Raw genomic sequence first — 72,089 nt, 5'->3', positions numbered from 1 at the left:
TGTACAAACAAAGCCGACGCTATTTTTCGACCAAAGCCGAAGCATTCCCTTGAAGAATCAACAAGCACTTGTGCCGATTCCTTCAAGACTTTGTTGCAAGCTCAAAACTTGTACCAACATTCGATTCAAGATCAACCTTTGAATCAACAAAGTCCTACATCAACTCTACCTTTGCCGCAGCCTTAAACCTGAGGTGAAGACTATCCACGCATTGTTTCAAGCTCAAAACTTGAAGCAATCGTTCAATCATACGTTCAAGATCAAGTCATCGCAACCCTTGGATCAACAACCTAGACATCTACAACAAATTTGAAGACTGAATCAGAGGAAAATTGTAAACAGTGATTGTAACCTACAAATTCAAATCAATACAAATCTACTTTGTACACATGTTCTCGTTTCATTCGTTACGGAATTTTCGTGTTTACAGTATTTCAAAGTATCAAAATCTCACTAAAATAACCAATAAATTAATAATAAGATTAGGGTAAAACATATAGTAAAATATTGACTCATCAAGGATAACACAACTAGATGTGTTTATTCCTTTATTAAATGAACAAAGGAACTTAAGAAGTTAGCACAAAAATATGGAAACTTTATGTGCCAATAATTATTCTTTTACAAATTGTTGTATGAAGAAAGAAAAGTTGCTTTGACCAAGCCTTAGTTAACACAAACAGTAGTGCCACTACTACAAAATAAAGCTTTCATGACACTTATTAAAATTTTTAATGACATTTTTTTATTAAAAACGTTATTAAAATAAATGGATGACGCAACTTAAAAAAATCAACGGGAAGGATTTATAAAAAAGAAGAGCAAAGATCTCGCGACTTTCTCACAACTTCCTAAATCCTCACGACTCATTCACTCCACTACCTAAACCCCCCCCCTTCAGCCAACTCCCAGATAGAGAATGAAAGATCAAAGCTCTCCTTCTCCTCTCTTTCTATATCTCCCTCTCCTTCTCTCTAGCTCCGTAGTTCCAACCTCGATTCCCTTCGCTCCTCCTCCTGTCGCGTCCTCCACTTCTGGTAATTTCACTGCTCTGCTTTTGATTTCTCTGTTTCTCGCCTTTGTTTCTGGTGTGATTTCTGTTTTGTTCTGGTTTTAATTTTAATTTGGGAATGTAGGGTTTCTGGATTTTTCTAGAAGAACAACAGGTTGTTTGGATTTAGGAAGACTCATTGTCATTCTTTCTTTCCTTCTCTTTCTCTCTCGCTCTCTCTGTCTCTCTGGGATGCCCACAATCTTCATCAACCAGATTGATTGTTTTCCCCAAATTTCACTCAAAACCTAATTGTGTAAGGTAAGTTTGTTGGAATGGTTATGGGTTTTCTAGAAAATAATTTCTATATTAATCTATTTTGTGAAGTTGTATTGATTAGTGTGAGGTATGTGGCTGGATAGATTTTAGTTTAGCCTTGTCATTTGCTAAAGTAGTTTCTGAACAAATTGTAGTTGAGCCATGATCATTGTTTTTATTTTTTTATTTTTTTTAGATTGAAGCTAGGTATATGTATATGTATTTTATATACATATATATATGTGCACGCATGTGTGTGTGTAACGTTGTTTATATAGAATAAAGAGACCCCCACCCTCATGCATATATATACATGTAATCAATATGATTGGTGGAGATTGGTTGAGCTTGTCCAATGCTCTAATTAATCCACTTAAGCAATTGTAGTACACTGCGCATGCACATGCTTTAATTAATCCACTTGAAAAATGGGGATTCGAGGGTTCGATAAAACTCCTCATAAGCTCCGCTTCTGTTTATAGCACACCACGTGTTTGATAAAACTCCTCATCAGCTCTGCTTCTATTTTTTATCCTTAGCCTGCAATAGTTTATATATTGTGCCCTCATGCAATCTCGTTATATGTTTTATTCTAATATCAATTAATATAACTATTTTAGAATGGATAAATCTTGGATGTCTATGGATAGAAGAGAACAAATGTATTCTGAAGGGGTTGAAAACTTTTTGAATTATGCGATGCTTCACACTACTGATATTAACTACATACATTGTCCGTGCCTAAAATGTGGTAACATCAAATCAAGGAAAGTTAAAGATATAAGAGAGGATCTCTTTTTCAATGGTATAGATCAAAGTTATTGTACATGGTATTGGCATGGAGAAGCTGTTCCAGATAGTAAGAATGAGAAAAGGAGTAATCGGGAAGAAATAGTTGAAGATAACATTATTGGGATGGTGGAAGCAGCTTATGATCATTTTGCTTCAAATCCTGAACAATTTGAGAAGTTGTTAGAGGGTGCAGAGAAACCTGTATACCTTGGTTCAAACTTCACAAAGTTATCAACCTTGGTCAGATTGTACAATATAAAACCAAAGAATGGGGGTAATGATAAACTATTTGCAAATTTACTAGAATTTTTAGGAGTATTGCTCCCACAGAAGAATGAAATACACCCCTCTGTGTATGAAGCAAAAAATACATTGTTTTCTCTCGGAATTGAGTACGAAAAAATATATGCATGCCCCAATGATTGCATCATATACAGGAAAGAGCATTTAGATGCAATTGCATGTCCTACATGTGGTTTTTCTAGATGGAAGGTTAACAAAAGTTTTGGGGAGCCTAGTAAGGGGGTACCTGCAAAGGTACTATGGTATTTTCCCCTTATTCCAAGATTTCAAAGAATGTTTTATAATAGCAAGACAGCAAAGAATTTGATATGGCATGGCCAAGATAGAGAAGTTGATGGTAAGTTGCGTCATTCGGCTGACTCTCCCTCATGGAAGCTTGTTGACCACATGTGGCCATAATTTGGTGGTGACCCAAGAAATCTCCGACTAGCAATTTCAACAGATGGGATTAATCCCCATAGTGCTTTAAGCAGTAGATATAGTTGTTGGCCAGTGATTATGGTCACTTACAACCTTCCACCATGGTTATGCATGAAGCAAAAATTTATGATGTTAACATTGTTGGTATCTGGCCCTAAGCAACCAAGTAATGATATCGACGTTTATATGGCACCATTTATTGATGACTTAAAAACTCTATGGGAGGTTGGTGTTGAAACTTATGATGCATACAATAAGGAGAACTTTATGTTAAAGGCTGTGTTATTATGGACCATCAATGACTTTCTTGCTTACGGAAACTTATGTGGGTGTAGTGTGAAAGGATACTCTGGATGCCCTATATGTGGTGATAGAACATCTTCTAAATGGCTAAAGTTAGGGAGAAAGGTAATCTTTAAATGGCTAAAGTTAAGGACTAGACTATATGTATGGATAAGTTGCTGACAATTATTTGCGTTTTGTATCTAGGAGCACAAAAACTGATATGTTACGCCAAACGATATGTGGAAATGATTATTTGAATTTCTATGGTCATGATATCTTACAACCTTTTAAAGTTCTTTGTTTATATGTTTTTATTTTTGCATTTCTGCTATGCGTGTGTGTGTTGTGGAGACTGCTTTAAATTAATCTGACTAACTTACATTTTATATTTTTTTTTATATATGCAGTGCCCTTTGCAAGAAGGAATTGTAGAATTTGGATATTATGTGATGAAATACATGAAGGAAATCATTGATGATCCGAACTGCTCAATTATTACCAAGGTTAGTACTACTATTACAAAGAGCACTTAAGCGGGTGTATTCGCTTGATGTTTTATTAGCTCTATACTGAGTGAAAAAAAAAAAAAAAAAAAAAAAACACACACACACATTAGCGAAAAATACGAGTAGAGAGCCCTTGTTCTTTTCTGGGCTAGTTGATGCTAATTGACCACTTCCTTATTAGTTAATGATTGAAATTAGTTTTTGTTGTAACATGTTCTCTTCGGTTGTGATTTGTTGCAGTTCAAAGAAAAAGCTACATACACTCAACTGGAAATTGATGCATTAAGAATAGAGTGGGCTGAGTATGTTGATGACTTCCTCCCAATAGATGAAACACTAGATTAACTAGTTTGTGAAATTTTAAATTAAGTGAACTTATAGTTTTATTTTAGTAGGAAACTCTACACATTATATTGTCTTTTGTTATACTTCGGTACTGGATGAATTACAAATTTATGAAGCAATACTGTTTAATTTAATATCTTGCTTCTTGGATGAATTATTTATATATGCCATCATACATATTTCAGGACATGTATTGAATTGTTTATGACACACTTTGTGTGTCGTTGCTAATATTCAATGACGTTGGAGTGCTATAGTACGTGACGCTATACAGATGTCATGTTTATTGTACCATGACGCTTATTCCTCTGTTTATGACACATATTCCGCGTCTCCAATTGAAATAGATGACACACTTTTTTAATTCAATGATGCTTGTTAGGTGTCTCTAAAAGCTATACATGACATTGTGCGTATGTCATGATTAGTATACCATGACACTCATTCCTATGTTTATGACACTTATTCCGTGTCTTAAATGGTAATAGATGACACAAGTTCTTAATTTAATGACGCTTATTGGGTGTCCTTAAAAGTAATACATGACACTCTTTCAACGTCATAAAAAATATCTTTAATGACACCTACAAAGATGACGCTAAACCCTTGTGTCATTAAACTTTTAACATGACCCATAAAATGCGTTATGTATGTAAAAATTTGTAGTAGTGTGCATGTTTCTTTGTTAAATGAATAGGGAATTATAGAAAAAAAAGCACAAGTGCATAGACACTTTATGTTCCATGATTCTTCACTTACAAATTGTTGTATGAATAAATGAAAGTTACCTTGAACAACTCTTGAATGTTTGTAATTTTGTTGGAACAAGATAGTTGTTAAGGGACAATAGTCTATCAACATAAACGATTAATGATTTTGAATCGTATAGACTAATGATGATTTTGAATCATTAAGTGTTGAAGCGTTACACCACTTCACTAGATGAAAACTAGGCTAGGACTTACCTTTGTGTCCCTATCCAAATAGTTCACTAAGTTTATTGTAAACTATACAGTGAACATTTACTACACACTTTCTAAATCGTTTGATGTACATGACACAATTGAAACAAGCTTCAAGAGAGATAGTGAGAGCTTAGGGACCATGACTGTTGTAGTCATACAAAAGTCAAATGAAGAAAGCAAAGTAACTCCAAGGGAACAAACTTTCTTTATGAAAGGATGGGCATTGTAAAGGGTATTTGCAAGCATTGTCTTGCAAATGTCAAGAAAACACTTTTGAAGGTGTTGTAAATTTGTTGTTGAAGAAGTTCAAAAGAGTTGGTTCTTCTACTTGAATGTTTAATTTAGTACTAGTAATTGTAGCTTCCTCACTCACGGCACAAGAAGAGGACAAGTTGGTGAGGGTTCTAAAGGAGCACAAATCAGCCATTGGGTGGACCTTGGCCGATATCAAGGGAATAAGCCCTACTACGTGCATGCATCGTATACTCATGGAGGAAGGGGCTAAACCATCTCGAGAAGCTCAACGCCGACTTAACCCTCCAATGATGGAAGTAGTGAAGAAAGAGATTATCAAACTCCTTGATTGTGGCGTGATCTATCTCATCTCTGATAATTGTTGGGTTTCACCGGTCCAAGTTGTTCCAAAGAAGTCCAAAGTCACAGTGGTGAAGAATGAAGAGAATGAGCTTGTGCCCACACGCATCCAAACAGGTTGGAGAGTTTGCATTGATTAGAGGAAGCTAAACGCCACCACAAGGAAGGATCACTTCCCTTTGCCATTCATTGATCAAATGCTTGAAAGGTTAGCCAGTCATTCTTTTTATTGTTTTCTTGATGGTTATTCGGGATATAATCAAATTGCCATCGCTCCGGATGATCAAGAAAAGAGCATTTTTACTTGTCCATTTGGTACTTTTGCTTATCGACGTATGCCATTTGGTTTGTGCAATGTACCAGCCACCTTTCAAAGATGCATGGTAAGTATATTTTCTGATTATGTTGAGAAGATTAGAGGTATTCATGGATGATTTTAGTGTGTTTGGTGACTCGTTTGATGATTGTTTGCATAATCTCACTTTAATCTTAAAAAGATGCATGGAAACTAACCTTGGTTTAAATTGGGAAAAATGTCATTTCATGGTAAAACAAGGCATAGTTTTGGGTCACATAATCTCTGAAAAAGGAATTGAGGTTCATAAATAAAAAATAGATCTTGTACGTTACTTACCCTCTCCTACTTCGGTGAGAGAGGTTCGTTCTTTTCTTGGACATGCAGGATTCTATAGGCGATTTATCAAGGATTTTTCAAAGATTGCACAACCTCTTTCCCGTCTCCTTCAAAAGGAAGTGTCCTTTGAATTCAACAAGGAGTGTGAGAAGGCATTCAAGCACCTCAAGGAAATGCTTACCTCGGCACCAATCATAGTCCCACCAGATTGGAGCATGCCCTTTGAGCTAATGTGTGATGCATCCGATTATGCAATAGGGGCTATTTTAGGCCAAAGGAAAAACAAGCAACCACATGTCATCTATTCTACATCCCGAACCTTGAATGATGCTCAATTGAACTACTCTACCACTGAAAAAGAACTTCTTGCCGTTGTGTTTGCTTTAGATAAGTTTCGTTCGTATTTACTTAGCACTAAAGTTGTTATTTACACTGACCATGCAGCCTTGAAGTACTTATTCACCAAAAAGGAGGCCAAACCAAGGCTAATTCATTGGATGCTTCTCCTACAAGAGTTTGATATTGAAATTAGAGACAAGAAAGGGAGTGAAAACGTGGTGGTTGACCATTTGAGTCGTTTGGTGTGCAATGAAGAGTCTTTACCCATCCAAGAGACATTCCCTGATGAGCAATTGTTGTCCATTAAGGTAAGTGAACCTTGGTATGCGGATTTGGTGAATTATTTGGTGTCAAAACGAGTTCTAAACACCATAACCAAACACCAACGTGACAAACTCAAGACAGATGCATGGTTTTATGTGTGGGATGAGTCATATTTGTGGAAATATTGTGTGGATGAGATTCTTTGTAGATGTGTGCATGATTGTGAGTTTAATTCAATTTTAACTTTTTGTCACACTTATGCATGTGGAGGACATTTTGGCACACAACGCACAGCCCTTAAGGTGTTAGAATGTGGATTTTATTGGCCTACAATTTTTAAAGATGCTAGAACTTTTTGTATGACTTGTGATCAATGTCAAAGAATGGGCAATATAGTTGCAAGGGATCAAATGCCGCAAACCCCTATATTCAATGTTGAAATTTTTGATGTTTGGGGCATTGATTTCATGGGTCATTTTCCTTCTTCATATGGTTTCACTTATATTTTCCTTGCGGTTGATTATGTCTCAAAATGAGTGGAAGCAAAAGCCACCCGTACTAATGATTCTAGAGTGGTTGCAAATTTCATCAAGACTAACATCTTTTCTAGATTTGGGATGCCTAGAGTGCTCATTAGTGATGCAGGGTCTCATTTTTGTAATCGCACCATTGAGGCACTGCTCAAGAAATATAATGTCACACACAAGGTTTCAACACCTTATCACCCTCAAACCAATGGCCAAGCCGAGGTTTCCAATAGAGAAATCAAGCAAATTTTGGAGAAGACCGTTGGACTAACAAGAAAGGATTGGAGCTTGCATTTGGAGGATGCATTGTGGGCCTATCGTACGGCCTACAAAACACCCATTGGGATGTCCCCCTTTCAGCTTGTCTATGGCAAACCATGCCATCTTCCCGTGGAGTTAGAACACAAGGCACATTGGGCTATCAAAACATTCAACGTGGACATAGATGCGGCTGGAATTCATAGGAAGCTTCAATTGAATAAACTTGAAGAGATTAGGCTTGAAGCATATGAGAATGCTTACATTTACAAGGAGAAGATAAGGGCCTTTTATGACAAGATGATTCGTAACAAAACATTCTCCATAGAGTAGAAAGTGTTACTTTTTAATTCTCGTCTTCGTTTGTTTCCCAGTAAGTTACATTCTACATGGATTGGCCCCTTTTGTTATTACTCATGTTTTTCCATATGGTGCAGTTCAAATCCAAAGCTTAAGGAATGGCCAAGAATTCAAGGTAAATGGGCATCGTTTGAAGCCATACTATGAGAGTGGAGTGGGGCAAATTGTGGAAGAATTCCCACTCACTACCGTAGGCCCTATCCAATCCTAGATGGAAGTTTCGTCCAGCTGCAAGACGTTAAAGCAAGCGCTTCTTGGGAGGCAACCCATGCATTCAAATAAAGAGGCCTTAGGCAATCCAACAATCCACAACCAGATTTTTGTTTCTAAACTCTTCTCTTTTGTGCTTTTACTTTGCCATGATAGTGGTGTTTGTTAGTTTATGTTGTTTGTTTGAATGTGAGTCTTTGTTTGAAACATTGAGGACAATGTTTGATTTAAGTGTGGGGGGGTAAACAAGCTGTTTTTGCATGATTTTCGTGGGATTTTATCACTATCACTTCTAATGTTGTTTCTCACTGTTTGTAAGTGTTTTTAGTGTGTTTTGAAGTATTTTTATGTGTCTTGAACAGAAAATACGAAAATTTTAACAAAAAGTTGAAAAACAGTTTTGAAAACTCAAAATGAGTTGTTTTAGAGTTGTTTTTGTGTGTTTGTTTGTGTCTTAGGATACCTTCCAACACAATGATGAGGATTTGGTTTTTAATTGCATGACTATTAAAGGAAGTTACAAACATGGATGGAAGTTTGATTTACTCTTTGGTTTATGCTTGGTTATAGTTATAGTTTACAAATTCACATGTAATCACAAAGAGAAAATAAGTTTTTGTAACATGCTTGAGGGAAGGAACTCAAACTAACGCTACACCCCTGAGAGACTTGAGCCTAAAACGTTCTTTGGAGAGTTATAAATCTGTGATTTCTTGTTTTCTAAAGTCGTTGCATGATCTCATCATTCTTTGCTTGGTTGTTACTTAGAATGCGTTTCATCATTATAGTTCCAAATACTAGAACTCATGTCAATTTCATTCAAAGCATGATATTGATTGCATAACATACAATAAGATGAAGTTGTTTAGTTAAACCAACGCCAAAAAGCCTAACCCTTTTGCATATGTATTGTAGGATTAACCCTTTCGAGCCTTATCAAGCCTATTTTCTTTGTTAGCCACATTATCCTTACCTAGCCTAGAATAGGATTATCCATACCCTTGTTCTTAAAGGACAGTGAAGCATGACTTAGAATGAATTCCTTTTGATCAACATATTGCAGAAAACAAGTGTGTAGGAATGTAAAAGGGCACGGCAAAGAAAGAAAACAAAGAAAAAAAATGAGAAAAGTTGTGAAAAGAAAGAAAAAGAGTTGAGAAATAAGTGAGAATGAACTCACAAGTGTTGGTTGTTGAAGAAAGGGTTCAAAAGTTTGAATTTGACCCTAAGTTTGTGTGAATCTTCCCTTTGTGTTTAAAAGTTAATTTCTGCCATCAAAAGGGAGTTTAAGTGTCAATTTCATTACTTTGCTTTCTATCGCTTTAAAAACCTTTGATTATCCTTTACCTTTCTTTGTTAGCCAATACCTTAGCCTCATTACGACCCTTGACTTCTATCTTGATGTTATGTGTTCAATATGTGGAGTTTGAAATTAGTAGGAGCATATGGAATCCCTGGTTCTCATTCTAAGTAGCGGCATTCCATTCATGAGATCATATACATGTCATTGTAATAATTTCAGAAAATGCTTTCTTTGTTATAACATATGTGAGTGCTAGTCTACATGTTTACGTCAATCTTCTCACATATACTTAGTGTAGGGAATGTAGTCAGAAAATCTATGTGAAAATAGAGAGTATTCTAGTGAGGAATTGAGGGAATTCTCTAAGGCATGTTACTACTTTCAAAATGTTGTTTTAATCGATTAATTGTGAGCTAGTGAGTGGTAATTGTGGTAAAGTGTTTGCTGAAGTTAAAGAGAGATAAAAACCGTGTGAGTAGTGTTCTTTAATGTATCATGTTCATTGAAAATCCCTGAGGTAAATGTTGGAAGGTCTAGATTGTGTTTTGTTAGTTTTGTTTGTTTTGTTTTTCTCGAGGACTAGCAAAAGCTAAGTGTGGGGGAATTTGATAGGAGCATATTTGGGCGACTTAGTTAGCTTGTTTTCTTACATTTATGTTGTTAGTTCATAGTTATTTTAGTAGTTTAAGCTATTTTCGTGTGTTTGTAGGTCCATATGGCTAAAGTAGCAAGAAGGTGCATTTTGTAGCCTTTTGGAGCAAAATTGGACTTGGAATGGATACCATATGCTTGGAGCAAAAGGAATGGACGAAATTGAAGACCTAAAGATGTTAGGATTCCTAATCAAAGAAGGATTCCTAATCAAAGAAGGTTTCCTACTTGAAGTAGGAAAGTTAAGCCAAGGTTTCCTATTTTGGTTTGACCTTTCCTAGTCCTAAATGTCCCTAAGTTCCAGCAACATTGAAGGTCTCTTATGCATTTTGGGACACAAACTAAACCTTCCTTGCACCATTCTAGCCCTTGTCGTACCCACCTTACCCTTTCCTCTCCTTGCCATGCAAGGGGATTGTTTATTCCCTATTTTGTGTCCCAAGATCACATTCCCTTTTAATCCTAGTCAATGCCGCACCTTACATTCCTATTCTATTCTAAATCCTTGCCTAATTTCAGCCTTAAAACACATTCCCTTTCCTATTCTTCCTTGTCGTGGGTTTCCTTCCCTTTTCCCTTGGGATTCTGACTTTAAGTTTCTTTTTCCTTGAGGATTTGGGGTCTAATTCTTTCCTAAACATGTAATAAAAGTTAAGACCCTTTCCCTCAAAGATATAACCCTATGCTGCACCTATATACAACCTTATTCACTCATATACACAACCAGCTATCCTTCATCCTTCGATACACCTTAATCCGCAGCCTTCATCACCTTCCTTATACCATTCCGTGCTCTGCCCTTCATCGTACCTTCAACCACACATCCATACACCATTCCTCTACTTTCCTGCACTCCCTTACCAACCCAAATCCACTCATAACCTAGAAACACATCCAAAATCACCCCTAAAACCTTTGTGCCGCAGCATAGTAAGGGAGAAGAAGAGAAGAAGAAGCCTTGGACTTTTTTACATTCAAGTTGGATTGTTGGAACGTTTTTAGGTGTAATCTATCTTTTGTTTTCAATGTTTAATTCAAGTTTTCTTTGCTTTGTTGTGAACATGAGAGGCTAAACCCATTTTAGCTAGGGGAAGCTTTGAAACCATGATTATATTTGTGATATGAATTGATTAATTCTAGTTGTGATTTCATAAATTGTGAATGCAATTTACTTAACCGTTTGATTGAGAACTTATTATTGTATGTTGATTAAGGAGGCCTACTTAGTTTGCATGCTTGAATTTGATGCTAGAATATAAGGGAGTTTCACATAATCGTTACAAACTTATATTCACAAGTAGTTAAGATTGTTATCACAATCATGTTAAGTTAAATTCCTGGCATGAGTATCATGATGTCATAGTTACGAATGTTTTGTCAATGCTTATGATTTTCATAGAACGTGATGATCTTTTATTGTGTCTCTATTATGATCTCATGTAGGGAACTTTTGAAGAATGCTTTGGGTTGTCGAATGATGTCATCCAATCCAATAACTAAAGAAGAATCTGAGGGTTAATTAGTGATGTCACGGTTAATCTGGGGTGTTGTGTCACATCCCGGCCCGGTGCGGATCTCTTCCCGGGCCCGCTCCACCACCGTAGCACGATATTGTCCGCTTTGGGCTTGCCATTCCCTCACGGTTTTGTTTTTGGGAACTCACGAGCAACTTCCCAGTGGGTCACCCATCATGGGATTGCCCTAGCCCCCTTCTCGCTTAACTTCGGAGTTCCTACGGAACCCGAAGCCAGTGAGCTCCCAAAAGGCCTCGTGCTAGGTAGGGATGGGAATATACATTTAAGGATCACTCCCCTGGGCGATGTGGGATGTCACAAGTTGAGGTTTATGGTTTATTGAGAAAGTAAATGGAAATCAATTTGTGTTCAAATGTATCATGTGTGGAAAAGAATCCTCTAGCTAGCTAATCATCCATAGTTTTTCCCCAAATTCTCCAAACCTTGTTTAAGTCTTTAAGTTATTTGTTTTCAGTTTAAATTCGTCCCAAAACCCAATCCCCTTGTCTTTGTTGTGTCTAAATAGCTAGAATCTGTCCAAATTGTGTTTTTAAGCGTTTTGAGTCAAAACCAATTCTATTTTCGTCCAAATTAAGTCCTAGAGTCTAGTTTGAGTCTATTTGATTGTTTTATGTTGTTTAGAGTCTTTTGAGTTTGTTTTGAGTCATATAGGTTTAGTTAAGAGTCTCTGAGTTTGTTTAAGTGTTTTTAAGCATATTTTTGTATCTTTGAGTCAGTTTTTATTAGATTAGCAATCCCTCTTAATCCCCGGCCTAGAACGATCCCTAATTACATCTTTACTACAATTGTCAATAAGAGGGTTTAATTTGAGTGCTATTATTTATCACGTCAAATTTATTTTTTTTCCGCATGTGATAGAGATTTGGTATGTTATGTCCTAAATTTCTTAGCCATATGTCATTAATATTTAATTTTGAGTCTAATTTTATAACAAGATGTTTTTTAAAGAGTTTTTTTTTCAGAGTTACATCCTCTAAAATTCTTAACGTATTCTTTCAAATTGACAAGTAAAGTATGTTCTCGCACCATTGAGGTTCTTTCAAAAAATAATTTGGGTGAAAAGAAATATTGTCAAATAATTCATTTACATAGATTTTGTTGTTGAAATTTGTTGTGTTGTACTTTTTGATATGAAGATTTTAAATCAATAGTTGAGTGTTAGTATAGTTGTTTACATTGCAAGAGATGTCTTTGCTTTTATTATAATGAGCATATTATGTAACGTTTTCATGACATGAAACTTTGTCGGAACCCTAGTGTATATTAAATTGATTTTCTTTTAATTGTTTTCTAGTTGATTTATTTAATTGTTTTTATTTAAAATTCGTTTTAATTATTTTAAATTCAAAAATCAACATTTTCCTAATTTGTTTTAAGTAATTAATTAAGAGTTAGTTTTAAATATAAATTATTCATTTAATCCCTGTAAAAACAACTTTACTTGAACCGTTTATACTACCATTATCTTGTTCTCTTGCAAGTATTTTGTGTGATTTTAATCTTCCTGATGTATGTACTAAAAATCCTATAAGGTTTCAAACGGACAAAGGATGTTCAATCGGATACAGATCATAAGGGGGTTACTCAAAAGGTGTGTTCAGATCATAAAGGGTTAAATAATTTACCAAGTAGTAGAGTCGTCCTAGCGGCTGCAGTTTAACTTTATGACGATCAATTGTCCCAATTGTCCCACAATAATTTGATTATCGCCCTTATACTTTGGACAAAGGTGTGCTCAATCCGATATGGTAAAATAATCCTTCGGTTTGTACGATTTGTTTCCATGTGAAACATGTTTTATGCGTGCTGGGGTTTTATGCGTACTTATTTCTTTAAACTGCTCATAGGTACAAGGTAAAATATGTTTGCAATATATATATATATATATATATATATATATATATATATATTTTATATTTGAATACCACAAATATATAAATAAAGAGTGGGAGTTGGCTCTGTGGATATAATGGGTCATCCAAAATAATGTGATATTAAACTCGTCATAAACAATAGTTGAATTTAATAGGTCTCACTTATAAGTAGTATGAAATATTGTAGCACTAAGTAGTTAAAAGATATTTTACCTGGGTTCGATATTCTGAGAAAAGACATTTTACGGTAATTTCTAGATGGTTTACACGGCCAGAAGTCAATTTACCCATATTCGTGGTCCGAAGAATACAGAATGCTAGATAACTCGGTTATCTATTAGGGTTGTAATCAACCAACAAAAGCTATCAAACTGTACGAGTGTGATCAAGTCTATAGTTGGAATACCATTATTATACAGTTAAACCTTTCTATGGATTGATGTTCTGTATAGAACCTCGTCTTATTTATAAAAAGTTGAATTAAGTATCTAAAATTTTCCAATCTTTTAGTGTCATTCTAACTTGGTCTCAACATTTTTAAATATTCAAAGCAAGTACCCAACTAATGAAAAATGTCACATTCGTTAAGCCTCATTTAAAAATCTGTTAAATTAACTAGAGATTATTTTGTCTCCAAAATCAATAGAAGATCATTGAAGCATAGTCTCCACCAACTAGCGGTCAGCACCACCCACATCAGGCCATCACCTTCAAACCCAACAAAAACTACCAACTCCACCCTACAAGTACTTAAGCCACCAACATCAAGGAGAAGGTCATGAAGGTTGCTGAAGCGATATGGACTGATATGATGTGGCCATCACCATCTTCACCGCCCACAAAGAAGAACTAGAGCGCTTTACGAGCCAAAAATCGACAAATGAGGAAATCATATGAGTAGAAACAAGTTCATTGAAACCCAATCTGAATTCTTAACCCTCTTTTTAGTTAAGAGATTGTCTTCCTGATGTAATTTCAAATTGGGTCCATTTTTTTATTAAATTCAATACCCATTTTATCATTGGTTCCATATTAAATAATTTATATATGAAATTTAGATTTTGAGGCAACGAATATTAATGTTGATCATGATCTACTCAGTTGGTGGGTTTTGAATATAATCTATGTTTCAAAAATTAATAGGAGTTTAACGGATGTGACATTTCAATAGGTTGGGTACTTGGAATGTTTAAAAAGGTTGAGAATAATTTGGAATGACACTAAAATTTTGAGGGGTTTTTGGTACTTAAGACACTAAAAGGTTAAGGGTTTTTTGGTACTTAATTCTAAAAAGTTTTCGGTCCTAACTTGGGCTAGTTATATATAGAAATACTCTATATTTAAATAATAAAGGTATTACGTTATAATTCATTAAGGTCTCGTATTAAAAAACTTACCTCCACATAATAATAATTGTCAATAGTTTTTCGAAAATATGTAATGTCATAAATAGAAATTTAAGATGAATAAATTATTTCTCTAAATTTGTTTGGGATAATAAATTATTGTATAGAGTTAATTTATTATTTCTTTAAATTTGTTAGTTAAATTATTGGAGCCAAAGAGAGATCACATCTATTTTGGATGTAGAAGATTTGATCTCATGTATTTGAGCTTGGAAGTATGTAGTAATTCGTCTACACATGGAAATCTTGTTGTTGGAGCTAAAAGTTTTTAGTTTTACAAGCATGTTTGCTCATTTTTCAATAACTACATTTTGGAAGATGACATGTTCCACTAGTTCTTTGTATTTATATTCTATACAACTTTTATTAAGGGTAATTAAGTGAAAAAATAATTTTCTTGGCTAAACCTCTATTAAGTAATAACCTCCCTATAATAGTAAAATTAGTTTGATCCTAACATTATTACTACATAGAGGTTTTACTGTATATCATTGGTCCTTCATGCCTTTACGGTTTACCTTTATTTTTTTTGTATTTTGTCAAATGATAGAAACTCATCCCTTTATAGGTCTAATCAATTGAGATTTTGGAAGATTTTAAAAGAGTTATTAATCCATGGAGTTTGGAGATTTTTCAGTGTGACCGTCATACGAGATGGTACATCACATGTCCCTATATAAATGGTGGGTTATGTGGGTTTAAAGGTTAATAACTTAAAAATCAAAATTTTCCACCACTTGCATAAAAACACATGGTGCATCATCCGTGTTCCCGTCACAACTAAAAATTTCTCTAGAGTTTGATGGAGTTTTATTGAAGTTTCCTAGACTTCATGTGCATTCATTCAAAATCTTATAAGGAGAGGTTTGATTTTCTGAAGCCTAAAATACACTATAAAATCCCTCCAAATTCTTAATTTTTTAAAATATTTTAAAATTAAATCCTAATTGAATCTACATGGAGTTTTATGAAACACTTTCAAATCTTGATTGAATGCCCATGGAATTTCCTGGATTCATTTAGAATGTTGATTGAATACCCTTGTATATGTAAACTCTATTAAAACCTTTTGATCCCCTAGTTGAATACATTAATTTATATAAGTAGAATATTGCATGAAAAAAATGAAAAATACACACGTCAAAATCCCAAGAGATCTATGTGACGATCCGTCCTTAATTAATATATATATATTTTATCCTCGAATGTGTGGAAAGGACAAGTACACCCTCGAGTCGTAGTGATGTGGATGTACGTTTAGAATTTTAAACTATCTTTTTAGTGGACGTGAGTAAATTACACACGACGTCATGAGAGTGTTGACGCAATTTAGGGCCAAGTTGGGTTCGTAACGAAAATGTTACGAATAAACGATCGTGTAGTCGGGCATAACGAAAAGTTAGGTTCATAATGGGTCACTCATCATGGGATTGCTCTAGCCCCCTTCTCGCTTAACTTCGGAGTTCCTACGGAACCCGAAGCCAGTGAGGTCCCAAAAAGCCTCGTGCTAGGTAGGGATGGGAATATACATATAAAGATCACTCCCCTGGACGATGTGGGATGTTACAATCCACCCCTCTTAGGGGCCCGACGTCCTCGTCGGCACACCACGACCAGGGTTAGGCTTTGATACTAAATTGTCACACCCCGACCGAGATCAGGGCATGCTGGCCGTCATGGTTTTGTTTCTAGGAACTCACACGAAAACTTCCCAATGGGTCACCCATCATGGGATTGCTCTAGCCCCCTTCTCACTTAACTTCGGAGTTCCTACGGAACTCAAAGCCAGTGAGCTCCCAAAAGGCCTCGTTCTAGGTAGGGATGGGAATATACATATAAGGATCACTTCCCTGGGCGATGTGGGATGTTACTCTAAACCTTATGGCCCAATCAAGGCCCTACTCTTCTATTTTTGCCCAATCCGGACACACACTGACATACACATGCCAACCTCCCTCATCCACTCCTTCCTTCTCGAACTCTCTCTTTCGTCTATACAATCCGAGCCTTCAACCCTCAAACATCATCCAAACTTCATCAATCAAGCTTGAGCTTTGCACCAACGTGTTTTTGGTGACTTCACGAACCCATCCGTATCATTGGATCAAAGAACGGATCAAGGGAACCCGAGAACCTAATAGCTCCGGCGTGGTGCTCTATTGCTCCGTCGTGATCGTGGTTATTTCATGGAGTTTTAAAGCTTAAGGGCGTCTTAAAATTACTCTATAGAGACCTGGGAACAATTTTTGGGAAGATTTGGACGTCAAGATAGGTCAGTCCCACGAGTTGCAGACTTAGTAGGAATATTGAAGGATTTTCCGGCCACTTTTTGTTGGTTTTAGGACCTCTAAGAGGTAAGATCATGTTCTAGTAGTTCAGGGTTTCAAATTGATATAAAATTTGTGGAATTTGGTTGAAAAATGAAGAAGATATTGAAGTTTTACGATCTTCCATTTTTCGGTGACGCAACGGTGGCCGGCGCTGGATTCCAGCGAACCATAGGACAAGGAAGGAGAATTTTCCGTCAACTTTGATAGAATATACTAACAGCGTCAGGTAAAAGTTAACAGTATATGCTACTATTTAATGAAATATTCCTTAACGGCGTTAAATATTTCGTCCGTGTGCCAGGCACGTGCCTACGCGTGGCCGGCGTGTGTGCCCGTGCCTAGGCCTGGGCGTGAGGGTACGTGGGTCATCGGAAAATTATTCTAAAAATATAGGGATGCTCGTGGTGTTGAGTAGGCCACGTGGTATATTCAAACATCCTAATTGAGCAACGTATGAGAAGTTGTTGCACAATTTTGGTTATGTGCTTAAAATTAACGTTAAAATAGTTGTTTCACATATAGGTGAGACGTTTCCGGAGGACGAGCGCAGCTGGGCGAGACTTGGGGTTACGACCTTGCTACATACCAGTGAGTGGGCTTTTGGACACACACACACACACACACACACACACACACACACACAGGGGTTTCCCAGAAACTGTTTTAAATGGAATTTCATTTAAAATGTCATGTCGTATTTGCTTTACATTTTAGCATATGCATTAGTATAGCTTTGCATAATATTGCATGATGCTGCGAAGGCCTAGGTAAGTTCAGGTGAGTACATATTAATGGTATGGTTGCATGGTAGTTGGTTATCAGTTGATGCACGTAAAGCTCATTGTCCTACACCCTGGTGTTAGTGCTCCTCCTGAGGCCAGGGCCTAGCCTTCACGTGATCGTTCACCTCCCGCACCGCACGCTCAACTTGGATCTAAGTCAGGTGCCAGCCTGTCGTACAAACCACATTAGGTGGTTTTGACTCGTAGATGACTTGCGATTCATCGCACAACCTTCACGTGATCGTAGCACTTGAGCGTACTTATTTACACCCAGCCTGTCGTACATACCACATTAGGTGGTTCCGACTCGTGTGCAGATTTAGTGCCGTACAGGTCACATTAGGTGACTCCGGCTGGTTATCACTTTTACATTGATTTATATCGCCTGGCTTATATATTTACTGATGAGATAGTGACATGGCATATACCTGGTTTTCTTTACTCTCGAGCTTGATTTCTATAAATACATATGTATTATCATTTTCTGGGAAATTATACGAGTTTTACGGTGAAGGGTTATTACTTTTGAAAAGTGAAAAGGTTTTCAAAAACTGTTTTTGCCCACTCACGTTTTCTATTTGTGCCCCTCCAGGTTCTAGTTAGACGTTCTTGTTGGTGGCTCACGAGAACTCTACGGCGGTTCTAACAGACTCCAATTAATGTAGGGTTTTCTTTCATATCCTGTATAATTAGTATTTAGCTTGTTGGACTGCACTTAGGTCATCTATGCTCTAATGATGTGTATCCGTGCTTGAAACATCTTCGCTCTCGCTTATATACTTACCTAGTGCAAATTAGTTAGTTTTGGTTTTTAATTACTCACATTTTCGTATCATTATCACTTCCGCATTGCGCTCATGGCTACGTCACCCTCACATGACAGCTAGCATGCCTCGATTTAGGTCGGGGTGTGTCAGTTTGGTATATTCCTTACCCACTGAGAAGTTCTCGTGTGAGTTCCCAGAAACAATACCGTGACGGCGTGGTTGGGGCCCAAGCAGACAATATCGTGTTACGGTAGAGTCAAGCCCAATATGTGGTGAAGGCCCGGGCCGGGATGTGACAATCTAATTTTATTAGATAACCTCAACATTAAAAGAGAAATATATTAAACATGAATAAAGAGGTACAGAGCCTGGTGCATAGAAAGAACACGTCCCTTTCTTGCAGCCAACCATAATCCCCAATAACTAATGGGGTTTATTATTAAGGCATTGAAAAGTAAAGGATAGTGCATAATTAAGGAAAATATCGGTTGGAATGTTGAATCACGCGGATGATATACCTGCCCAAGGTGGTCTCTCTTGCAGAATTTGAAGACCCATATACCTGCCCAAAGCACAAAAGTTGAAAGGAATGAAAAAGAGCAACATGGCATAGATTTCTTTACAAGCAATTCATACAAGCAAATAAGTTCTGAAAAATTCAAGATATTTGGCGATTATATATCACATACCTGCCTAACATCAGATAGAAGCCCATAGGGTGGCTCACCGGTGTGACAGGGAATGTGGAAGAATCAACAACGCGTAATGCATCGATCCCACTAACACGCAAACCACCGTCAACCACCTTTCCAATAATGCGTCCACCGTGGTAATGCCAATGAGGCCAATGAATCATGACAAAATGTTTCGAGTGCATCATTTATTTGGTTATTTGGAAAAGGTACTCCTAAAAAGGTGAAGCCTTCTACATCTGGAAAATCTTGGGTTTTATACGGTTTAAATGCATCAGTCCTTAATAAATCACCGAATTGTTTCATGCCGCTAACACAATGAGCAAGGTCGGTGGCATTGGAATAGTAATGGAATATAACGTTTGGGCCAATACACATCATTAGATGAATTTAGCGCGAGAGAACCATGAGATAAAGGTCCTGGAACTTTGTTAGGAATGTGAATGAAAGTTGAATTTGGTAGGGGGTAAGACTGACAAGGGAAAAAACTGTAGGGTGGAACAGTAAGTAGCCCACCCGAGATGGAACATTGCCAGAAATTGTTTCTAATGCCCAGAGCTATTACAATTGAGCCTTCTACTGGATTTGGGAGCAAAATGTTCATGAAATTACGAGGATTACTGTACAGAAAATGACCAACGTAAGGATGGTCAATAACAACTGGGATTCCAAGAGATGATAAGTAAGACGAGATGATAAGTAAGACTCTGGGCCAACACCACTAAGTAGTAGAAGTTGATGAGCACATATTTTACTATTTATTGTACTTTGAAAGCTACATTTTCTTGTGTTATGTTTGGACTTCAACAAAAGAAACTTCATGGTTTTATGTTTTGATGGCCAAATTAAGGAGATGAAATAGATCCTACGAGAAAATATGCCCGCACGTTGCTGCGGGACTTGAATGTATTAGTCGCAACAAGCATGAATAGTTTCCACACAAAGCAACTAAAAGGACATAGCAGCTAAGAATCAATGAACAATTGGGACATCTTACTCATATGTGAGAGTCAATCCCTATTTCAAATCCCTATTGAACAAAAGTCCTATTTCTTCTTCAAATTGAATCGACATCATTGATCAAGCAATTAAACATTCCTATTGGCAAATAATTGACCCAAGAGTTGAGCAGATACATAGGGATTGGAAAAAGAGGACGCAATTAAACCATATAATTTAACAAAAGTAAAGGACAACACAACTCTTCGAATTAAACTATATATCTAATTTACGAGAAAACTTTGTAAAATTGATAGTTTACCTGATATAAGCACTTAATTTTCCTATTTAAAACAGTTTACCCATTCTTGATAAGTAAAATATAGCTTAAGCTTAATTTATTAACAGCTTAATGCAGTTCAAAAGTATTTTCTGTTGTGGCGAGAAGGAGAAGCTAGAGTCAACCCGCCTTAACTTTTAACTTTTTCTAGATGCACATGTACAGTTTACCTGCACCCTCATACCATGTGTCTTGAGCTATTATCTATCCTCCACTTGCAGCATTTTCTCTCTTCTGCATGGGAATCTCGACACCAAACAGTTTCATCTATTACCGGTTAATGGAGATGTCTTCTGCACGACTGGATTACAAAGGGAGAGAAACAGTATTAGAAAAACACATTATACTCAAAATCATCATTAAAGATATTTTCAAACAAATCACAATCCATTACACAAAGTGGATCCAACTCCAAGGCAAGACTAAGCCAACACACAAACTGTATAAAAACCCAATAAAAGTAGAAGTGTAACAATATTGTTATGCATGTAGATTTATTCTCACAGATAACAAATATAAGAATTTGATGATCTTGTTACTCAAGCTCCAAGGAAAAATGAAATAAAATTCAATGGTTAAAATTAATCCTTATGTAAATGTATTCCCCACATCTATATCATTCAAGTACAACGAAATTCAATGGCTTAAACAAAAAATAATAATAATAATAATAATCCTGATTAACTTGAGTTCAATACATTCAAGTACAACGTAATTGAAATCTGTGCAAGAGATTCCATGAAAACATAACATACAAACAAAACTTAATTGAAAGCAGAAAGAAAAACTTGGATATGAGAACCCATAAACACATTGTACCATACATTGTACCATAAAATGGCTCTACATGAGAGGGAGCGAGGGAAGAAAAAGTGTGTAGAGAGAGAACGCACTGAGTCATAAATCTTGAAACATCCCAACGTTACAAAAGCAGTAGTACAAAATACCTCACATAAAGATAGAAGAGCCCAACAATAAGTAAGAAAGACATTAGTTGCTCCATCTATAGCACATTTTGCAACAACAGTTGGGCTCTTGAAACTAAAAGACCATAAATACATTTATGTAAGGGTAATCGGAACAAAAAAATGGTATTGAAAGTCGATTACGGACTACTCCGGTGTTTACCCAATATTGGGGAGTCAAAAATGTGGGAGACCATGCAAATTTTGGAATCCAACTCCAAAACTTGGAGGAATTGGATTCCTTACAATTTGGTGGAGGTTGAATTCCGAGTTATTGGAATGCATTTTTCCTCCCCATTATACCCTAAAAAAATATAAACAATCATTGGAGACCGAGCATCACACACTCATAAATAAAAGATTAGCAACCTTTACTTCAAGATAAACATAATGCAAACAGAAGAATAAAACTGTAACAAAAAACTTTGCACACAAACTTTTGCACTGAAGATGAGAATTAAAAGAATCACACCAGACTTACCCTTTCAAATATAAATCTTGGACCTACAGATTCAGAAAAAATCTGTGAGCCATTCACATATACCTGTCAAAGTGCACAACACCATTAAATGCTAGAGTTGACATCTACCTGTTCATCCACAGAACAGATACAATGAAGGAGACACAGAAAACAAACCAAGCTTCGAGTCCCGATGTCTAATCTAAATTAGAGAATGCTCACCCAGAAGACAAAGTAATACACATTTCTTAGGAAATTGTTTTACAGTAGAGGCTATATAAGTGATCATTTCAGCAACCTATTGTTGAACCTGCGTTTATCAAGACATAACAAAGTAAAGCAAACCAAAAAGGGCATTGTTAAATCTTCCTAACTAAAAATTCATAAAGTAACACCACCAAAACAAACAAAAAAACGTTGTTACATCTTCCTGCATTTAAATCTTCCTCACTTTAAAACAAAAATAAAGGAATATGCCCACCGTAAAAAGTAACACCACAAAAAAAACAAAAAAGAACAAAAAAAAAACAAAAAAAAAAAAAAAAAAAAAAACCAAAAAAATACTTCGTAAGGACAGCACTCTTGCTAAGATACCCCAAAAATGGCTTCATCCGCGGTGCAATTTTTCATTATATCTGGATGGAGAGATAATTCTATCTTGAAAAGAGACGCAACCTGGTCCCGGAGTTCTCGGAGTTGAAGATCCTTCGATTCAAACTCCAGTTATCTATTATATTCTTCTTGTGTTACTTAAGCAAGAGACCAACATGGCAATGGGAATCTACAAAAAGGAAAAACGAAGAGAAGATATAAAATAGTAGACAAATGGTCATAGTTATATTAATTGAAATTGTTCAAAAAAAAAAAACAAACAATGTTGAATACATACTTCCTTAGAATAAAAAAAATTGATTAATTTATTATAATGGTTTCTTGGAACCCAAGTAGAAAAGGATACAACTTAATAACAATGGAAGCCACATACCTATGTCATTTCTTATTCGGAATCAAATACAGCATATTTCTTATTCGGAAACCAGAAATTTCAGACTGCAAGCTCGAGACTTCCATACCTCAAATCGAAGTCGGCATGCTGTCTAGCAGTCCAAACCATGATCCTTGATAAATTGAACTTCCTTCTTTGATCGAACAATCGAAAAATAGATAAATTAGGCAGCATGTCATATCAATATAACACCCCTATACGTACACACACATACCAAAACAGCCTACATTCAGATTTGCATCATATCCTTGTTTCTAATTCTCTGGGAAATTTTCACAAACACCTAATAGGCAAGATTTGCTTCCATTTAAAAGAAATCTAATTTAATCAGTGATCTCAATTGCATGTATATCTGAACGACCATGCTTGTTAGTCAGTCATGTTATAGGATGTATTTAACACTTACCAAGCGGTTCCAAAACAACATCCTCCATACATATTATGTTGCCAAACCATGAATCAAGACCGAACTTTCCTACTTTGGTAATGTAATCTCCTAGTCTAGTTACAATTTGGTTCCTGTATTTTGAGCTGAAAACAATTTTGGTCCCCTAAAAGTTGCCAATGGCACCCGACTTGTAACTGGAAAACAACTCAGACACAACTATGAAAACTTAAAACTCGAGGCACCAAAGATTGAAAACAAAGAAACCAAAATAGTTAAATTTACTCTTTTATATCATACATACCATTAAAAATTTGTTTAGAGATAAAAATGGTAGTCATAGTAGAGAATCCAACATGACCAAAGAAAGTGGATTTCGTCACTTTCTAGTGCTATTATATTTACCGTGCTTGAGACTATTCAAAGATGAAAAAAGTGGAAATTTCATGCAATATGAAAACAAATCCCTGATAGTTAATACTGCTTACCATAGAAGCTAACAATCTTATTTTGTACGAAAAACATGAAGATCACTAAAGGACACCAGAATATAACTTTCATCAATGACATACTTTATGAGAATTTTGGGTCCAAAAGTGGCTCCAATAAAATAAATTTAGGCTCGTATATGCAATATATTAACATGAGAAAAAAAACATGCATACCTAATGAAATAATGAGGAGAATGGCCTTTGACCATTTATTGTCTTTGATACAACTCTTTTCATCCATGCCTTCATGTTTGTATCTTTTGGGACATTGACATGAATAATTTACAGGTGAATTTATGCATGTTTCAATATCTGGAAAGTAAGGAACCATGGACGAACATCAGTTAAAATCCCAATTTTTAAATTGGTTGAATTGGGAAGAACCATTTGTACATTCACATGGTGTTGAGAGAAATAACCTTGAAAATAAAGCACTATACATACACAAAATCTGTTCAGTATAAAAAGCAGCAAGAAACTAATGTAATTTTCAGCTTCTAACTCATCCATTTGATCAACATATTGATGGAACAAATGTAACTTTCAGTTTCTAACTCATTCATTTGATCAATATCATCCAAGTTAGAAAAGATAGAACGTAAAAATGATTAGGATATATAAATAGGGGCTTCATCTGAGTCAATATCAGCCACCATTCCCAAAAAAATTGATGTCAGGACTCTGCCAAGCATCTATGAAACCCCTTCAAAGAAAGACACTTGTTAAGGAACAAAATGGTAAAGAATACGAAAGGTAAGTAGTGACAATCATCAACTCAGCTACATATCCAACACAGTAGCCAATGTCTTCCTCTCTTTTAGCAATATGCAAATCCCTAATCTGCAAACAATAATTTGGAATCTTGAGATACCAAATCGACTTCAACAGGGTTTGAAGGTTGCATTTTTCATAAAATTTAAAAACTAAAAGCAACAACAATATTAATAAGTGAGCACTTACCAAAAAATAAAGGAATGGAAACAGCGATGATATTGTCAGTACTACAAAACGATCATCAAACAATAGATCAGGGTTAAAACATTTATAAAAAAGTTAGAGGATGGTGCAGATATAAACATTACTTAACAAAATTGATAAATGATTTCGAGTGTGACAAAGCAATCAAATTACAGGATCAGCTCTTCCGCCTTCAAACATGCTCATTAAAACCATATTAAATTTCACATTTTTAGGCGAGGGTAAACTACCAGAAACGAAAAGGATTTATACCTTTTATCAAAGATCTACAGCCTTGGTTCCTCCGCCATTGCTTGTCTTCTCCGGTCTGGGTTTTACATTCCTGGCAGTCTCTTCCTTCCCTGGTAGTTTTTTGTCCTACAAAGACAAAAAAAATAGGATTAAATTCTAAACGCAAGGTTCCTTGATTCTTCCACTTCAGAAATTTGTTGTCGCATAGCCAAAAATTAGAGAAAATAAGCTTTGGTTCAGAACTTACTCACTCTCTGCAGACATGGGTTCCTCCTCAATTTTTGTCATCCTCCTCTTTCTGCGATCTCTCTCTCTGTCTCTCTCCTTGTCTCTGTACAATCGTTCTCTCCGTCTCTCTCTCTCTTTGTGCGTTCTTCCCTCTGTGCAAGCGCATACTCACCAACTCCCTCAATCAACTCTCTCCATTCTCTGTCCGTGAAGCATCAATAATTTGAAAACCCAGTTCGATTTTTCATTGCTCAGATGGAGAAAATTGAGGAATGAAAGAACAATTTAGGGCTAGCACTAAAGTTGGGAGAGATGGAGAGTTGGGAGAAAGCAAGAGTCTGAAAGAGAGAGAAAGAGAAAGGATTAGAGAGAGGTTGAGTGTGACAGAGATGAAGGGAAAACACGGGATGGGATTACCAATCCCTGAAATCACTCTCCCTACCCCCAAATCCCTGAAATCACTCATCTGAACGTGAAACAGAGCATGGTCCCATCGACCCCATTCCGGTTCAGAAACAAAGGAAATGAAAGTTCCCCTCAAACCAATGCTCGTTCAATCACCGACACCAACATTTGATTTGAGGAGAAAAAAATCAACCCTAACCCCCTTTTTGGCAGCCTCACTCCTCCCTCTCCCTTCCCCTCCCTGCCATCCCACGCCTCTTTCCCAAAAATCTGTCCACAAATCCTCCCACACCAAATTTAGATCAAACCCTAATTTCCAGAATATTGATAAAAATCGACAAAAAATATATACAACTGGCACGTTACCATTGATACGAGTTCTGGTAAGGAGTGCGGCGGCGAGGTAAGGCGAGGTGTGCGACAACGAGGGGAAGGCGAGGTGTGTGACAGTGAGGCGCCGAATCGACTTTGTCGTTGAGGCGGTGGCAATAAATCGAAATTTTCAATCTGAAACTGAAGAGGTGGTGGCAATCTTGTAAATAAACTGAAATGTGGTTCGAAACAGTGTCCATTTCTACTGCGATTTCACCTCCTCCTTCTTTAGACTAAAGTAATTATTTTCCCTTTTTGTTTGTCACACATGTTGGCTGGCATATTGTCCATATTGTGATATGCTTTTATCATAATAATGATATGTAGTATGACAAATTAAGAGAAAAGTAGGGCATTTGTCTCACATACGATTCTTCCTTATTCTTTTCATGAGCACATGACTAGCACAAGTAAGGGATGGCCTACTTTTCATTCAAATCGACAGAAGAGAGGCAAGTCCATCTTTAATCCAACTTTTCTGGACCTCCAGCTGCTGACACTCTTGCAGTAGAGGAAGAGATTTCAATCGAGCAAAGATCAAAGAAAGATGGAGGATCAATCTCTTAATTTCATCTTTAAGTCAGGGGACTTCACCAAGAGTATAAATATGAGAATTTGGATGCTAAGTCCTTTTTGTTGGTGTGGGGATTTGATCACTTTCAGAATTAGAGGATATCCATTTGGGAAAATACGATTACCATTTCGAAACAACCAGGGAATCAAAGAGGGCAACATGAAGGCTATGTCTGCAGCGATTAAACCCAAGAGGCACAATGTAATAAATCAGTGATTAAGTCTTTGTCGATTACGGAAAGTAAATGAATCAGAAGGGGGAAGAGAAAGGAAGAAAAAGGAGCGGCTGCTTGGCATTAATTTGGCAATGTTTTGCTGATCATTAAGGATCACTGAAGAAGGAATGGGCAGGAGAAGAAAGAAAATAAAAAGGGAAGGCAGAAGGCAGACTAGAGGTGCAGAAAGGCAGGGGATTTTTCAGGCTTTTTGTAACCTAAATTTTCTTCTTATTTCTTATGGATTCAGTACCAATTTCAATTATGTTTCGGAACTAATTTCATTTTGCTAGGGCTACGATGTAGCCTAACCATGATTGCTTAATATTTTAGTTTAATTATTTATGAATTTGCATCCCCTTAAGTATCATTTTGTTGTGCTTATGAACTTGATTTTAATTCTTTTGATTAGCTACCACTTGGGTTTGAATTGAGTGTATGTGATGCGAGTTAACGCATATGCCATGTTGTTAATTTGGTTTAGCGTCTTGCAAATGGTACCATGAATTCCTTGTTATAGATGCCATACACTAGGTTTCATGCAGGTTTTTTAAGTTAGTTCCCAAATTATTAATGAACTTTTGTGTGTTTAGTAGTCTAGATGCCATAGATTATTAGCACATATGAGTATACATAGTAATCTAGATGTCATGGATGCTATATGAATTAGAGGAACTAGATCGTCAAGTTGGATGTTTATTTGTTAATAATTAACTGTTGAAATTAAGTAGGATTGGTTATGGTGAATCGGATGCTCTAGTGTTTTTCCCAATTGAACTATAATTTGTTTACTTTGTCGTTGTCATCACTTAGCTAAGTTCATTTCATTTTATTTACAATCGCCATTTCAAAATTCTTATTCAAATCATCAATTTTTCTATTCCAATTCGAGTGAAACTTAAATTTAGTTAGATAGTTAGAATTACATTCGATCTTAGTTGGAACGATCTTGTGCTTGCCTACTATATTATACTACGATTCATACACTTGCGAGCATTAAAATTTGGACTTAATTGGGTTGATTTCGATTAATCTAATTTTGGCAACAGAAGCTGAGGAGTCCCCATTGTCCCTGCACTCAATATAACTTCTCCTTGATTGCGTACGTATGCCCGATGAGAAATCCCATTAGAATCCTTAAATATGACTCCTCTTGCTGACAAATCTGCATTATAAAATAGCTTATAGTTAATATCACACAAATATAACAAAAATAGGGCAGCTTTATTACCATTTCCAGTATTTGGCCTTACCTTCATTCCATTGATGGTTTAAAATAATTAATTATTAATTTAAAGTGCAGCATGAGACAGAGAAACTAGGATGTTTTAGAAAACTTAGATGCAAACGTACTTGATTCAAAAGTAGAAGAGATGAGGATCTTCTCTATGTTGGCATGAACCGCAACTCGCAAGTTGTCTAGGTCTCCTTTGTTAAGTAGTTCATCAGCTGCATGTCTCGTTCCATTATTGTCAAAAGTTGAGCCAGTGATTCTAGTTCCCAGTACGTGATCCAAACTGAATCCGTTGTCTGGTATAACGCCAGCCTCCAAAAATACTTCTTGTGTAACAGTTTGCCAGGCGAATGCATTTGGCTTGTACACAATAGTGTCTTCGATCCACTCATATGTTGCATTAACCAAATCCATGTCCCATTCAACTCCTGATTGACTAAAGAATGAAATGTTAGCTCTTGCGTAAACGCCAGCATTGATTATGCTCGTGCCGCCGAGGATCCTTCCTCTAACAGTAGGAATACCATCTTCTGACATGATCCTTCGAACTGGTGTCTCTCCATCATCTTCTTGCTGGAGATTATAAACAAACCCATCTTGAGTCACGACATTCGGATATGATGTAGGAAAACTTTCCCTTTCTAAAACGAGCACCAAATAGTTTAAGATAAAGTTGCTGCCAATGGACACCCTGTGGTGCCCCCTCCAACTACGATGTAGTCATATACTTCTTCTTGTGGAAGATCAGTGGCATTAACCACAGATTTTGAGTAGCTAAAATCTGAAAAATGTAAAAGAGAATTTTCTTAAGTACAAAGGAAGAATAATGGTTTCAGAAGTTTATCATAAGTAGCACATCTACTTTGTAGGCATCTTTATGTTTTTCTATTTTTTTATTTACATATATAGTTTACCATGCTCAGAAGGAGTGGCCAACGATTGAACCTCTGATTGAAGATGGACACAAAGTTGCAACACCAATAGCACACGAAACACCATTGATTTCTCCATTTTTGAATCCTGGAAGACGAACGTACTCCCCTGAAAATTCAAAACACTTGTATGGTTTCATCTAGATTTATTCATTTTGTTTGTCAATACTCATTAGAGAATAGTATATATTAACAACAAAAGGGTCATTAATTTACAAATTTTGAAGTTCTTCTAATATTTGGAAGTTAGTAAAATAGACGATAATTGGCAAATATATTATAAAAGGTAGGAAACTTTACGGACGAGATATTGAGTATAGAATTTCTTTTTCAGATGTGCTTCTAGGATTTTGTTAATAAACTTCTCCAATGCAGGATACAAAGATGGACCTTGTATGGAAGCAACACTTGTATCCTCAAGAAAAAAACAAGCTCAAACTTCTCTCAATAACTCTCCATAATCTTGAAACCGAATGCTACTGAATGGCGAGTATTGCGTGCAGTGAGCATCGCTCTTTATAGACGGTGAAGGCATCTATATACAAAGAAAGGTCATAACTTGAGAAAACGAAGGGACCTTTGTAAAGGCCATGACTGGCTTACGTGGCACTTTTCTGGTGCCAACTCAACGACGGAATGCGAACGTGTTGCTACGTTCCAGGTATAAAAAAGTAGAAAAATCTTAACTCTAGCATTAAACCTATTGAAACATGATCCTCTCACAAATCGTGCACCATGTATAAAACTAGAAAAATCTTAACTCTTGTATTAACCCTATTGAAACATGAGCCTCTCCCAAATCCTGCACAAAGATCACATGAAACTTTTTTTATTTGGGTTTCATATGCGGACCATACTTACGGAGATGAGCAACTATTTTGGGATATCCACAAAATATAGCTAATGTGTAATTTAGTCTTTAATAACATGTTATTAACTTACTGTGCAACCTAATAATTGAAATTGTTTATTCTCTTTTATTAACTTCTAAAAATAATTTCTTGGTTTATCTCTTTCTTTCTCCCCTGACTCCGGCTTGGGATCGGCGACAGCCCCTCTCCCACCTCCTCCCGGCTCTGCTTCTAGCCCTTCTCCCCTTCCCGTCCCACCCTCTTTACCTCCTCTCCCTCGCTCGCACATGCGCCTCCTACTTTCATCATACTTCTTTTATTCCCACTAATTCTATTGGGATTGGTGTATGCATAGCAAGTGTTGCCTCCCTTTCCCACTGCTTTGTAGGCAGCTTGCCGACCTTTGTTGTTTTCTTCCTAAAATCAAGCCCATACCAATCACATCAAAGTAGTTGCATCATAGCCAATTCAATTCAATAGCTTAGTGACCTTAGGTTCGATCCACTAGCAGACAAAGAATTAGGTAAGAAAAATACATGATGTATCACGCAGTCTCCCAACATCAATTGCAAATGATGTGTGTGGCCCCCTCCCTACCACCCACCCCCCCCCCCCCCCGGTGCGCGCGTTGTTGAAGTCTGTTATGAGTATTGTTTAATCTCTAGTTGTGACTCATTCTTTCTACCAAGCTTTTCGTTGGTAAACAACCAACACAACTTACTATGATTCTTCACTAATCCTACAGGCTTGACTAAGTTAAGCTCTCTGGAGGGAATTTTTTTTGTATCAATCTATATCCATGGCGAAAGTACTCTGCTGCGCCGACACTGACACTAAGAGATGAAAGCTAGGAAAGCAAATAGAATTAGATACCCTATGTGTCGATAAACGATTTATACTCGTCGTCATTCTTGCTGAGATAGGGTCAACTTTATTTGGCAAAGTAGGCAAAAGAGTTGCCTCTCATCTGTTGGACATCCCTTTCTTTTTCTGGTCATCTAACTTTTAGCTTTCCCTTTTGATTTTGGCTAGTTATATGGTTTTGGGTAGGATTTCTTGTTGTGGTGGTTTAGATACACCTTATATGGTTTGATTTCCATGGTGGATGTGTGTTCCTTGACTGATTGTGACTGAGCCGCCTTACTTGGCTAAATCTTTGGTGGCCTCCCATAGCATCTAAAATCTCTCTACAAGCAGTATGCACCTCCACGTGGAGACTTGTTGATAGATGGTTTTCTTCTCGGCTTAGGTAGTTTTTATTTGTTTTGTCCTGTTTAGCAGTTCTATTGTTTATGCATGATTGTTCTTGTAATAGGTTTTGTGTGCCCTAGGTCTAGGTGTCGATGCAAATTTCTATTGTCTTTAGTCTTGACGAAAATTAGCCCGCAAAACAATCAACCCCTTTGATCACAGGCCTAAAGCTTTACACGCCCACGATGAGTGGGGGGGGGGGGGGGGGGGCAGGGGGAAGGTTGGTTAATGGATCTCCAATGCCTAAGTTAGTCTTTTTGAAAAGAGTGACGTGTTTAGGGTTTTTCTGTATGAAGAAAAGACGTACCCCTTTTGGTGGAGAAATGGGGTACTTATAGAAGAGGTAGTCGACTATTAGGGTTGATTTGGTGAGAATAAATATTCCCAAGATATTGTGTGAATAATATCTTCGAAATAAATGTAATTATCCTTAATTAAATATAATTGGGCTTACTTACTTGATAAGGTTTGTCTTTAATTGGGAGTGTATTAATAATAGAATTTATGGATAACCATATTATTAAATACCTTTGATTTTTTTCACGAGTAGTGGACGGGCAGTGGAGCTCTAAGTATTCATAGTTTGTAGCTTGCATGTCCTAGGATGTTGAGCTGTGCTTGGGACGCCTCTCCATTTAATGAGGGCAGTCTTGTCTTTTTCAGCTAAAAGTCCATATGTCGCCTCCAGGAATTTTGAGATTCTTTTTTGCTCCACAAATGTCCCCATGGCTATTACTCTGCTCACAAGAAAGGGCAGTAAGTGTAGAAATCCCAAGTTGCATTAGTAAGCCTGAAGTCGTTTCCCAATTTGATGTAGTTTCTCACTTTGAATTGGGATTTAAATTCTTCTAGGAAAGGGATTTTAATCACCACCAAAATCTAACAATTGTTCCTTGTGTCATTGTAGGATTTTTTTTCGAACATGTCTTTCTCAAGCCACAAAAATGATGAATTTATCTCGCCGTTGCATCACCAGGGTGGATTTGCATGTAATTTAGGCTACTTCAAGACTGCTCATGTCAATATAGGTTCCGATGAGCAGTTTAAACACTTCCATGAGATGTTCAACCATGCAATTTCGTCTAGGGTTCATGTGAAGTGGACCAAGGAAGGTAGCAGCCATGCGTCGTATAGATCTTGGAAAGCTATCAAGTTTCACCCCTACTACTTCATGTTGAGGTTCACCTTTCCTATTCCTCGATTCTTCCAGGAAATGATCTGCTCCATGAAGTGTGCTCTTGCTCAATGTTTTCTGAATGTGGTTCACGTGATGGTAGGGTTCCATAACTTGAGTAGGTTATTTGACATGGACTTGACTACCAATGAGTTTTGGTACTTCTTCGAATAGGCCACATCAATGATGTCAGGTAGCTGAGGACCCACCATAGGCTTTTTAATCATTCAAGCAAACAGGATCATGATTAGGCCAGGGAAACCTAGAAATCAGCAGAGAATGGGAATCTAACTCAAGCCTAGGTTGCACGTTCCGATTGCTTTCATCGGTGGTAAGTAGGCTGCTTAGTCTCTAAGCTGCTTTATGTTTTTGTTGAGCTGCGATCTAATTTATCTTCCTCTGTTTATGTAGATTCGGAATTTGGCTTAACTTCTAAGACTTCTCCAGACATGAAGAAGGTGCACAACCTCTTGGGTAAACCTGTTGAATATCATGAGTAGCACTGGCTGATTAGTACTCTTCATTGGGAGAAGGGTGGGCTGCCCTCGAAAGAAGATATCAAGTAGATTAAGGCTGAGGTATTAGCTCGGTCGATTGTTGTTGTAAAGCCTACTAATATTGGGGGGTGGAAAAAAGAGATATATGTCGCCTGCTTGAGAGCCATTAGTGGATGAAAAGCTAAAAACTTCCTCCACTGCTCGAGGGTCCATCCACTGCTAGGAAACTCGTGATTGACTCAACTTTTTCCAAGGGGAAGAAAGAGGCTACTGGTTTTGACCCATTGAAGCCTACTGCTCCGAAGGTGGCCGTAGATGAGCTTGTGAAGTTGGCTGCTCTAAAGGTGGCTAAAGCAATTACTAACAGGATTACATAATGTAAAAGTTCTATCATGCCTTCGGTATCTGGATCTGCATTGAGACATCCTCTGAAGCTAAGTTTGGCTTGATTTCAGTGAGGCTTGGAAGGTTAATTTTGCAAGTGGGGTGGCGCATGGGCCAGTTCATCCTGCTGCTAGCATCGATTCTACTGTTGAGAAGGAGAAGTCTGCTCATAGGAATAGCAGTGAGAGATCCACTAAGGCTGCCTCTGGAGAGTTTACGAAGATTTGTGCGCTGTTGAAGCCTGATTTGCTTGAGGATCTAGAAGTATGCGCCAAGTTTGTTGACGACATTGGTAAAGTCGTCAATTCAAGTTCCTTTGCTAAGAATACAGTCCATTCTTGCCCGAGTTCTCTGCTCGTTATGATGCAAAAGACTGTGGCCTTGGCAGCCGAGTCCATGTGTGTTAATCAGGATGAAGCTAAGGCTGCTATGGAGATGGAGTTACTCATGGTGCCTAAAGCTCGCTTGGTTGTAGAGAAGATGAAAGAGTTAGAGTCTAAACTTGTCGTTTTGAAGGGGTCTGATGTCTCTACCTCCATTTCTCTACAACTTGAGACCACTCACTTGGAGGTTGTTGACTTGAAGGCTAAGCTTGACGTGATCTATAAGAAATATGATGATGTAGAGAAAGAGATTAGTCGTTACATACCTCAAATTCAAGGTCTTGAGGGTGTCGTTTAAAAGCTCGGTTCGCCTTCTATGCAAAGGATAAAGATTTGATCGCTACATATAATTAAGTGATCATTTTCCAGAAAATCGTCATGAGACTCAAGCCCAAGGAGTTAGAAGTTCAGGAGGCGCTGAAGATCAACGAGAGCCTGAAGAAGGAACTGAATGAGCTGCAACATGTTCGTGCCGATTTGCTTGAAGAGAGCTAGCAACTGAAGGGCGAGAAGGTGAATCTTGAAGCTTCGCTTGCCTAGGATCAAGCTGATTTTTACAAGCTGGGCTTTGAGTTCGCTGGGAAAGACTTCGAAACCCTCTCCATTTCTCCATATGATCTATTTCCTTTTTCTTTCAAGGCCACTCTTGGTAAGATGTTGGTGAGGGTGACACCCATGCTGGGGTAATCGTGGATAGTGTTGCCCAGGCTGGGGCTGCTGAACATGAAGTGTTGGTCGGTGTCGTTGCTGAGAGCGATGCGACTATTGAAGGCGTGGCGACCGAGAAGTCAGAAGGTGTCCAAGCTGTTGAAAAGTAGTCTTTTATTTTAAACTTAGGAATTTTCTTCTTTTCCCTTTTTGTTTTCTTTTGCTTGAACTTTGTTGGCTTTCGAGCCAGTTTATCAATTAGCTAGTAATGTAATAAACTATTTTCTTCTCTTTAGTTCATCTTTGTTCCTCTGCCTTAATAAAGCGTTCGGCCGTATGATGAGTGGCTAAGCAGGTTGCTTCAAAAAGGGTAGGCAGGCCCACTTCATCACTTTAGGCACTAGCTTTGTTGTAGTTGTATGACTTTCGCATGCTTGAGCCGTCTTTCGAAACAGTTAACTTATAAGGCTGGCAGCCGAAAACGTTACTTTCAGAGCAGACAAATCAACATAGCCTTTATAGTTTTCAATTTCACATCAGTGGTACACCAAACTTTTGTTCATTAGACCATCCACATGTTCGCTACTTTTTAATAAGCAGGCAAGCTTATTTAGCTTATATGGCCCTAGGTTTAGTGTACAACCTTTGCAAAGCTGTTAACCATCGAGCCGACAGCCATATGTCTTACTTATAAAAGCAAACGAATCTGTGTGGCTTCTTGGCTATTAGTTATGGCTTTCTAAGGTGTTGATTCACCAATCTTTTGAGCTACGTGGCCTGTATCACAACATAATAAGATTGTAGGGACACGAAATTCACTAACTTGTCATAATAGAAATGTGCAGTTGTATGGAATTTCATGGGTAGTGGTTCGAAATAACACTTTGCACTTTATATAAATGATTATGTAGGTTGCGTAGCAAGTAACACAACACTTTAGGAATCAGTGTAAACCTAAAGGGCTGCTCTATGCCTAACAGGGGTAAAACTCGTAAGCTGCGTAGCATGTCTGCAGTTGATAGAGTTATGTATGAGCACGCTAACTATTAACGTCTCACAAGAATGTGAGGTTGTATGAGTTTGTGCGGCTTAACTACTTGAAGGGCAAGTCGTAAGCAGTCTTTTGGAATTCGTGGGCTACTTAGTGAACTGGCAGCATGTTTTAGGGTACCAGGGATAACAGAGATTGCAAGTTGGTTATATACAAGGTGCTCAGTCGTGACTACTGACTGGTCACATTAAGGATGCTCAACTACGTTGAACCTCTACGTGCAACCGAAGCTAGGATTTTATATCCACATAGAGATCATTTGTGTGTCATGCCATAAATGCTCAGCTGCTGATGCTAGTCTTGTCACATTAAAGGTGCTTAACCTTGGATGTTCCTTCATAGGCAGTGGGAACATTACGGCGTAACACGAAGATCGATAGTTGGTCACATATAGGATACTCAGCCGTTGATGCTAGTTTGGTCACATCAAATATGCTCAACTGCGATAGGCAAGTGGCTAACAAACAAACTACGTTGCGTGCCTCCTCCGTCTCTGAGGCTTGGATCCCCATAGACTAGGCCAAAGGCCAAAATCCTTCAGTAAGCTAAGTCTTGAAAATGACCATTGTGGCTAATTCTAGGAATGCCAGCAAAAGCCATCATGCTGCCAATTACACCAGGGCAGCCTGACCCATCCACGTCTGGATATTTGGAATGCTAGTTTACCTTCTCCTTAGGGGAGAGCATGGTTGGTCCCCAGAAGAGTGCAATTCTTGCTATAAGTCTTGTGTAGGGCGTAATCTTCATTACAATGTAGGAGTGATAAGTTGTTGTAGGCATGCAGTCGAGCTAAGTTGTGAATATCTTATGAATTCCTCATTGAAAGACGAGTGAAATGAATAAACTTTGTTGTAAGGTAGAAACTGCCTAACAACTGGATAGTCCTCAACTTGCGATGAATAAACTACCCTTGTTGCCTACTTTGCTGATCTTGTACAAAACATTATGCAATGCAATTCTTAAAAGACAACTCTTCAAGGGCATACAAACACAGTGATACACAAATGAACACTTGCTCATAATGCAACCAAGATGTGTCAAGGTAGGTGGATGAGATTAGAGATTGCCATCTTGAAGCCATATAACCAAGCACTTAATCACAAAAGCATTTTCAAAGTTAACCAAGCTTTTAATAATCTATTGATTTCAAGAAATAGCACTTCCTACATAATATGAACATAGGACAAGACTCATAAAAAGCAAGGCACAAGCCTTGGAAGAAAAGATAACTTTGGTGTCGAACTTTGAGTGAGGCACCAATTTAAGAAATGCCAAGGTCATTTGAATGAAGGCAAAATGAAGGGATTTTCCCATTTTTGATGATATACCATTTGATTTTTCAGAAACTTGGAAGTATGACCTATTAAGGGGATCTTGGAGCACTACACATGACATTCCATGGAAGGCCAAAATGAAGGGATTTTCCCATTTTTGATGATATACTATTTCTTTTGAAGACAACCCTTTCTTACAACACTCTCCTAATTGAATTTTTTTTTTTTATTTGGGGAGAGGACAAAAAGAAGATGAGAATTGATGCTTGGTTTCGATTCTAGAGTAAGTAAAGTCACTACCACTCAATTAGGACAAAACAACATTAAATTCAAAATCATTTTAAGATTTGGATAAGTAGAAAAATGATTTTGCACAGGCTGTCTAAGAGAATAAGGAGAACCTTTGACATCATAGTGAATAATTATCCAAGGCTAATTTACAAATTACAAACAATGTATAACAGTTAAGAGATTCATACAGAGAACATAATGAAAGTATCTGATGAGATAACTGTGTACACAAAAACATGCATAGAGACTAGACAAAAGATTCAACTCTTTGAAGCAACGCTATACAACCTATTCAATTCAAGTCACAAAGACTAATAGATCATTGAAGATCTTTGTACCTTTGATTATCTAGGGCTTTAGTGAAGATGTTAGCTAGCTGTCTTTCAATAGGCACAAAGGTTAAGGTAAGACTTTTACCTTCCACGAGATTTCTAATGAGATGGTGCCTTACATCTATATGTTTTGCTCTTGAATGTTGAACAAGGTTCTTATAAATATCAATAGCACTCATGTTATCACAATAAACAAGAAAAGTGAATTGAGAGATACCATAGTCGATGAGCATTTGTTTCATCAACATCAATTGAGTGCAACAACCTCCAACCGCCATATATTCTGCTTCAGCATTAGATAGTGAAACACAATTTTGCTTCTTTCTATGCCATGCAACCGATTGTTCCCAACATAGAAAGCTCCCTTGGAGGTACTTTTTTGATCATCAATACACCTAGCCCAATCAGCGTCACTATATCCAACCAAGTTGTTGTTGGTGTCATACTTATATTGTAGTATAAAATCAGTAGTTCCACTCATATATTTGGTAATCCTCTTAATTGCTAATAGGTGAGAATCCTTAGGATAACTTTGAAATCGAGCACACACCCCAATTATAAAGGCATTATCCAGTCTACTTATAGTCAAATAGAGTGAGGTTCCCATCATACTTCTATACAAAGTTTGGTCAACATCCTTGCCACTCGAGTCCTTGTGAATTTTGGTAAACGTACTCATTAATGACCTAGCAGCTTTTGATCTTTCAAGACCAAATTTCTTCACTAAATTTTTGGCATACTTGGCTTGAGAGATGAAAATGCCATCTTTTTCTTGCTTTACTTGAAGTCTAAGAAAGTCGTTCAGTTCTCTAACCTGGCTTATTTCAACTTATTGGTCATCATATCAATTAACTATTTCATAAGAGAATCAGAGGCATAGCCAACAACAATATGATCCACATACACTTAAGCAAATACAACATGAGATTTGTGACGATCCTCGAAGCCCTTTGGTTCTTCCACATAAACTTCTTCATTAAGATATCCATTCAGGAATGTGGTTTGGACATCCATTTGAAACAGTTGAACTTTAAATGGCATGCAATAACACAAAGAAGTCTGACGGATTCAAGACGAGCAACAAAAATGAAGGTTTCATCAAAATCAACACCTTCAAGTTAAGAGTATCCTTGAGCAACAAGTCTGGCCTTATTTTTTTTATCACTTTTCCTGACTTATCACATTTGTTCTTGTAAATCCATTTGGTGCCAATAACATTAATATTTGTGGATGATCAATAAGGGACCGAACTTCATTCATTTCAAATTGATTCAGCTTTTCCTGCATGGCCAAAATCTATTCCTCATTAGTTAAGGCATCTTTCACATTTTTGGGCTCAATTTGGGACACATAACACATATTTGCAACTTCATCAACAATTTGCCTTCGATTTCTAACACCTTTGTCAACAAGACCCACTTTTGCATCATCTCGATGACTTCTAGTCCACTTTGGCTTGTAATTGAACATGGTATGGGAATCTTGGTAGATACTAAATTCACTTTCTATGGCACTCTAGCCATCTTTCCGGTTGCTAAGAAACAAGAATGATGTACTCGACGCTCTTTTCGGGTTTCCATCCTACCTCATCTATTGGTATTTCATCTTAGATGACATGATCTTGATCGGTCTGCTTTGATTGTTATTAGGTCATCCTTCTGCACCTTAGCAACTTCTATTGGGATAAAAGACTTTTTCTTTGACACCTTCAAAACAGTGCATTGCCGAGATATGGTCTGGTTTCTCTGACTCCTCCTTTTGGGATGCGGAATCAGATTTTTCAGTAACACGACAGAGGTTATTGTGCCCAGTCTCACTAGCGAAGGCCAACCTAGAGTCCCATTATAAGGAAAGGGGTTGCTAATTATTATGGATGTCTACTTTAAGACTATTGGGTATGTTCTCATGTCGAGTGCTATTTTGCTGATGGCAGTAAAGGTGTGACTGTTGAATCTAGTAAGTACCTCTACTCGGCGGATGATTGTGCTTTCTAGGCCCATCTGTTGAATAACTGAAAGTTAAAGGAGGTTAACTGCAATGCCGTTGTCCACCATCATTCTATCAACTATGGCGTGGCCTAATTGGATATATTCAACCAAAGCATTGTCGTGTGGGAAGTCTACACATTCGATATCCTACTTGGTGAAGCCTACGATGGGTTTTGGGTTGAAGTCGGCTAGTTGGACCTACGAGACCGATATGGCCTACTAGATTTTCCCCTTCTCGGACTTGTTATGGCCCTCAAGTGTTCGGATTCTGCAAAGATGATGTTGATTCGAACTGTTTTGGCAGACGGCTTTTCATCTGCATCAGTGTTCTTCCTAGGTTGCGCAGCTGGTTGTCTAGATATCTATCGCATTCACTCTTCTTTACTAGCTTCTCTAGGTAATCTTTCCAAGTATAGCAGTTATTGATCATGAAACCAGGACCTTGGTGGAACACGTAATATTTGATATGATCCAACTTGGAGGTATCTCCCTTCGTCTATTTAGGCAGCTTAAAACAATGTTCGCTGTTGAGGTCTCAAAGGGTCTGGTTGATCAAGATTGAGAACTTGGTATAGTTGCTGGTGGTCGAGGATCAATCTTTGCGCTTAGCCTCCTAGTTACTCTTGTCGTTGAACTTTTTCTTATCCACCTTCTTCTGGGCTACTTCTAACTTCTTCAAAGGCCGCTTAGTGGCTTGTTTACTTGTGAGGCTTCGTCCCAAAGTGCATGATTCTCTGCTAGAGCAAATGAATTTTCTAGAGTCAAATCTTCTCATATGATCTGCTCGCCGAATAGCGAGTGGTCTGTAGGAGTCTTTTTTGGAAGGCTATGATAGCAATCGAGTCGTTGCAGCTGACTATCTTTGCTTTCTCCACTTTGAACCTCTTCACGTAGTAGCGGAGCGACTCCTTTGGGTTCTTGATGTTGAACAGGTGGTCGAACTTCTTCTTGATCGAGCGGTATGATGAGTATTCTTTGGTGAAAACCAAAGAAAGTTTGTTGAAACTCTGGATCAACCATAATGGCAGGGTATGGAACCAATTCCACACCTCGCTTGTAGGGTGGTGGCGAATATCTTGCACATGAGCATGTCATTGCTCCTGTAAAGGATCATGGCAATGCAGTAGTGCTTCAGGTGCCTCTCCGAGTCTCCGTCGCCTTTCAAATTAATGAACTACGGCATGTTAAACTTACGCGACGACTCTATTTGTTTGATCTCATCCGTGAAAGGTGACCTGCTCATGGTGGTGACGTCTTATCAGAACGCCTCGTTAGAGTGCCTCATTAATGGTTTCGATGCGCTGAAATCCGCACGATCGCTCAGTTAGGAGACTCTCTACTCCCTCTTGAATTTACCTCTACTGGTCCATCTGCCCCCAATCGTTACTTACTAGTTTGGGCTACTCTTCCTGTGCTTGGCTAATCTATATCGCGACTGCGGTGTATGTGGTTCTTTCCTGGTAGGCGAGCAGGCTGCTCGTGGTTGTGTTTGGCGTAGACTGTCGGTTAAACTTGAGCCTGATTGAGTGACTGCGTCTCTCCATCCATCGTGCTACCTACTCTGATGTGAAGTGGAATATGCTCTTTGTGGGCCTAGCCATGAATGAACATGTCGCCTAAAAGGCTGCTTATGTTGATTATCAGAGTGTGCCCAAACCATAAATGTACGCTTGCCCATGGGCCTAACCAGGAGTGCACGCTCCTACCTAGATAGGAGTGTACACAACTCGACCCCTCGGTACGTGGTTGATCGAACGACTGTTTGCTAGGATGCCGTGGAAGAAAGATGTCATATGCCATTGTCGTCCTGTTTCGTGACATTTCATCTAGGGCTTGCTACATCTCTGTGTGATGCAAAAACTAATTCACCAAGGTAGTTTGTTGTGCAAGTGCGCTTGTCATCTCCAAGACTTGTCAGGACAGGTGTTGTTCATCATTTGGAGTGGAAGAGTTTAGGCGGTATGCGTCTCTTTCAGTAGTGGAAGTGTAATGGACTCCGGGTGCTAGATTCAAGCCAGGTTGGATCAAATTTGCAGAAAAAAGGGTGAAAATACCCTCGGTTCAATCTTCAGTCCATAAATTTGAAGCTGGGACGGTTGAACTGGTCTTGGACCAGTCTGGGTCGCCTACTGGGCCACAGGAATGGGCTGGACTGTAGATGGTGTGCGTGGGCACGGGGTTGTGTTAGTAGCGTAGTGGACCACCTGCTGGCATGTGGGTACTAGTCATCAGCTAGGCTTAGGACTGCTATTGTGTTGAGGGCGCCTTGGACTACGACTGCTAGTTGGGCTATAGCCTGCTGGGCTGGTGCTACTACACCGTGGATCTGCTGTTCCACAACTTCTTCACCGTGGGCAGGGGATGCTATATGGACCAATGTAACGGCAACTGATGCTGCTGGCATGGCTACGATGGCAATCCTAGGTGGTAATGGTATGGCTCTTGCTGTGGTGAGCCTCAAAGAGCGACATCGTGTAGCCATATCGCGATCTTCATTGTTTCGCCTGTATCCTTGAGCATAGGAAGTTCCGTTCGTTATGGTTTCTGAATTTTCTATCATTATATTTCTTCCTTAAGGCTATAAGAAAATTCTACGAATGAACGAAAAAAAGTAGAAACGTTGAATAACAGTGTGTTCTTCGAGCGTTTGAATCACAAGCACCAATTTGTCGATGCAAATTTCCGCCATCTTCAGTCTTGACAAAAATGCACATGCAAAACAATCATCACCTTTGATCAAGGACCAAAAGCTTCACACCTACAATGAGTTGGGGGGGGAGGGGGTTTGGCTAATGGATCTTTGATGCTTGACATGTTTAGGGTTTTTCTATATGTAGAAAAGATGTACAATTTTTTTGTAGAGAAATAGGGGTATTTATAAAGGAGATGGTTGGCCATTGAGGTTGATTTTGGTGAGAATATTCCTAAGATATTGTGTAAATGATATCTTGGAAATAAAGGTAATTATCCCTAATTAAATATCATTGGGGTTACTCACTTAATAGGGTTTGTTTTCAATTGGAAGTGTATTAATAATATGATTTAGGGACAATCCTATTATTAAATACCCTTGACTGTTTCCACAGGCAGTGGAGCTCTGAGTAGTCTTAGTCTACAGCCTGCAAGTCCTAGGATGTTGAGTTATGCGTGGGATGCCTACTCATTTAATAAGGGTAGTTTTGTCTTTTTCAGCTGAAAGTCCACGTGTTGCCTCTTGGAATATTGGGATTAATTTTGGCTCCACACTAGGTTTATGTGTTTCCCATCTTTGTGGTAGATCTGTACAACTAGCTGATGGTTCTTGTTGTGGTAGGGTTTCCTTATTTTCAAATTTGTGCGAATCTATCTCTATATCAAGAGATTGGTCATAGGAATAATGTTCCCATGTAACTGTAGACATGTAAATTTCATTGCATACAAATGATGCATCACAAAGCTCCACGTGGCATATGACTCATCACAAATGGACAAGTCATCAATGAAATGTGGCACAAATCAAGCAAAGGAAGCTCAAAACTTCCCCAAAATTCAGCCAAAAAGGGGAAATACCCCTTAAAATTGGCAAAGGGTCCAAATTGCTCCCAAAACAGGAAAGAAAACTAAAACATCTTCACAAAACAAGCAAGAATTGAAGATTGCTCACAAAATAGGCAACAGGCCCTATAGATTTCAACCAAGCAAGGAAAAGTGGCTAAAAACAAGACACAAAACGTGCCTAAATTCTCCCATGGATGAATCAAAACACAAATCAAAGCCAAATCCACCGAAAGGCATGGTTTTGGAAGTCTATAAATACAAGGTCCCAGGACAAACAAAAGGTCGACAATTTATACATTAAAGGGCCGAAATTCTCACAAAATGAGAACCTCTGCCAAATCTTTGAAGACTAATACACTGCCAAAGCTCTCTTCAAAGAACTTACAACCAAAGCTGAAGCTTTCTTTTGACAAAAGCCAAAGCTTTCCCATTGAAGAATCAACAAGCACTTGTTCTGATTCCTTCAAGATTTTGTTGCAAGCTTTAAACTTGTAATGACATTCGATTCAAGATAAAATTGCCAAGACCCTTGAATCAACAAAATCCCACATCAACATCACCTTTGCCACAGGTCATACACAAACCTTAAGGTGAAGACTATCCACGCATTGTTTCAATCTCAAAACTTGAAGCAATCGTTCAATCGTTCGTCCGAGATCAAGTCATCGCAACCCTTGGATTAACAACCTACGTATCTACATCAAATTTAAAGATTGAATTAGAGCAAACTTATAAATAGAGATTGTAACCCTACAAATTCATCAATACAAATCTACTTTGTACACGTGTTCTCATTTCATTCGTTACAAAATTTTCGTGTTTACAAATTTGGCACGCCTAGTGGGACCTCTTTGCCTTTCATCTCTATTTTCATATCCACAAGAAACACACATGGCATCAAGAAAAGATCAAGTTATTCCTGCAACGAATGCGAAGAACAGGAACATCCTTGTGGTAAGTGGTGGCACTTTGGGCGTCACAACCCGAAGCGAGGCAAAAGCTCTCTTTGCCATGCCTTTCACACTATCGAAGGAGCAATCATCCTGGCCTCGCTAAGAACGCCTAGGGAAGAAAGCCCAAAGAGGTACTCCAAGTCGTTGACTAGGGATGCCGACTCAAGCAGTAGCTCGTATCCCGTAGCCATGCAAGTCATGACTATTGGTGCGACTTTAATCGAGGATAAGCTGGCACAAATGAGTGAAGCAATCGCAAGGCTGACAAGGACCATGGAAGAAAAGGACTTGCAGATTGCTATACTCGTCAATTGTTTAGAGACTCAAATGACGAGAAAGATGACCAAAAGGTTGATCACCAAAGAAAGAAACCAACGAAGAAAAAGAGCCTCTGGTGTCAAAATCCAAAGAGAAGCTGGAGGTGGACTGAGCTACCACACTTATGGGATCTATCTTTATCCAACAACTGTAAGAGATGATCACAAGGGAGCTCACATGACTCTGTGTTGTACTCAAAGCCCTACTCCAAGAAGATTGACGCCTTGAGGATGCCAAGGGGTTATCTGCCGCCCGAATTCATGCAATTCGATGGAAAAGGTAATCCTAAGCAACATATTACCCATTTCCTTGAAACCTGCAATAATGCTGGGACGGAATGAGGCTACCTCGTCAAACAGTTCGTGTGCTTGCTAAAAGGTAACCCATTTGACTGGTACACTGACCTCGAGCCCGAGTCCACCAACAGCCCACTCACTGGTATGTAGATGACCCGCGATTATTCGCCCAGCCACTTTAGGTGGTTCCGACTCGTAGGTGACCCGTGATTATTCGCCCAGCCTTCACGTGATCGTAGCACTCGAGCGTACTTATTATACACCCAGTCCTGTCGTACAGACCACTTTAGGTGGTTCTGACTCGTGTGCAGGTATAGTTAGTGAGATGGAGATTTGAGCTCTAGGTTCAGCCGTACAGGTCACGTTAGGTGACTCCGGCTAACAGATTACATGGCATTAAGATGACATTTTTCCTGAGCACTTGCATTCTATTTTAAGGCATTTGACATGACATAGTTCTGAGCATGACTTATATATATGTATATGATATTTTCTGGGAAGTATACAGGTTTTACGGCGAGGGGTTAGAGCTTTGTTTATGAAATGGTTTTTGAAAAGCTTTGTTTTTGCCCACTCACACTTTTTGTTTTGCGCCCTTCCAGGTTCTAGTTGGCTAGCACTTGTGGTGACTCCCCAGAGGATTTTCCTGGCATATCTGACAGATTATCACCAGTGTAGGACCACCTTTGGGTGTGTTTTTGTAATGTTGTTTCTCCCGGACTGCATTAGGTCTTCGTGCTCTGAACTCTGTTTTTACACTTGCGCTTGCATAAGTATGTTCTTACGTTGTGTATAATTGGTTTTTTTTTAATTTATTCGTACTTTTATTATTATTTGTTAGCTTCCGCACTGTGCACATGGGTACGTCACTTTCACGTGACGGCCAGCATACCCTGATCTCGGTCGGGGTGTGTCATGGGTTGATACAGAGAATAATTTGAAAGATTCTTCATTTATTATAGCTATATGCCTCACCTCTTCCTTGTGCATGTGTTTATATTATTCAGGAGGCTAAATTATCTTTTCCTACTAGCATAAGCTTAGCAGGGAACATTTCTTACTGTCATGAGCTATGGTTAACAAAAATTATATCAACATCACCAAAATCTATTAACGAAGTTGGGGTAACTTCTACTTCATTATGCTTTCCCTTATGCTTATAACTAAAATGCCTTGGTTGGAAATCTCTCATATTGATTCTAGATAGCGCTATGCTGACTTCTAACTCACAATTACAACTCTCTGTATTATTACAAGAACTTGGTTGATATATCTTAGTATTAACATCCATTCCTAGTTTTAGGTCAAAGAGGGACTAATATAAAGCAAATTGTAACTCTTGCATGAATTATGAAGCCTAGATACGTTTAATTAAAAATAAATAAATAAAAAACAATGTTATCTGTACGTCAGTGTATGTGTGGTACGTTTGATTTTAAACGTACCAAAACGCCTTAGGCTTTGTTAAACAACTATGATATTGGTAGATTTGTGTCTTTATATTGCGTTTGATTTAAACGCACCAATATACTTTAGGTAATTTGATTTTAGATGAAGCCATTTTGATTTTTAAAGGATAGACATATATAATTTTACTAAAGATTTTTTTATCATTTTTCTGCGATTTTTGTTTTCTAAAGAATTTTTTTTTTTCATTAGTATGCTGATTGTGCTTTTTTGGCATGGGTTCGTGTACATTTTCATTTTTTCTTGTGTATATATCTCTAATTTTTAAATTTTAATTGTAAGATTATCCCTAATATTTAGTCTTTATAACAGATAACATTTAATCCACGTAAAATACAGGAGAAAAGAATGAACGGATAATTGGAGAATGAAAATGCCACCAAATGTAGTCTAATCCACGTAAAATACAGGAGAAAAGAATGAAAGGATAATTGGAGAGTGAAAATGCCACCAAATCTAGTCTAATCAAAACTTGAAAAGTGATTTTGACAAAATAAAATATATAAAAAAATAAAAAAATGAAAAGTGATGAATGTTTAATAAAAAAAATTAGAGATATTAGGCGGTGGAATCAAATTGCCCCTATTTTAAGGAAGATAAAGTATATTTAATAATTGATCTTTATTTTTGTTCAAAAACAAAAATAAATAATTGACCTTTATTTTTGTTGAAAAAAATAAATAAATAATTGACCTCTATTTTCCAAGCACTTAATTAATAGCACGTCATGTGTTATGTTATTATTTGTCATTTTACAAGTTGACTAAATATTGTAACACATTTTTTTTTTTTCCCCTAAAAACACTTTTGCACTTCGCTGCTTTATTTCATATGGTGGACTTTATTTCACAGCTACTTATTCTCGCATAAGTAGTTTTTTATTTTTATAAAGCACAACTATACCCTTTTTCTAGCCAAACCGTAAGCTACTTGACTTCTGAATAGCTTTTCCTTTCAGGCTGATCTTTCTTGCAGCATCTTAAGGCCAACATACCTGTTAAAAGCACAAAACTGAAGCAAATAAAAAACAGCAACACAGCATAGAATTCATAAAAGCAAGTCAAGCACCCAAGGGACCATTGCGAATATCTTGTGAGTGTGATAACATACCTGCCAAACATCATAAGGGTGGCCTGAGGATTCGCCCCCGGTGAGAAATTGAATGTGGATGCATCCACAACACGCAATGCATTGATCCCCAAAACACGCAAACCGCTATCGACAACCTTTCCAACAATGGATCCCCCCTGGTAATGCCAAAATGTTGCCACTGAACTTCGGCAAAATGTCTGAAAGGAAACATCATCTGTCTGGTTCTTTGGTAAGGATAGGCCTAAAAACTTAAAACCTTCTATACCCGGCAGATCTTGAGCCTTAAATTGTTTCAATGAGTTTGTCCTTAGCAATTCGCCAATCTTTTTCATGCCACTAACACAACGAGAAAGGTCCAACGGGTGTGCATAGTAGTTAAATTTGACATTTGGGCTGACTCTCACGTCAGAGGATGATTGCAGCCTAAGAGAACCATATGACATGGGTCCTGGAACTTTGATAACAATTTGTCCGAAACTCGAATCAACCTTTATGGGATTAAATGGATTAGGAAAAAGACTAAATGGTGGAGTAGAAAATGGAGAACCGGAGAGACTCTCTATGTAGAAATCGCTTGTAATACCTACAATCTTCACAGGTGAAGGCTCTAGTGGAAATGGGGGCAAAATGTTAATTAAGTTACGAGGATTGTCATACATAAACTGCCCAACGTATGGATGGGGACTAACAACTGGGATTTTAAGAGATGACAGATAAGATTCTGGGCCAATACCACTAAGTTGTAGAAGTTGAGGGCTCCCAATTACACCGGCACTCAATACAACCTCCCCTTGACTGCGTACATATGCACAATGGGACCTCCCGTTCGAATCACTATACATGATTCCAATAGCTGACAAACCTACATCAGATGATAGCTTAAAATTAATAATGAACATTCTTTTTTTGTGCTTAACATAAACGTAACTGTTCATCATCCATACTTGATGCCTTGGAAGAGAAGAGGATCTTCTCTACTGTGGCTTGAACTGCAACTCGCAATTTGTTCGGATCTCCCTTATTAAGCAGCTCCACAGCTCCATGTCTTCTCCCATTGTTGTCAAACGTCGAACCCCCAATTTTAGTTCCTTTAATGTGATCCAAATTAAGTCCATTGTCTGGACCAACACCAGCCTCCAACAATGCTTTTGCTACAGAAGATTGCCAGGGATCCATAGTTGGGCGGAACACAATAGTTTCTTCAACCCACCGATATGCCTCATAAACCGAATCCATGTTCCACTCAATCCCTGATTTCATAAAGAAATCCCTGTCAGCTCTGGTGTAGAAGCCAGCATTAATCATGCTTGACCCACCTAAGACCCTGCCTCTGACATTAGGAACACCATCTTCTGATGTGAACTTTTGAGCTGGTGTCTTGCCATTATCTTCCCGCATTAGAGTAGTTAGAAGCCCATCGTCACGCAAGACGCTCGGATATGCTGTAGGAATACTGCCCCTTTCTAGAAGGAGCACTGAGTAGTTTGCTGATAAAGTTGCTGCTAGTGGGCAACCTGCTGTTCCTCCACCAATGACAATATAGTCATACGATGCTTCTAACCGTGGATCACTGGCGTTATACACAAATCTCATGTAGCGAAAATCTGCACAATGTGAAAATGATGAAGCATATATTTTAGGGCACTTGAAAAAGATGAAACTTGTTTTTGTGATAATATTAAAAAGTATAAAAGTCTTTTGAGTTGTTTTAGGTTTATAAAATAAATTAAAAAGGGTAATGCTAGAGAGACTAAATTTGTTGACAAAATTTGCAAATTAAATGATGTGTCACTAATAAAAATGAGTACGTTTATTAAAGCTTAAGTAATAAACCAATCATCACTTTCCATGTCCTTTAGTTTCTAAAATTTAGTTTACAAATTTAGTCTTTCTCATATTTCCAGTTAAAAAGTATATAAAATAACATTAAAAACAAAAACATAACAAAAGAGAATATGTTGGACAGTCATCAACAAAGGATAAAAATTGTTTAAAAAAAATGAAAAATTAGGCAAATTTTTTTTCGTCTTCTTCATCTTCTTTGAGCTTTGCAACGAAAAAAATCGAGTAACTGCTCTGCAACTAAAAAATCACTTTCAACTATTTTTTTTTTTCAATTTTCGGTAACTTTGACGCCCAATTAGACGCCCTTGCGGCTCGACGAAACCTGGGCGAGTTTTTGTCGACTTCCACAAAACTAAGGCGATTTTTCTGCCGCCCTACCTCCAAAGCCTCCTATGCACGCCTTGGAGCAAGTTTTTTAAAACACTGGATAATATATAGGACTAAGACATTCAATTTTAGGCATCGGACTGTCGCTGCAAGCATTTATATGGCTTTAGCATGATTCTTATTAAGTTTTGTATAATCCTTTTCAATTTCTTTTCTTTGAATAATTGATGAAGTAATTTACCATGATCACGAGTAGTAGCGAACGAGTTAACCTCTGATTGAAGATGAAGAGCAAAGATGTGCAACACTGACAGTATTGAATATATTGTTGATTTCTTCATGTTTTTGAAGTCAGATATTCGTTTTTTTTCCTTCCACTGCACGAAAATTCAAAAATATTTTCATTTCTACCCTCATAAATTAAAGAGAGGTAGCACATTTTCCTTTTAGCAAAGATTGTTATAGGGTAACATTTAGTAGATTCCAGTTAAAAAGTCATGCTATCAGACATGAAGGAGCAACTTCACTTCTTATAAAGTAGATAGCGAAGAAAAAGTACTTGTAAGCGGACACCAGCTACATATGATTTAAATGATGGAAACAGAAAATGAGAATCCTTGTGTGCCAATACACAATTTCCAGACCAAAAAAAAAAAAAGAATCGATATATAATTATCTTTTTTCAACAGTTGAAGGGGTCAGAATTTACCTTAGAACTCGACGTTTTGTTTTCTATAGCCAAGAACTTGTTATTCATATGGCGGCATAGATTTTCTATGACTCTCGCAGGTCTTATATATATAACGACAGGCACCTACAGGTAATAAGTTCGGTGCCTAAATCTTAGGCATCTCTCTTCTTAATTATCCTTTGGAGCCTACTTACATATGTGTAATTCCAGTACTCCCACGACTCAAAGTTGTTTTACCATATTACATGTTGCAACAGAAATCAAGAGTATCTTCAATAATGTGTGTATTAAACTGGAATTACACACCAAACTTCTGTGCACTGGAATGACACAACATACACAAGGATTTGACAACTGAAATACTTTGTGATTGAAGGAGATGAACACACACCATAAATATCCATTGTTGAACAGTAGCCAAAAGTTTAGTTGTTGGCCCACTTTAGTAGATGGTGAAGGCATCTATATACAAAAAAAAAGGTCATAACTTGAGAAAAGGAAAGGACCTTTGTGATGGACATGACTGGCTCACGTGGCACTTTTATGGTGCCAACTCAATAACGGAATGCGAACGTGTTGCTACGTTCCATGTATAAAACTAGAAAAATCTTAACTCTAGTATTAACCCTATTGAAACATGAGCCTCTCACAAATCCTGCACAAAGATCACATGAAATTTCTTTTTACAGAAAACTAGATTTTCATCCTAAATAAGATGAAATTTAGAAAAATATCTTATACAATATTAAAAATTGATTTTAATCCTTATGATTCTATTTAATGCCACCATATGTATTCATCTCTTTTTTTTATTTATAATTTTATGAATTTAAATTCTATGAAAATATTATAAATTTTAATTCTCATTATGGTAAGCATCTTATCTAAGAAAATATTTTCGTAAAGATTTTTCGGTACACTTATGTTTTTGCATATTTTCTTATATGCCAGTAATTCATTACAATATATTTACGTATGAATATTTAGGTACACTGGGTTAGTATAATATGTTTAGGTACCGACATTTCGGTACACTAGTTTAGTATCATATAGTTAGGTACAGAATTTTCAGTACACTTATGTTTTTACATATTTTCTTATGTGTCACTAATTCACTACAATATATTTAGGTACGGGCATTTCGGTACACTAATTTGGTAAAATATATTATGATACGGACGTTTAGGTACACTAATAGAGAAAGTTAAATAAAATTAATGAATTAAAAAGTGTATAATAATAAATTTAAAATTTAATCTAATAACATTAACTGACACACCCCGACCGAGATCAGGGCGTGTTGGCCATCACACGAAGGTGACGTAACCATGTGCACGTGCGGAAGCTAATAAGATAGTAATGTAAGAAGTACAAATAATTTAAAACTAGCATGTAAAGTACTAAAACAAGTGCTAGCGTAAGTGAGATACAAATTCAGAGCAAGACTACAGCAGCCCAAAAGAAAAGTTGCAACATAAGTACACCCGAAGGTGACCCTACGCTGGTGAGTGTCTGTCAGAAAAGCCGAAAGAACCCTCTGGGAAACCACCGAAACTGCTAAGCAACTAGAACCTGGAGGGGCGCAAAACAAAAGCGTGAGTGGGCAAAAACAAATCTTTTCTAAAACCATTAATAAAATACTTTCTAACCCCTCGCCGTAAAACCTGTATACTTCCCAGAAAAATAACATATATACGTATGTATATAGATGTGCCCAAACATGCTCAAGGGTATGCCAATCATGCTCAAGATATGCCATGTCGAAACCTCATGACATGCAAGTGCTCAGGTATAAATCAAATCAATAACATGTAATCTGGCAGCCGGAGTCACCTAACGTGACCTGTATGGCTGCATACAGAGCTCAAATCTCAAAATCAATAACTGAACCTGCCCACGAGTCGGAACCACCTAAAGTGGTCTGTACGACAGGCTTGGGTATAATATATACATACGCTCTAGTGCTACGATCACGTGAAGGCTGTGCGAATAATCGCGGGTCACCTACGAGTCGGAACCACCTAATATGGTCTGTACGACAGGACTGTGCACCTAACTTGGATCCAAGCTGAGCGTGTGGTGCGGGAGGTGAACATCACGTGAAGGACTGTGCCCTACTCTGGGCGGGAGCACTAACACCGGGGGTGCAGGTTATGAGCTCTCTAAGCATCTCAAACTACTACTGAAAGTAAACATGAATACCACTTACCTGGCACTTACCTGTGCGTCCACAGCACCAAATACGCATATATAAATGTATGCCACTACTAATGCATGTGATGATGCATAAATGATAGGAATATGGTGCATGGCATAAAACAATAACCCTTTTTAATCTATTTCTGGGAATATAAATGTATATAGGTATATACGGAAAACCAAAAGCCCACTCACTGGTAAGTGGAAGGGTCGTAGCCCCCCTGCCTCGAGTGCGCACGCTCGTCCTCGGGGTACGTGTCACCTATATGCGAAATAACTATAAAAACGTTAACTTTAAAGCACATAACCAACTTCTCGTAATAACTTCTCATACATTGCTCAAAGTGGCCAAATGAATATACCAACGTGCTCTACACAACCTCAGGATCACAACCATATTTTTAGAAAAATTTTCCTCCGCTGCACGCGCCCCCACGCGCCGCCCAAGCGCAGGCACGTGCCTGGCACGCTGACGGCGTCAACTGACGCCGTGAGGAATATTCCGTTGGATTTAACGGATTCCGTCAACAGCGTCAGGAATATACCGTCAGATTTGACGGAATATTCCGTCACCTTCTCCGGCGAGCCTCCGGCGACGTCGCCGGCACCGGAAAACTGGAAAAACTTCAAATCGTGTTTTCTCACTCGTTCCTCAGCCATTTTTCACGTTTCTTGAACCAAATTAAAGCCTAGAACTAGTAGAACAACGCTAGACCACTTTTAAAGCCTAAAAATCACTGGATCATACCTGTCCCCAAACTCGAAAACCGGCCAACTTCGAACCAGGCTATCCCGACGTCCAAATTCGTCCAACGAAGTACTCCTAGGCTCCTCGTGACACCACCAAGCTACCTACGAGCTTAGAAATCCCAAAAACTTGATGAATAATTTTTGCATGAACAGTACACAAATCTACCATTGTCGAATCGACGTGAAAACAACGGATTTCTTACCTGAAAATGGTACGGTTGAGCTCCCACGAGCTTCACGATCTCAGCTGTACCCTTAGTTTCCTCGATCTGTGATGATTTAGTGTAGTTATGTGTGTGTCCGTACGAGTTCAAAGGAAGGAGAAGAAAGAAGGGAGCTCGGGAGAGAGAGAGACAGGGAAAGAGACAGATTTGTAATTTCACACGTACGTTAACATGAATTTTGGGACGGGCTATCACATTAACTAAGTTATCTATTAAATATAAAAACAAAAATATAATATGACTTTGAATTAAGTACACATTAAGGGACTAAAATCAATATTCAATCTCACACCAGATTTTTATTAAATTTTAATCTTCTTGAAGGATTAAAGTTCAAAAACCCTTTTTTTTTATTTGCATTTCATACGCGGACCATACCATTTACGGAGATCAGCATCTATTTGGGGATATCCACAAAATTTATCTAATGTGTAATTTAGTATGTAGTAACGCGTTATTAATTTACTTTGCAACCTCATAATCGAAAGTGTTTATTCTCTTTATTAACTTCTAAAAATAATTTCTTGGTTTATCTCTTTCCTTCTCCACTGACTCTGGCTTGGGATCGGCTACAGCCCCTCTCCCACCTTCTCCCAGCCCTTATCCCCCTCCCATTCCACCCTCTTGACCTCATCTCCCTCGCTCGCCCATGCACCTCATTCTTTCATCGTACTTCTTTTATTCCCATTAATTCCTTTGGAATTGTTGTATGCATAGCAAGCGTCCCTTCCTTTTCCACCGTTTTGTGAACAACCCGCTGACCTTTGTTGTTTTCTTCCTAAAATCCAGCCTATACCAATCACGTCAAAGTTGTTATATCATAGCCAAGTCAATTCCATAGCTTAGTGACCTTTGGTTCGATCCACTAGCAGACAAAGAATTAGGTAAGAAAAAGGCATCAAGTATCGCGCAATCTCCCAACATCAATTGTAAGTGATGCGTGTGGTCCCCTCCCGCTCCCCCCTCCCCCCACCTCGCGTGCACGCGTTGTTGAAGTATGTTGCGGGTATTGTTTGATATTTGGTTGTGTCTCATTCTTTCTCCCAAGCTTTTCATTGGCAAACAACTAACCACAACTTACTACGATTCTTCACTAATCCTACATGCTTGACTAAGTTAAGCTATCTTGAGGGAATTTTTTTTATATCAATCTATATCCATGGCAAAAGTACTCTGCTAAGTCACTAACACTAAGAGATGAAAGATAGGGAAGCGAATAAGATTGGATACCCTAATTAGGCCTAGCGATAAATGATGTATACTCATTGTCATTCTTGCTGAGATAGAGTCAGCTTTATTTGGCAGAGTAGGCAAAGGAATTGCCTCTCATCTGCTAGACATCCCTTTCTTTTTCTGCTCATCTAACTTTCAGTTTTCCCCTTTGATTTTGGCTAGTTCTAGGGTTTTGGGTAGGATTTCTTGTTGTGGTAGTTCAGATACACCTTATATGGTTTGTGGCTCCTCCTATAACATCTAAAGAATTCTCTACAAGCAGTATGCACCTCCACGGGGAGACTTGTTGATAGATAGTTTTGTTCTCGGCTTAGGTAGTTTTTATTTGTTTTGCCTTATTTAGCGGTTCTGTTGTTTGTGCCTGATTGTTCTTGTAATGGGTTTTGTGTGCCCCAATGCTAGGTGTCGATGCAAATTTCCATTGTCTTCAGTCTTCACGAAAATTAGCCTACAAAACAATCAACACCTTTGATCACAAACCTAAAGCCTTACGAGCCCCTGATGAGTTTTTTTTTGGGGGGGGGGGGAGAAGGGGGCAAGGTTTGGTCAACAGATCTCTGATGCCTAAGTTAGTCTCTCTAAAAGAGTGACGTGTTTAGGGTTCTTCTGTATGTAGAAAAGACGTAACCCTTTTGGGGTTACTTATAGAAGTGGCAGCCGACCATGAGGGTTGATTTGGTGAGAATAAATATGTAGACACCGAAATTTCAGTGAAATAAATGTTAACCAATGTATTAAAATTACAACATTTATTCATTTCACTTACATCACACATTCATTTCACCTACATTACACAATTACTTTACCTACCAACTCCACTCATTTCACCAAAAAATGGATGGTGGTGATTCACTCTCTTGGCCTATAAATAGCCTTCTCCATCAAGAGAAAAGAAAAAGGAATTTACATCACACCAAAACCTTGAAGCTTTGAAACTCCAAAAGCTCTCAAGCAAACCCCGAAAGATTAGTAAAACCCTCTTTGTTCTTCGCAAAATCCCCCTTCAAGATCAAACCTCGACGGCCCTTGAAGAAAACGTTCATCGTTCATCATCTGTTCATCCTAAGATCAAGCCCCAACGGCCCTGTGGATTAACAAAAGAATTAACAAACCCATATACCCATTCTTCAAGATCAAGCCCAACGCCCCTTGAAGACCCATTCATCAACTGTTCATCCTTAGATCAAGCCCCGACGGCCCTTTGGATCAACAATCTCAGCAAACCTATACACCTATTCTTCAAGATCAAGCCCAACGCCCCTTGAAGACCCATTCATCAACTGTTCATCCTTAGATCAAGCCCCGATGGCCCTTTGGATCAACAATCTCAGCAAACCTATACACCCATTCTTCAAGATCAAGCCCAACGCCCCTTGAAAACACATTCATCAACTGTTCATCCTTAGATCAAGCCCCGACGGCCCTTTGGATCAACAGCTCATCCACAAACCTATACCCTACGAAGATAGAATCAGATGATCAAATTACAAAGAGATTGTAACCCCAAAATCATTAATACAAAATATATTTTTGTGCACGTATTCTTGTTTCTTATTTTAGGAATTTTTTCGTGTTTACAAATTTGGCACGCCCAGTGGGACAATCTCTACCTCTCATCTCTTTCTCCGTTCAAGAAAACCAAAGCACACCTCCAAAATCAATGGCATCAAGCAAGGGACAAGCCGTTCTTGCAACCACCAAGGGAAGAAGCATGAGCACTTCCGCCACAAATGGAGCATCCATTGGTGCCACAACCACTCCTCAACATGCCGCTGCAAAGTTGATACCGCTAAGCAAGCAAGAGCAGCATCAAAGGCGCGAGTCGGTCATCAACCTGACCTTGTTGGGGGCACCAAAGCATGCTATTGAGGCGCACAAGATGACACCCCAAAATGGCCAATGGGGTTCTTCATCAACACTATGGATGTCTGAAGGAAAGTCGTGTCTATTGGTTGTACAAGTCATGACCATCGGCGTCACCTCTGTTGAAGAACAACTGGCTCAAATGACCAAAGCAATTGCAAAGCTTACACGGACTATGGAAGAGAAGGATTTGCAGATCGCCGCACTTATCAACCAACTAGATGAGCGGCTCGACGTGAAAGTCGACCCAAATGTTGGTCTATTAAAGAAAGAAGTCGACGAAGAAGAGGAGCCTCCGGTGGAGAAAGTCGAAGAGAAGCTGAAGCTAGACCAAGCAACGGCGTTCATGGGATCTCTCTTTATCCAGCAGCTACAAGAGATGATCGCAAGCACCATCAAGACACAATACGAAGGAAGCTCACATGACTCAGTACTGTACTCAAAGCCTTACTCCAAGAAGATTGATGTTTTGAAGATGCCAATGGGTTATCAGCCCCCAAAATTCATGCAGTTTGACGGAAAAGGCAACCCAAAGCAACATGTCGCCCATTTCATTGAAACTTGCAACAATGTTGGGACGGAGGGAGACTACCTCATCAAACAGTTCGTGCACTCTCTGAAAGGTAACGCCTTTGACTGGTACACCGACCTCGAACCCGAGTCTATGAACAGTTGAGATCAGCTAGAAAGGGAATTTCTCAACCGCTTTTACAGCACTCGTCGCACTGTGAACATGCTGGAGCTGACCAGTACGAAACAGTGGAATGATGAACCTGTCATCGACTACATCAATAGATGGCGTTCATTAAGCCTGGATTGCAAAGATCGGCTTTCTGAAACCTCCGCCATTGAGATGTGAGTTCAAGGCATGTAGTGGGGACTACACTACATCCTTCAAGACATCAAACCACGAACATTTGAGGAGTTAGCCACCCGCGCCCATGATATGGAGTTAAGCATTGCCCGTCATGGGAAGAAAGAACAGATCGCCGACTACAAGAATGACAAAGTTTTGGGGCCAAAGGTGGATAATGCTGCGTGGAAACCCACCAAGGAAGCAATGACGGTCAACACAACTCCAGTCAAAATCCATACACGAGGCAAGGCGATTCAAACCGAAGCTTTTCGTGATCAAGAGATACGTAGACGCACTTTGAAGGAGCTTGAGGAGAAGACTTATCCATTCCTCGACTCTGACGTGGTTGCCACGTTGAAAGACTTGCTTGACAAAAAGGTGATCGACCTACCTGAGTGCAAATGGCCGGAAGATATGAACCGTACTGACAGTCCAAGGTACTGTAAATTCCATCGCTTCATTAGTCATCCGACGGAAAAATGCTTTGTGCTAAAAGATCTCATCACGAAGTTGGCTCAGAAAATGATCATCGAGCTAGATCTTAATGATGTGGTGAAGTCAAACTATACCACCGTCACTTCTGGCTCTTTGAACTCAAAATCTTCACCTCAACCGCTGGGGGCATACTCCAAAACCATGTCAGTCAAGTCAAGTGAAGTTGAAGGATGGACTTATGTCACTCCAAAGAAAATGCACAAGAAACATAGGTCTCCTCCACAAGTTCACCAATCGGAAAGGGGGCAAAACAGCTACCGTCAACCTTCAAAGCTACATGAAAATGTTGAGGATGATGAAATTATGACATAAAGATCGTCCGTTGCCATCACGATGCGCGATTTCTTCCCCAAAGACTTCTTCAATCACTCAGTCAAGACTCCTTGCTATGAAGATTGCAAGGAATGCCTCTCTAAGATCGTTTGACAAATTCAAAAAGCTCCTCGTTCGCACGAGCCTAAAAGGTGACAACCAAACGCTCTTTGCCTGCACGAGTTAAAACTGCAAATGGCACCAAACGCTTCTGGCCCGCAAGAGCATAAACTGTGTACGGCAAAATCACCATTAAAATTAAAAAAAAAAAAAAAAAAAAAAAATCACTCATTTGAACTACGTCATGACTTGATCCCTCCTCAACCAAGGGTACGTAGGCAACTTGAAACTTCAAAACTTCAAGTACAGTCACATCATCAACAAAAACACAAACACTTTGAAGAATAAAGAGCAAATTCAAGAATGCAAACACTTCATTTCTTTAAAGGAAAAAAGTCGGCCCTAAAGCCTGATTACAAAAAAAGCAAAAGACACTACTTGAAAACTATGTCCCTAAAACTATGGAGGTGATCTTTAAGCAAGCATTCCAAAGTCTTCAAAGTCTCTATCTCGGTGGGAAACAAGATGGGCAATTCCATGGCCATGTCTTTCTCTTGGTCTAGGCGTGAAATCTCCTCTTGGCATCGAGAAACTGTAGCTCCCTGCTCCCCGAGAACACTTTCAAGTTGTGATGCTTTGATGCCCAGCTGTTCTTGCTCTCGTATGAACGTATCTAGACGCACCTGGATGGAAGCTAAAGAAGTCTGTATGGCTTGATAATCTCCTGAATCAGCTTGCTGAGAAGACCGGACTTGGGTTAGTGACAAGTCTATTACTGCAAGCTGGTGAGCTCTAACATCTGGACTCAACTTCTTCGAGAAAATAGCATTAAAAAGACAGCAGCTGCTGGGTGGCTTTGACTTCAATAAAGGGCTGCCCGATTTAAGTGATGCCCTCTCTCCTTCCTCCACCATAAGACTGCAAATATTGCAGCGACTGTGCAATAGTTACGCAGTGATGATGTGATCCCATATATATATGTTTGTGTACAAGAACCTAGAGAAACAGATGAAGTACGGGGACTGTGCAAATAATGGTGCGGTGACTATGCAAACAGCAATTCGCATGCAGTGAAGGATGTAATAAGATGATTGTGCAAATAATTAAAAAAAAAAAAAAAAAAGCGTCCGCATGCGGTGCAGCAAGGAACCCAATAGTGCCAATCTACCATACTCGTCATCAGAACAATGTACACACACACAAAAAGAAGGCGCAAGCTACTGTTAGCAAGTCAAGAAGAAAAAGGAAAAGAGATGGTGGCGACAGAATTATTGCAAAGAAGAAAATTAGGGAAGGATGGTGCACGGCACCACTTGCAAAACTGTGATTAAAAAAAAAAAAGAAAAAAAAAGGGAAATAGCACATATCTTGGTGATATATATGTTTTATCTGTATTTAGCACAATACACTGAATAAAATAAAGCATGTCCATTGATCTCCGAGAAATTACAAATGCGTACAAAAAAAAAAAAAAAAAAAAAAAGATGGAGTTTTCACAAAGGTTGCTCACGTGAAGCCCCACTACTTGGCAAAACTCCTGGAGCGGGAGGCATCGAAGATAGATCATTCGAGGCCTCAATACTTGGTTGAATGCTAGATGATGAAGGCAAAAGGTGCCTCTGGAAGAAAGCCACAAGCCTTTGACGGTCACTTTGAATTCGACCTTCAGATTGTTGCAGCTGATCAAGCTTCCTCTTTATGCTCATCGAATAATTATTTGCAAGCATGTACAAATCACTATTCTCACGCTTAAGCTATTTGATCTATTGTCTAAGATTTTCCACCTCCGCCATCAATGATTCAACTTGACGGGTTCGAGCAAGTAGGCGTTGGCCGATGTTAGACACAGAGCCCGCACACTGAACACTGAGAGCTAGGGACTCTTGAACGGCCAACTCATCGGACCGTCTTGAAAGCAGCCTATTATCTCTAGGAGTGAGGAGGTTCCTAGCTACTATCGTAGCTGTTGTTGCATCCTTCATCACAGAGTCTTCACCTGTAAGAGGGCCATTAGAAGATAAGAAAGACGGGCACCATATATTACCTTGACGCGGCGCACCCGTATCACTGCTGAGACTCAAATCTAAGCAAATGTTAGATGGGTTAGCCATTTTCAAAGATGTTAAAAGAGAAGGGTTGGATGGAGTGAAATCTATAAAAAAAAAAAAAAAAAATACACCGGAGACGATTTCCACGAATGGGCAATCTTCAAAGTGTGCATGTTGGATGTGACCGATACCTCTATAAAAGGAGAGGCGACACAACCACCGATTCAAAAAAAATTGAAGAGACACCACTCTTCAAATCTTAAAAGCCAGATTTTCCTGCGTAAAGTTCATCAGTGCTTTTCAGACGCAACCTCAGCTTTTCAGATAACGCGTGCAACTTTGTCAAAGATCTCTGACAAAGTTGAAAACGCGTGAAGGTCATTATCCCAACCACCACACTTTTGCCGACAAGCGTGGGTGACAAAGCCGCACCCGCACTACTACTTGCCATTAAAATCCCTATATATGTCAACATTCATAGCAAGGCATACATCCAAAAATGCATGACTCTTCTTCTCGGCCGAGAATGTAGCTGCAACCAAACCTCTCAATATGCTCAGTTTTCTTCTTCCCTTGAGAACACCTATTCAACCAAGTCTTCGAGAGTAAACGTATCCCATATCATTAGGGTTGAAAGCAAGAGTATCTCATAGCATGCCTTTCCCCCGTCATTTCCTTTGTTTTTGTTCTTCTCTGAAAGACAAAGAGAGAGAGAGAGAGAGATCAGTCGGTACTTGGAATCAAGCTTCCCGTTTGGAGCCGACTGTCTGGAATCCCTTCCCTGATTGCTTATCCAGCCCTGCTCTCAAGTACTCATCTTCAACTATTGATGTACCCCCAAAGAAAATACCAGATGCCTGAAGTACAGATGAGGCATGAGGAAACGGTCGATCGAAGCATGTGGAGACAAGCGCAACAAATATATGTGCTGATTCATTCGCTGCTTCTTCAAAAGCAAAAGTATCTCATATCATCAAGGGCGAAGGCAAAGGTATCTCATATCATGTTTTTTCCCTGTCTTTTCTTTTGCCCTTGCTCTTGCCTCCAAGACAAGAAGAAAGAAAGCAATCAGTTGGAACCCGAAATCAAACTTCCGATCTGGAACTAATTGCCCAGAACCTTTGCCTGGTTGCTTACCTAGTGTTGCTCTCGAGTGCTCATCTTCAACTGTTGGTGAGTCTCGAATTCCCTCAGCGTATACTTCAGGACAGGTGACGGAGTGTCGGCTCTTTACACTGAAGCTGCCAAGCATGGATGAATTGCTGAGAAGTGATGCCCTGAAAGACCATTTAAAGGCAAAGGGTTGCGCACCACCTCGGCTATGTAAAAGAAACAAGCAGAGAAGAATGTGGTACAAGGAGCTGGAACAAATTGCTGGAGCGCGACGCCTTCCCCTGCAGAACCATCTAGACAGAGGAGTTTAAGTCAAATCCAAGCTTGACATCATTGTTCTAATCAAAGAGCTCAAGAAGCCTCAACAACCCTCCGCTGGCGCCGTCGCCAAAGAGCAAAGCCTCGCCGCGCGACGCCGTTAAATCGTCAATACTTCTTCAAAAAGCAAAAGTATCTCATATCATGTTTTTTCCATGTCCTTTCCTTTGTCCTTGTTCTTACCCACAGGGCAAAGAGAAAGAGAGCAATCAGCCGGCACTTGGAATCAGTCTTCCGATCTGGAACCGACTGCCTGGAATCTATTCCCTGGTTGCTTACCTAGCGTTGCTCTCGAGTAGTCATCTTCAATGGTTGATACACTTCCAGAGAAGATACCACATTCGCTTGGAGAACAGCTAGGACGAGTGACAATGAAACATCAATCTTGTGGATCGTCAGTAAACGCAACAACTGCACATGCTGATTCATCCCCTAACCCTCTTCAATATGAATTGGAAAGATTGAACAAAGAAACAGGTCATCACCTCCACTTCGTGCTTGCCTGCCATGTGTCTAAATCCTGAAACCGCTCATGGTCCTATTTTCACTCAAGATCAAGCCTCGATGGCCCTTGAAGAAATCACAAGTCTGATTCAAAATCAAGTGTTCACCACCCTTGAATCAAATTCAACTCCAGATAAGAATAGTAAGTTCAGACCTTCAGAGGAGACAAAAAAAAACCCTCCAGCCCAGTTCCAGATTAAGCCTGTGGAAAATCAACGATTAAAGGAAACCAGAAAATCTTCCAATCGAATTCAAGTTCAAGCCCCGACGGCCCTTGAAGAAATCACAAGTCCGATTCAAAATCAAGTGTTCACCACCCTTAAATCAAATTCAACTCCAGATAAGAAGAGTAAGTTCAGACCTTCGGAGGAGACAAAAAAAAAAACCCTCCAGCTGATAGGAGCATATTTAGGCGACTTACTTAGCTTGTTTTCGTGCATTTATATTGTTAATTCATAGATGTTTAAGTATTTTAAGCCATTTTCGTGTGTTTTTAGGTTCATATGGCTATGGAAGCAAAAAGATACATTTTCGAGCATTTTGGAGCAAAATTGGACTTGGAATGGATAGCTTATGTTTGGAGCAAAAGGAATGGACGAAATTGAAGACCTAATATCAAAGGATCCTACCTATTCTAGGTCGCAAAACTTGCAATCTTAAGCCATGCCATGTGTCCCCTTATGTTTCCCTTCCTTGCCGTGCAAGGAAGGGCTTTGTTTCCTATTTCTAACTACTTAAAACCACATTCCTCACTCTCATTCCCCATCCATTCATTCACTTTGCACCACCAATTCAGCCACATGCACTTATTCCTCCATCATTGCACCACAATCCCAACCATGCCATGCATAACACACCAACAACAACCTTGCCGTGCATTTCATGTTCATTTCAACCTTTAATCCACATGCATTTCCAACCTAGCATTCCCCCTTTAATCCCAACCATGCCATGCATAACACACCAACAACAACCTTGCCGTGCATTTCATGTTCATTCCAACCTTTAATCCACATGCATTTCCAACCTAGCATTCCCCCTTTAATCCACATGCAGCCACATATTCATTCCACATGCACATTCACCCATTTCTCCACACCAAAACCGTGCACATGCATTTCCCTTGTGCAATTCCAGCTTTCCACAACCAACCTAGCTGTCATTGCACATGCTTTCACATTCATTTCCAGCACCAAACATCCCTTGCCGTGCATAACCATTCATTCCAGCCATTCCACAACTTTTCCTAGCTGTTTTGCACATGCATTCCCTTCAAATAAATCAGCCACATGCACTTTAATCATTCAATCACACCATCACACATTCATTCTCCAACCTTGCCGTGCACTCCCATTCAACATTTCCAGCTTTTCTCCTTCATTGCAGCCACACTTCCACATGCATTTCCAACCCACATGCACCCTTTAATCATTCAACCATGCAGCCACATATTCTCCCATTCCCCCTATAAAAACCCATGCAGTCATTCACTCTTCCATTCCCATTCATACACAAATTCACACCAAAAACTTCCCTTAAACCCGTGAGTTCCCTACCAATCCAAACACCATCACACCACCAGAAATCATCCCTTGGCCGTGACTTCCCATCCCTCCAAAACACTATCCTACTACCCCACTCCATTCTACATCATCCATAATCTCCATTCTACATCATCCATAATCCCCAAAACTCACCTTAGACCTTGTGCTACAACAAAGAGGAAGAAAAGCGGGCCTAAACGTTCATACAATTCAAGTTTGAGTTGTTGGAATGTTTAGGTGTTTCTTTTCCTTTGAATTCAATGTTTAATTTCAATTCTCTTTGTTTTGTACGTATGAGGAACTAAACCCCCCTTGGCTAGTGGGGAATTCGAAATACATGTTTATGCTAGCATTATGAGTTGATTACTTCTAATTGCGTTTCATAAGTTGTGGATTCAATTTGTTTAGCTGTTTGATTGATAACTTATTTATGTATGTTTATTGAGAGTGCATGCTTAATTTTCATGCATAAATATGACGCTAGAATATAAGTGAGTTTCACCTAATAGTTATGAACTTATATTCACAAGTAGTGGAGGTTGCTTATAAACAATCGCGTTAAATGAATTCTTGGCAAGAGTTTCATGCATTCATAGTTACAATTGCCTCGTCAACATTTATAATTTTCATAGAGCATAATGATCTCTCACTGCACCTCTTCTATGCATTCATGTTTAGGACCGTTGGAGAATGATTTGAATTGTCGCATGCATCATCCAATTCATTGACATAAGGAAGATTTGAAGGTTAATTAGTGCATCACGGTTAACTTGGGGTGTTGAAAATTCATGGTTTATTGAAAAGCAATTGGAAATCGTTTTATATGCAAGTGTAACATGTGTGGAGATGAACCCCTTAGCTACATTCCCATCCATTCAATTCCATGAATTTCATCTTTACAATCTGCAACTATTGGAGTGTTTGGAGTTCTTTCTTCTCTTGTTTCTGTTTTCATGTTTAATTTAACTTGTTGTTCAATTATGTTAAACATGTGGAACTAATTTCTTTTTAGTTAGAGGCGAATTTGAAGCCATGGACATATGTTGGTTATGATTTGATTTACTCCAATTATGAATTCATGAACTTTAGATGTGGTTTACTTTTCTGTTTTGATTAAGAACTTGTTTATGTATGTGGGTTGAGGGTCAACACTTAATTTGCATGCCTAAACTTGATGCTAGGATATAAGGGAATTTCACCTAATCGTTATGAACTTATATTCATGAGTAGTAAAAATCGCTAGTCACGATTGTGTTTAGTAAACCTTAGGTTGGATTAACATGCGTATTCCATAGTTATGAATGCCTAGTCGATGTTTATGACTTCCGTTGAACGTAATGATCTTTGTTGAATGTCTCTATCATGTGTATTCCATAGTTAGGGACTTTGATTAGGAATAATTTGGTTGTAATGCGTATTCCATTCAATCCAATGAATCTAGGGAAATCTGAAAGTTAATTTAAGCGGACCTAATTAACTTGGAGCATCGTCATTCATCGTTTGTTGAAGTCATAACTGGGAATCAAATTATATGCATATGTTCATGTGTGGATAAGGAACCCTCTAACTAGTTTCTCATCATTCTATTTCATCAATTTTGTTTTTACAATCTGTTTTAATTAGAATCTGTGCATTTAGTTTAATCTCGTCCAAAACTCAATCACCTTTTACTTTATTGTTCAATTTAGTTAGAAATTCATTTAGTTTGTGTTTTTAAAGCATTTTGAGTCTTTGGTTTGTCTTAGTGTTTTAAAGTTTAGTTTTGCATTCTTTGAGTCTAGTATAGTGTTTTATATTGTGTTTTTACGTTTTTGAGTCAATTCCAAGTGATTAACAATCCCTCCTAATCACCGGTCCAGAACGATCCCTACTTATATCTATACTACAATTGTCAAAAAGAGGGTTTAATTTGTGTGCGTATAATTCCCGCATCAAATTTTGGCGCCGTTGCCGGGGATTAGCAACTTTGCTAATCCCTTGGATTGTTTTATTTTCGTTTGTTTTTATTTTATTCCAGATTCTTAATCTTGTTTTGTTTCTTGTTTTAGGTACTAGTTTATGACTCGGAGTTCTCATCCGATTCGTGAACATATCCTGGAGTGATTGGGTTCTTCGTCTAGCTGCAAGACGTAAAAGAAAGCGCTACTTGGGAGGCGACCCAATATACTGAATAAAACAAAGCATGTTCAAAAAAAAAAAAAAAAAAAAAAAAAAAAAACATGGCAGAATGATGGAGCCTTCACAAAAGATGTTTACGTGAAGCCCCACTACGAGGCATCGGAGCGAAAGGCATCGGAGCGGGAGGCATCGAAGATAGATCATTCGAGGCCTCAATACTTAGTGGAACGCTGGATGACCCAGGAAAAAGGTGCCTCTGGAGGAAAGCCGAAAGCCTTTGACGGTCACTTTGAATTCGGCCTTCAGACTCTTGCAGCTCATCAAGCTTCATCTTCATGCCCGTCGAATAATTGTTTGCAAGCACGTGCAAACTTCTATTCTCATACTTTAGCTGCTTGATCTCTTGCTTGAGATTTTCCACCTCTGCCATCAACGATTCAACTTGACGGGAGCGAGCAAGTAGGCGTTGGCCCATGTTGGACACAGAGCCTGCACACTGAACATTGAGAGCGAGGGACTCTTGAACGGCCAACTCATCGGACTGTCCTGAAAGCAGCCTACTATCCTTAGGAGTGAGGAGGTTCCTAGCTACTATTGTAGCTGTTGTTGCATCCGTCATCATGGAGTCTTCACCTGTAAGAGGACCATTAGAAGATAAAAAAGACGGGGACCATACCTTAGCCTGACGCGGCGCAACCGGATCGCTGCTGAGACTCAAATCTAAGCAAAGGTTAGATGGGTTAGCCATTTTTCAAAGGTGTTCAAAGAGAAGGGTTGGAGGGAGTAAAATCTCAAAGGGCCGGAGACGATTTTCAAGAATGGGCAATCGTCAAAGTGTGCATGTTGGAGGTGATCGATACCTCTATAAAAAGCCAAGGCGACACGACCACCGATTCAAAAAGCCGGAATTTCCTGCGTAAGTTTCGACGACGCTCTCTCGGCTTTTCAGAAAACGCGTTCAACTTTGTCAAAAGATATCTGACAAAGTCGAAAACACGTGGAGGTCATCATCGCAACGACACACTTTTGCCGACAAGCGTAAAGTTCGGCGACGCTTTCTCTGCTTTTCAGAAAACGCGTGCAACTTTGTCAAAAGATCTCTGACAGAGCCGCATCCGCACTACTACGTGTCGTTCAGAAATCGAAGAGGCGTGTCGTTCAGAAAGCAAAGAGGCGTTCGTTCAGAAATCGAAGAGGCGTGTCATTCAGAAAGCAAAGAAGCGCTAGCTCAGAAAGCAAAGAGGCGTTCATTCAGAAATCGAAGAGTCATAACTCTTTTTCAAAAAGCCGGATTTGCTGGATCAAAATTTTTTGTCGACAATGATAAAAGAACAGTACCACCACTTGCTATTGGGAAATCCCTATATATGTCGACCTTCATCTTTTATGGCAAGGCAGACCTGAAGAAAATGCCTAACTCTTCCTCACCTCTAAGGGCGCATCTCGAAATACTCATTTTTTTCTTCTTCCCCAAAGAAGATACCAGATGCCTGGAGTACAGATGACCCAGGAGGAAACGGTAGATCGAAGCATGTGGAGACAAGCACAACAAATACATGTGCTGATTCATTCACCGCATCTTCAAAAGCAAAGGTATCTCATATCATCAAGGTCAAAAGCAAAAGTATCTCATATCATGCTCTTTCCCTGTCTTTTTCTTTGTCCTTGTTCTTACTCGCATGGCAAAGTGAAAGAAGCAATCAGCCGGCACTTGGAGTCAGTCTTCCGATCTGGAACCGACTGCCTGGAATCTATTCCCTAGTTGCTTACCTAGCGTTGCTCTCGAGTAGTCATCTTCAATGGTTGATACACTTCCAATGAAGGGACCACTTCTGGAAAGGGGAGCAAGTAAGGCAAGTGAAAATGATACATTGAAGCATGTGGAGACAAGCAACAACTGCATATGCTGAGTTATCCTCTAACCCTCTTCAATACGAATTGGAAAGATTGAACAAAGAAACAGATAAGAGGAGCAAGCTCAGACCTTCGGGGGAGAACAAAAGAATACTGCAGCCCAATTCAAGAGTAGCCTGTGGAAAATCAACGATTGGAGGAAACCAAAAGAATCCTCCAGCCCAGTTCAAGAGCAAGCCTGTGGAATCACCAAGATCAAAGCCTCAATGCAGTCACCAAGGAGAAGATGGAATTTACACTCCATAACCAGATTTGCGTCCCTAAACTCTTCTCTTTGTTAGTTACATTCTGCCATGTTTAGCATGTTTAGTATGTTTAGTATGTTTAAGTGCTTTTTGTGTGTTTACTTATGTTTTGTGTGAATCTATGCTTAAAACATTGAGGACAATGTTTGATTTAAGTGTAGGGGGTAACTAAGTATATTTGATGCAAATTCGTGGGATTTTATCACCCATAACTTCAAATGTTGTTCCTTACTGTTTTAAGGTGTTTTTAAATTGTTTTAGAGTGTTTTAATATGTTTTGTTTTTATAACTCCGAAAATCACATAAAAATTTGAAAAACATGTTTTGAAATGCCTAAAAAGAGTGTTTTGAGTCGTTTTTGTGTGTTTATGTCTTAGGGTACCTTCCAACACAATGATAAGGATTTGGTTTGTAATTGCATGACTGTTAAAAAGAGTTATAAACATAGAGAGAAGTTTGATTTACTCTTGGTATATGCTTGGTTATGGTTATAATGTATGACTTCACATGCAATCATAAAAATTCGTTTTTGTAACATGCTTGAAGGAAGGAACTCAAACAAACGCTACAACCCTGTGAGACTCGAGCCATTACCTTCTTTGGAGAGTTATAATCTGTGATTCTTTGTTTTCTAAAGTTGTTGCATGATTTCATTATTCCTTGGTTGGTTGCTACTTAGAATGCAATTGTATCATGATAGAACTAAATGCTAGAACTTATATCCGTTTCATTCAAAGCATGACATTGAATTGCATAACATATATCAAGATGAAGTTGTGTAGTTGCCACCATAGCCAAATAGCCTTACTTCCCATATTTCGTATTTGTTGTAAGTTTTAACCCCGTTGAGCCTTGTTTAGCCTTTATTCTTTGTTTACCCACATTATCCTCACCTAGCCTAGTGTAGGACAGTCCACACCTTTGTTCTTAGAAGATAGTGAGCATGACTTAAATGAATTCCTTTTGAGTTACATTATGAAAGAAAATGAGTGTGGGGGAGAGAATGTTTTGTTCTTAAGTGTTTATGTATGTTTTGAGAGTCAAAAGAAAAGAAAAGAAAAAAAAAAAAATTGTGAAAAACATATGAAAAAGAAAAACAAAAAAGAAAAGAAAGAAAGAAAAAAGAGCTTGTTCTCCCTTTTTGTTCAAAAGTTGAGTTTTCATTCAAAAGTGAATTCTAAGATGATTCAAGTGCTTTGCTCACTATTTCTTTAAGAACCTTTGTTTTCCATATCCCTTCTTTGTTATCCACACACCCCAAGCCCCATTACAACCCGTGACTTCAATCTTGAGTGTTATGTGTTTCAATTTGTGGAGTTTGAACTTGGTATGAGCATATGGTGTCACTGGTTCTCGCATCTAAGTAGTAGCATTCCATTCATGAGATCATACCTAAACATGCTTATTAACTCCAGAAATTGCTTTCTTTGTGATACATATATGTGAGTGTTCGTTTTCATGTTTACATCAATCTTCTCACATATAACTAGATTAGGGTGTGTAGTTAGAAAATCTGAGTGAAATTTGAGTGCATATCTTTTAAGGAATTGAGCAAATTCTCTAAGGCATGTTACTACATTCAAAACATGGTTTTAAATGCTTAATTGTGAACTAGTATGTGGTGACTATGATTAAGTATGTACTTAAGTGTAAAGATGGCTAAAATCTGTGGGAATAATGATTTTTAACATGTCATGTGCATTGGAAATCCCTGAGACGATTGTTGGAAGGTGTAGGTTGTGTTTTGTTCGGTTTGTTTTGTTTTTGGTTTCTTTCGTTTTGTTTTGCTCGAGGACTAGCAAAAGCTAAGTGTGGGGGAATTTGATAGGAGCATATTTAGGCGACTTACTTAGCTTGTTTTCGTGCATTTATATTGTTAATTCATAGTTGTTTTAGTAGTTTAAGCCATTTTCGTGTGTTTTTAGGTTCATATGGCTATGGAAGCAAAAAGATGCATTTTGGAGCATTTTGGAGCAAAATTGAACTTGGAATGGATAGCTTATGTTTGGAGCAAAAGGAATGGACGAAATTGAAGACCTAATATCAAAGGATCCTACCTATTCTAGGTCGCAAAACTTGCAATCTTAAGCCATGCCATGTGTCCCCTTATGTTTCCCTTCCTTGCCGTGCAAGGAAGGGCTTTGTTTCCTATTTCTAACTACTTAAAACCACATTCCTCACTCTCATTCCCCATCCATTCATTCACTTTGCACCACCAATTCAGCCACATGCACTTATTCCTCCATCATTGCACCACAATCCCAACCATGCCATGCATAACACACCAACAACAACCTTGCCGTGCATTTCATGTTCATTCCAACCTTTAATCCACATGCATTTCCAACCTAGCATTCCCCCTTTAATCCACATGCAGCCACATATTCATTCCACATGCACATTCACCCCTTTCTCCACACCAAAACCGTGCACATGCATTTCCCTTGTGCAATTCCATTTTTCCACAACCAACCTAGCTGTCATTGCACATGCTTTCACATTCATTTCCAGCACCAAACATCCTTGCCGTGCATAACCATTCATTCCAGCCATTCCACAACTTTTCCTAGCTGTTTTGCACATGCATTCCCTTCAAATAAATCAGCCACATGCACTTTAATCATTCAATCACACCATCACACATTCATTCTCCAACCTTGCCGTGCACTCCCATTCAACATTTCCAGCTTTTCTCCTTCATTGCAGCCACACTTCCACATGCAACATGCACCCTTTAATCATTCAACCATGCAGCCACATATTCTCCCATTCCCCCTATAAAAACCCATGCATTCATTCACTCTTCCATTCCCATTCATACACAAATTCACACCAAAAACTTCCCTTAAACCCGTGAGTTCCCTACCAATCCAAACACCATCACACCACCAGAAATCATCCCTTGGCCGTGACTTCCCATCCCTCCAAAACACTATCCTACCACCCCACTCCATTCTACATCATCCATAATCCCCAAAACTCACCTTAGACCTTGTGCTACAACAAAGAGGAAGAAAAGCGGGCCTAAACGTTCATACAATTCAAGTTTGAGTTGTTGGAATGTTTAGGTGTTTCTTTTCCTTTGAATTCAATGTTTAATTTCAATTCTCTTTGTTTTGTACGTATGAGGAACTAAACCCCCCTTGGCTAGGGGGGAATTCGAAATACATGTTTATGCTTGCATTATGATTTGATTACTTCTAATTGCGTTTCATAAGTTGTGGATTCAATTTGTTTAACTGTTTGATTGATAACTTATTTATGTATGTTTATTGAGAGTGCACGCTTAATTTTCATGCATAAATATGACGCTAGAATATAAGTGAGTTTCACCTAATAGTTATGAACTTATATTCACAAGTAGTGGAGGTTGCTTATAAACAATCGCGTTAAATGAATTCTTGGCAAGAGTTTCATGCATTCATAGTTACAATTGCCTCGTCAACATTTATAATTTTCATAGAGCATAATGATCTCTCACTGTACCTCTTCTATGCATTCATGTTGAGGACCGTTGGAGAATGATTTGAATTGTCGCATGCATCATCCAATTCATTGACATAAGGAAGATTTGAAGGTTAATTAGTGCATCACGGTTAACTTGGGGTGTTGAAAATTCATGGTTTATTGAAAAGCAATTGGAAATCGTTTTATATGCAAGTGTAACATGTGTGGAGATGAACCCCTTAGCTAACTTCCCATCCATTCAATTCCATGAATTTCATCTTTACAATCTGCAACTATTGGAGTGTTTGGAGTTCTTTCTTCTCTTGTTTCTGTTTTCATGTTTAATTTAACTTGTTGTTCAATTATGTTAAACATGTGGAACTAATTTCTTTTTAGTTAGAGGCGAATTTGAAGCCATGGACATATGTTGGTTATGATTTGATTTACTCCAATTATGAATTCATGAACTTTAGATGTGGTTTACTTTTCTGTTTTGATTAAGAACTTGTTTATGTATGTGGGTTGAGGGTCAACACTTAATTTGCATGCCTAAACTTGATGCTAGGATATAAGGGAATTTCACCTAATCGTTATGAACTTATATACATGAGTAGTAAAAATCGCTAGTCACGATTGTGTTTAGTAAACCTTAGGTTGGATTAACATGCGTATTCCATAGTTATGAATGCCTAGTCGATGTTTATGACTTCCGTTGAACGTAATGATCTTTGTTGAATGTCTCTATCATGTGTATTCCATAGTTAGGGACTTTGATTAGGAATAATTTGGTTGTAATGCGTATTCCATTCAATCCAATGAATCTAGGGAAATCTGAAAGTTAATTTAAGCGGACCTAATTAACTTGGAGCATCGTCATTCATCGTTTGTTGAAGTCATAACTGGGAATCAAATTATATGCATATGTTCATGTGTGGATAAGGAACCCTCTAACTAGTTTCTCATCATTCTATTTCATCAATTTCGTTTTTAC

General features: G+C 38.5%; 1 protein-coding gene and 1 pseudogene across 1 annotated transcript; both read right to left on the bottom strand.

The window, feature by feature from the left end:
• Positions 1 to 19,260: 19,260 nt before the first annotated feature.
• LOC137735901 ((R)-mandelonitrile lyase 2-like) lies at positions 19,261 to 29,284 on the bottom strand (annotated as a pseudogene).
• A 17,431-nt stretch (positions 29,285 to 46,715) lies between these two features.
• Positions 46,716 to 49,924, bottom strand: LOC137737835 ((R)-mandelonitrile lyase 3-like). Its single transcript, XM_068477404.1, has 5 exons — positions 49,874 to 49,924; positions 49,406 to 49,541; positions 47,937 to 48,596; positions 47,011 to 47,854; positions 46,716 to 46,894 (listed from the first exon to the last, which is right to left on the bottom strand). Exons 1-5 carry the CDS (start codon positions 49,919 to 49,921, stop codon positions 46,855 to 46,857), a joined length of 1,728 nt encoding a protein of 575 aa, XP_068333505.1. The 5' UTR covers positions 49,922 to 49,924; the 3' UTR covers positions 46,716 to 46,854.
• Between the last annotated feature and the right edge of the window lie 22,165 nt (positions 49,925 to 72,089).

This window comes from Pyrus communis, chromosome 6 (assembly GCF_963583255.1).
Source record: "Pyrus communis chromosome 6, drPyrComm1.1, whole genome shotgun sequence".
Classification (NCBI taxonomy): domain Eukaryota; kingdom Viridiplantae; phylum Streptophyta; class Magnoliopsida; order Rosales; family Rosaceae; genus Pyrus; species Pyrus communis.
Note: the sequence above shows the minus strand (reverse complement) of the source record. Positions and strands in the feature narration are given on the sequence as shown.

What these genes read in the sequence shown, in the direction of transcription:
- LOC137737835 (XM_068477404.1), bottom strand. Translation starts at nt 49,921, where the DNA reads ATGAATAACAAGTTCTTGGCTATAGAAAACAAAACGTCGAGTTCTAAG. An exon ending in ACAAAACGTCGAGTTCTAAG is followed by an intron (nt 49,542 to 49,873) that starts GTAAATTCTGAC and finishes ATTTTCGTGCAG; the next exon opens with TGGAAGGAAAAAAAACGAAT. An exon ending in CTTCTCTTCCAAGGCATCAA is followed by an intron (nt 47,855 to 47,936) that starts GTATGGATGATG and finishes CATCTGATGTAG; the next exon opens with GTTTGTCAGCTATTGGAATC.